This window comes from Falco rusticolus, chromosome 5, assembly GCF_015220075.1.
Source record: "Falco rusticolus isolate bFalRus1 chromosome 5, bFalRus1.pri, whole genome shotgun sequence".
Taxonomy (NCBI): Eukaryota; Metazoa; Chordata; class Aves; order Falconiformes; family Falconidae; genus Falco; species Falco rusticolus.
In genome coordinates this window covers 92,353,620-92,424,574 of record NC_051191.1, presented here as the reverse complement: position 1 = coordinate 92,424,574, position 70,955 = coordinate 92,353,620, and the positions used below count along the sequence as shown (strand labels likewise).

Sequence of the window (70,955 nt, the reverse complement as noted above, 5' to 3'; positions counted from 1 at the left end):
CTTTGTGTGTGTTAATGCATACCCGATTAATAGATTTCAGTTGATTTATCAGTTACAGGTTGGAGTAAGTGGTCCTTGGCTACATAAACCTCTCCTCTGCGTTTTTTTACATGTTATGACTGACTGGTATACTTCAATACAAACCAGGAACGATTCTGGTAGTGTTGCAATGTAATGGTAATACTGTCAATTTGCTGAGTTGTTGTAACTCAGATTTAACTTTTCTGTTCTTAAAAGCTGAAAGGCTAAACTAAGCCAAGAGTTGAACAGTGGGTAGGTACAAGAGCTTCTCCTGTTGTCACAAAAGTGTAGTGATAGCGTTCTTACTGTTGCATCACTTAGCAGCCTTTCTGTATTCAGAGGCTGTGGCGTGATGAATGTAATGTCTGTGGTCAAACCCTGCTTTTCTGTACCCAATTCTCTGTTACCACATGTAGGCCTCCTGCCTTACTTGTGTTGCCAGCCTCCACTGGGATTACTCGGTCTGAACCGGTTGCTCTTGCTCCATATCTCATCAACAGAGAGGAAGAGAAACTTGCAGGGAGCAAACAGTCTCATCCAGGAGGGGCATTTTGAAAGCGATCAAATTGCATTGCATGCAACACCAATTTCTTCTGCTGTCTGGAAAAAGTATATGGCTAGTTTGATTTCCACCACACGTGTAGCAAGTTAGATTGGAAGTGTCCACTCATCTTCATAAAACTCTACGATTATCAGTTTCTGTAGTAACACTTGATGTTCAGTCAGTTACTAAAATGGCAACTATAGCAGTATTGACTGGTAAAGGAAAAATCCTCACAGATGTGGTGGTTACTGCTGGGCTTGCTTTAGTCACGACTCTGAGCTGGGCCACCACCCCAGTGAGTGGCAGAGAACCAAGGGATACAGCACAGCTTATATATGCTTATCAAACCATTAGTCAATGTCTGACGTTTTTAGGAATTTCCTTTGGTCCTGTCAGTTCTGCGAATCCATCACCTGACTCTGTCCTAGATGATTGATCTGTTCAGTTCCAGTCTCTGCCTCAGTTCCAAGCTCCTCCTCGGATCTCGATCTTCTTTCTGCCTGCTTTAACTCACATGCTCCTTCAAGCATGCTTAATCTTTGAACGAGCAGTTCATATTCAAATATACTGATTTTTCAAAAAACACCTGCGTATCTGAGAGCACCTGTGTGCACAAATTGATCATCTGTTGCTTCTCTGTTCTCCCACCAATTAACTGGACTTGTTTTAAACCAGCCTTGTATTAGGGCTACGCTAGGGACATGGCCTGCTTCTGCCACTTAGCTGCTTCAGCACTTCACATTTCTGAATTCAAAACACATTTTCGTTAACAAGCAATAACAGAACAATGGAGAACAATTAACAATGGTTTGGTCACTGCTGATGAAAATTATGGTTTCTAGTGTATATTGCTATATGTAACATTTTTGAAACCTGGATCTGCAGGAAGAAAAATGTTCTGTTTCATGCCCACAGATGAGCTCCCTGAGATGAGCATTCACATTTTAACAAGCTTTTAAATCAAAGGCTGTAAATGAGCATCAGTCTGCACAACCAGCTGGGATCTTCTGTTGTTCTAGGCCTGTATATTTGTCCCATTCAATACCTTGTCTGTGTCCTTTGCCTTTTTGTCTGTCCTGTGCTCTCCTGCTAAAGACTTCGTAGGCTTCGGTCTTCTAATACTGCTCCGGCTCCCGCATCTAATGCTCCTTATCTCTTATCTGCTCCATTGAGGTATCGCCATAACAAAAAAGTCCAAGAGTTTCAGGCAGTTGCCTCCTCTTCAGGAGGAAGGGAAGAGAAACAACTTGTCAGATGAAGTGCTGATCCATTTCACCTATGCAAACATGAAAGGAGTGAAGAAACAATGAGAATGTAGGTGAGATGCAAAAAACCAGGATTTCTGGGTAATATTACTGTATTCTGGTGTTTCACACACACGCACTTTTTTATTTTTTTCAAATCACTATTCTGTTAACTCTTTTTTTTTTTTTTTTTTTTTTTTTTTTTTGGTTAGATCTAGAAGTAGCCTGCTACTAAACTACTCAACTGACCTGAATATCACCTACACGTGGACTTCAGAATTGCCTTTCTGTGGCCAGGATTAAATGCAGCCAAGCAGGAATGCCTGAACAGATCAAGCTTTAATGTTCAGATCTGTAATGGCGGGGTTCTGGTACACCCTTTTTTTCATGCCCCACAGACAAAAAAGTACTACCGTTCTACAACCACACACTTTGCCCATCTGAGAGATGAACAAAACATCGTGGCGATTGGAAAAGAGTGGCATAAAGATAAAAGAACCTAGGTGATACCAATTTAAGCTATCTATGTTTAGGTTAAAAGAAAAGTTCAGGCTAGAAAAAAAATTTTCACACGTGCATAATAGAACAAGCTTAACTGGAGAATTCTTTAGGGGAACCGATGAAATGCAAACCATTTAAGGAGCGGTCACGATGTTTCCTAAAGGGATGCTTTCACGAAAAAAGTTGTTTTTCCCCTGACAAGTTTAATATTCAATGGAAATAAGTATTCGGTCAGAGTGAACATTAGTCACTGGATATGCCTTTTATTTTCATGAAGTCATCACAACAAAACATGTAATGTTATAAATTTCATGCATTTGCAGAACTGTTTTGACCCTGCTGAGGACACAGTTAACGTTCGGGATTCGGATGCAAATTTAGTGATGCAGGGTATGCATTTCTTTTGGACACTGTCTTCTTCCATTCTATCTCCAGCAATGTGCTGCTGAAAGAGTACGGTAACAGAGTCAAAAACAGCACAAGTTTTTTGTCGGTTTGTGTTTTGGAAGGATGGTTTTGAATCGCTAAGAGTTTTACTGTACTACCTGTAAGTAGATGTCCTAGGTTTTCTAGCACAGATCTATACAGTTCTTTAAGTATTTTCCCATGCGAGGGAACAACAATAAGAATGATATTTAGGGTGTTTGCTCTATGACTATAGTAACGGTCTTTTTGGAGGGGAGACTCGCTATTTGGTCAGTCTGGACAGATCAATGGTCCTTGTGCTACAACAGGAAGTAGCGGGACTACAGGGCTGGAACAGGGGAAACGCGAGACAACTAGTTTGCTGCTTGCTGAAGCTCAGACACGCTTTTCCCCTGGATTATGGGATGCTAACCCACACATGGTAGTATACTATGACTCCGCTGCTGACTCCGCTGCTTGCTTCAGGAGAACAACTTTATAGTCGTTAGCTAACCAAAACGAAGCTTACTCAGCTTCAACAAGAATGTTGGGCTGTTGTATTAGACATGTGGGTTCCTAAGCAGCGGTGGCCTTCGGTGCCACATTCAAAAAGTACAGGAGAACCTGAAGGGAGGGAAGTGCTCGGCAGCCTTTCCCTGACCTGCTATAGGCTCGAGACTCACAGTTTTACTCAAAAAAGGACAGATTCCCTGGGGATTTAAAAAGTGACACACAGAATAGAGATTTGAACTCAATCTCCTTCTTCCTCGGTTAAAAAAAATAATAAAATACATATGTCTCATAGATGAAAAGAATGTGTTAAGGGCAAGGGGTAGAGGGGCAGAATGTCTTGCTCTCTTCCCTCCCTCTCCTAGCAGACGGCGACATCATTCTCGCTACAGATGCATTACCAAATCAAATGCGTTACCTTGACACACTTTTTCCATTATGGTTAACACGCTATGCCTATGCACCATTTAATAATATCTCTGTATAACTTACATGCTACAAGCTTAGTGACAAGTGACAAAAGGAGCCCTTGTTTTTTGCATCGTCCCACTTTTCCTCCGGCCATGATAAAAACTTTTAAGCATTTTGTCCTTGAAGTATCTCCAAAAGCTTAAATGTCCTGATAAATTAATGTGATAGCATCGAGGTGCACCATGACTTAACTACTGCTTTGCTGTAATCTCCCACCGGCGATGAGGCATGGATGGCCCGTTATCAATTACGAGGTGCTCTCTGGGAGGAGTTAGAGGAGACCCAGCACTGCCTGGGTCCTCATTCACTTACTGGACCCTGTGGAAGGCCACAGCGGTCCCAATTAGAAGGCAACACATGATGGCTGAAAGGAGGGGAAAACCCCTTTTCCTGATGTGATGTGTGTAAAAAATCGAATATGTGGCTCTCACTGTCCTGTCCATCTTACAGCTCTCAGCTTTCTTTCTAGGGCTAGCAATACTTTAAAACACTGTCTAAAAGTTTGTTCATGTTAGCCATCTCCTGCTTCGCTAACCTGTCTTTTCAGGTCTGCTTGTCTTAAGAGTAAGACACCAGATGTTTATATACATTCATGAGTTTGTAAAATAAGTATAACTGCAAAATCCTTCTAGGAGCTCTGACATCCTGCTGAGTTCTCCTTAGCCACAGTGAATAAATGTCTGCCCCATCCTTCCAGTGACTTTGGCCTTGGGAACTCGTAGGTCTCAGTTGTGTCGGAGTTAGGTACAACAGAGTTACACCTCGATGCATCACATAAACCTGTGATGTCTCGCTAGACCAGGGGTCCTCAAACTGCGGGCCGGATACGGCCCCCCAGGGTCCTCAATCCAGCCCCCGGTATTTACAGGACCCTGCTGCCCCGCCCCCGCTGGGGATTGGGGGGGGAAACCAAGCAGCCGCAGATGACTTCCTGCCACGTCATCTGTGCGCCGGCCCCCTGTTTAGAGTCCTCAACCTTTTCATATTGTATAAATACCCCACAAAGTATTAAATTTGCCTGTTCTCTGAAAAAGAGTTATTAAAACACTAGACAATGTAAAGTCCTTTGAGTACCAGTTACTCATATTTGCTTAGGTATTGTCTAGCTACTACTGAAAATACACAGATCTGTGAATCACCTGGACAAGTTGGAAACTGAGCAAAGTATACCAAAGAAGAAAAAAAAAAATCATGGTATTTCTCCTTTCTTGGGTAGTACATTATACTGTCATGCTTTTAAATTTGTTTTGGACAGCTCATTGAAACTAACAGAGTATGTCTAATTAAGGGGTTTTTGCATCCGTTTTATCAGTTGCCACAGTAATGTCTTGTGGTTTTATTCGTTTTGGTTTAGGAGTATTTTATTGCTCAGCTGAGATCAGGTGAAGTTGTTCATCTTCCTCGGCGTATTACCAATGAAATTACAAATAATACTCAATATGAATTTTACACACAAGGAGTCATCATCTTTGCAACAAGTCGAATCCTTGTGGTAGGTTTTCCTGACGGACAGAATTCCTGCAAACCTTATTACTGGTAAGAGTTTAATGACATAAAGGTAAGACTGTTCTGTTTGAAAATACATAAAGCTTAATTCTGTGTGAAGAGTTCTACTAACTGGTATTGACAATTATTCCTTTTTTTTTTCCCCACAAAGACTGAGGTAAAAGGAACAAATATGTAGTTTTTTTTCAAATGGTTTTCTTTGCTCCAAACTTGTTTGCCTTATTTAATCATACAATTTGAAAACATCCACATTATGTTTAGATACTGGATCATGCATTTGTGTGGCTTTCTGATATCGGTTAGTGGCTAGAAAACAAATCAGCAGTTAAATGATGACATTGACATCGGAAACATAAAATTCGGACTGGCTTTCTAAGAACAGTTGATTGCACTTGGTGAAATAGCGTCAGATGGTCTATAGGACATTGGCCTATGATTAAAACTGATTTTAGATGTTGTGTTTTGTTACGGTTAGCTTTTTCCTCTCATGTTCTATTCCCCTTCTGTCCCAGCCACCATTGTTTTTATGTTCTTTTCTAAGCTGGAAACCTTGTTGCAGCCTGGAGAGCTAGTAAAATAGATCTCTAAGAGCCAGGGATGTAAGAATATTTTACTGTTATCTAAATGTTAACATCTTAATGGCTAAACGTCACTGAATATTGAACACTTAGAAGAATGTAAGTTTCTGCTTCAAAAGATGTATCCCCTTCCTTTTTGTCCGTGTATGACAAGCTGTAATCTGTGAAACATTTTGAACTGTTTTATGCTAGACCCAAAGGACACTAGATTTGTCAATTCTTTTAATTTCTAGGTTTAAAAAAGGGAACACATTTTCTGGGCAACTATTTTAGTTTCTGTTCTTACCCTTGACGACGACTCCTTCTGCTTTCTGCCCTACCAAAGAAGGACGGGGCAGAGAAAGAAAACACACCTTTGGACTTTGTCAGGATGAAAAGAAGAAAGACGCTAAAGATTTTTAAAAAGTCCTGTCCTATAGTGATCCAGAGCTGTTCTAGGTTTTGCATTGCCACTAGAGGTCAGCGTGACAGCAACTTTGATAGACTTGTGGCTTCATTTTAAAAGTCGGGTAACACCTGGTCATGCTGGAAACATCTGTGTGTGAAATTGCAGGACAAAATCCACAAAAAATTGTAATAGTGTTTCTTGAGGAGTTAACATAGCAAAACTGTCTCTAGGCATTATAAATGCTGTGTATAGAATCAGTGTACAACCACTTGTGAGTTAGTATCTGATGAACTTATAAATTCAGTGAAATGAGGATAAGAAATTATCACTAGAGTAAAGAAGAATTATTCCTGGTGGTTCTGGCCAAATAGAAATTATGTACTTAATAGCATGCTAAAACTGATGCAAGTTGGTGTAGTAAAGAGTGGCAAATTGTTTCTACTGAGGCTTACACAGCAGTGTGGATGCACTTCATAAGCTGACATATGTTGGCTGACAGTAGGGAAGTATTATGAAAAACACCTAGCCTTGCTGATCTCTTTACAAACTCTGTATCTCCTGTAATGTCCTTTGAGTCACATCTTGACAAACTGGAAGATGCTCAGAAACGAGTATGATCATTATTATGTCTTTAAGAAAATGCTTCACAGGAGAGATGTAAAAAGTATCTAGGTAGAAAAGTAGCTTTTAGTGGATTATTCCATGACTCGATCGTGAATGGCTAGCAGTTATTTGGAAGTCTTTTTCTTATAGATGCCTTGGCATTTGCAAAGCAAAGGCATATTAAAAACAATGCTTGGGTGCCGAGTTGAAATAACTTGTAGAAATTAAATGCACTGTACGTTTGTCAGCTTGTGTAGGTGCAAGGTAAATCTTGTGATGTTTGATGTCCTTTGCTTCCATGTCAGAAAGGCATTTATTATTCCACTGGAAGTTGTGAATGGTTAAAAGTGCCCCATGGGGCTCACCTCACTAGGGGGAGAGTGAAGAAATATTATGCGCTATTTAACACAAGTATCAGGAAGCCGTTGTTTTAACAGGTCTTGGCTGCGTGGAGTGTAAATCCCAGAAGTATGCACCTCAAATGCTTGATGTAGTCAAACTATTGTTTCACTTCTGTGTACCAAAATGTGCATGATAAATCTTTTTTTCCCTAATATACCCATAGCCATGAAGAAAGTTGGAGGTGTATTCATACAGTTGGCGGTGGTTTCTATCCTCAAGTGTGAAAATATATTTCACAAGAGGGGGGAAGCAAAATGTTTTCAAAAGTTCTTTGATTATGTAAATATGTGAACTGTTACGAATGAAACTTACTTGACAGCTCTGTTATTCTAGATCTTCTCTTAACAAAATAATACAAATGTCACAATCTTGAACATATCGAACTTGCTTTGTTGTAATAGCATGTTATGTCTTACATTCACTTTTACTCCTTTTAAAAGGCTCAGGTTCAAATTTTGCCTTAGGACTAAAGAATTTTCTAAGATATATCCTGCCACTCAAGGCTTGTTTTGGGTTGGTGAGGTTTGGGGTTTTTTTGCTAAAGATGCATCGTGAACCCAGTTCTGTTGTTTGGGGATTCCATGGCACTGAAACTGAGGAATGGCTTGGTTTGAACCCTGGAAAGTTTGTTTACTGTTGCTTTAGAATATCTAAATTCCTATTGTACTCTATTTAAGAAAACAATGTTAAAAGACAGTTTTGAGGAAAAAGCTATATAAAATTGGACCTCTTTACTTTTTTGTAACTTGAAAACCTTTTATTCTGCCATTCATTTTGGTATACAAAGCGCACAGAATCATTGAATCCTGTCAGGAGGCATTTATCTTAACGACTTTATCACCAGAACAACAAGCGAGGTTTCATTAAAGCTTTTACAGATAATGCGGTTGCATTTAACGCTGGCTTTTGCCATGTGGAAAAAGTGATGAGAAATCTTTTTGTCAGGAAACTTTATCTGTCGCCAAGGTAAGGCACCTCTTTATTTCATTGGAGAGTTAAACTTACAAAAAAAAAATTAAGGGTGTTACAATGGGCTCCTAAAACAATGAGGTGTATGCAGTCACGCTACTAATCTGTGTTTCTTCTTGTATTTCCAAACAAATTCAATTCCTTTTTTGACAGAAGAAGAGGTCTTAAATACCCTAAACTTCTGTATTTTTTAAAACAGACCCAAACTAAATCTATAAGGGCTGAACCTTATGGTATAGCTGTCCTTTTAGCCAACAGAAATCACAGTGGAAAGTGACATTCTTAATAGCTTAAGAAAAACTTTACTTATTAAACAGATTATTTAAGCTGTGAAGTAACAGAAGTACATGCTCTCAATTCTGCCATTCATGGAGGTATTTGTTTCCAGCTGTAATGAAACTCCATGGGTTTCTTTCTACATGTCATATTTTTTTAATCAACTTTTCCATTTATGTTGTGTATGAAGAATATTTCTTGATGACTGATAGAAACCAGATTGCCAAGATTGTGACATGCATGAAGTCTTTTAGGAGCAGAGCCACAAACAGAATTGGGCACTTTAGCTGATCACCCATTCAATGCTCTTGCATTGGGCCAAGGAGGTCTGCTCATTTGTTCCTTTAGTCCAGAATGTGTTTCGCTTTATCTTAATGTACTGTTACTCTGCATTGTAAACTCTTAACAGTCTTTCTTTTGGTATCACAAAGTAGAAATGGACATAACTAGGATACAAGAGGTTGAATAGAAGCTCTCGTAAATTTTCTTCCTTGTCTTCTAAACCATGCGGAGACCTGGGGGTGCAGCATGCAGTAAGGGAAACACCTGTTGAGTTTGGGGTCAGCAGACATGGCATTTTCTGAGTCTGTTCAGTTAGTAAAAGTCAGGTAGCATCTCTATACCTGTACAGCTGGGTTGGCTGTAAGGGCAGTGTGTTAACCTGCTGCTTACGACCAGAAGCTAGGAACATCACAGAATCTGCTAGTGGAACCATGTGATTCCAAAGGTTTTATGAACCCATTCCATTTTCTCCCTGACAAGATTTTTTTTTTGTTTTACTTTAATATGTTATGTGTAATAATGATGTAGGATGTAGTGCGGTAACTTTCTAGATGGTTTTCTGAGGCTGTTCCTGAGACTGCAGTCTTCACATCGGTAGAAACTGATTTTGCAATTAACTTCTTTATGTTTAAAGTAATTGTAGTTTATACAAACTTCTGAATAGTTGTAGGTCAAGCAGACAATATATGTAAATCTTAATAAGCTGTTTTCCTCTTAGATTTCATATAGCGGTGAACTCATTTTTAGAGAAGCATAAACCTGAAGTGGTGGAAATACATGTGTCGATGATGCCTGCTATGCTTGCTATTTAGACTTCGATCCTGGACATTTTGAATGCGTGTCTGAGAGAACTCAAACGTTACGGTCCAGCTCTTGAAGTAGATCTATCTTTAGAAAATGCTATTGATAAACCTTTTGACAAGGTAACCATTTTGATTGTTCTGCTGTATCTAACTAAAGGGGTGTAGATCTTCAAACTGTCTACTATGCAAACAGAAATACTATTTGTAAAATAAATAACCAGCAGCAATTGATTATTATCCCATGACATGTTTATTACTGGTACAAGGAGAGAAACTGTGTTAATCCGTGATGGTGATGATACAGTTGCCAGTAGGGGGTTTGGTGTATTGGTATTACTGTTCTTTCTTTGTTTGCAAAGTCTCTATGGTAAGAACATCCTGATTCATGGTTGGTGTATTATGATGATCTGTGAAATTTCAGCTCAAAATACTTTAGAGATAAGTACGCGGTTATTCACACCCACCCCCTTTTTTTCCTCTTGAATTTCCTGTTTGTATTTTTTATTGTCTCTATTAGGAGGAGCACTGTATACAATACATAATATACAACAGATGTATGTATGTGCATCTTTTAATCGCTCTGTATGTCATTAATTGTGTGTTATTTTTGGCAGTTCTGCCATGTTTGGCACACATGCTCTCTGTAGAGTAAAATCCTAAACACTGTATTGAAATATGGTTGTTACCTGCGATTGGATCTTGATGTCGGGCCTTCTGTACTTTAAATATTTGGAGGGGTTTTTCCTTATGCTCTATAGGTTGCATATCTGTGGGTACTCATCTTATTTTGAGAATTAAATGACATCGTAATGTTTTTTACTTTACCTAAGTAAAGGATACTAGACTAAAGGTGCAGGCCAATACCAGTAAAATAAGGGGGGGGTTAGTTTACCGGTATTTTATAATTATATGGAAAGTATGAACTGAAGGCATTAAATTATATACATCTGCTAATTGCTGAAATATTTTACATAAAGGCATCTATATTATGTTAACTTTGCAAAAAAAATTATTAGTTATCAAAAGAAATACCTCGTTATCGCATCATTAATTGAGTGTTTAATCACTTTGGGAAACAAGTGACATCCCCTGTAAAGGAAATAAAAAATGTCCATTCTTATCTCTGTTAGTATACAATGTATTTGACATCCTGAACTCTCCAATTTCTATTTCTAGATGATACGTCACCTTCTAGATCCTCTGTGGCATCAGCTTGGAGCTAAGACAAAATCTTTGGTCCAGGATTTGAAGATACTATGTACTTTGCTACTGTATCTAACTCGGTATGATTGTGTTGCTTTCCTTAATCTTATAGAGTCACTGAAAGCAAGTGAAAAATCTTTTGGTGAGAATTCAGGTAAACACTGAATAACCATACAAGTTAATGCATGGAACGGTGAAATGCTGATGTCTTTAATTAACATTCCCAAACATATGAAGGTATCTAATTAGTTTTTATATAACCAGCCATAAGGACGTAGGTTTTTATTATTGATAGGTAATGCTTTCATCTTCCCACTTAACTGCTGTTGCTTAACAGTGTGAGATTTGCATCGCATTTCTGTCCTCTATTAAGCTAGTAATTGCATAGCAAACGGGTAGCACAGGTATTCCAGATAGATTCGGTTTTTTTACCACAAGGGGTTGAAACACATACGCTTCGCAAATGTCAAACTACTACTGCTTTCTTTTCCCCTTTAGTTTGGCTGTTTCTTGACTCCGGTACTTCCATGTTTGTAAATGCCTGAGCTAGAGTTTATCGCATTGCAGATGAGAAACTGAATCGGAAAGGCAAAGCCTCTGAAAAAAGTGATGGAAAGAAGGAAAATGGTACTGATCATTCCTAATTTTAAGTTGGAGACTGTCACACAATTTCAAACACTCTACATATTACTGCTTGTGCTGTGGTTCCCTACGTGATCTTACACAGCTCAAGATCTCAATCTGTTAGCTGGGTTGAGACATAATCTTAATTCAGAAAGCGTATCGTAACATAAAACAGTCATGAAGAAGTAAGGGGTTCTTCAAGTTTGCTCAGCTGATCGTTGGAAGATCTTTTTTGGAGTTGTTGAATTACATTGGTATTTAGCTTGATCTTTTTTACGTGAACAGGTAGGAGGCTGCTGTCGCTTTCATTAAAAAAATATATTCGGGACTTCCAGAACTGAAGAATGAGTGAATATTTTAACTTTTTTCTTCATTAAAGCACTTAATCCCATTTTAAAATATGAGTGATCTCCAACCCATTAGCATAACAAGTTGCATATGTAGGATGTTGAATATTGTATTTGCCAACAACCATCACACGACTGACATCTAACCATTAAAGTTCTGAAGGATATTTTGGCTTTAAGAGCTGCTATGTTCAATCTTACTTTGTTTCAGTACTGAAGAGGGAATTTGTCCTAGAAAGTAACCCCAAATAGGAAGCTTTGAGAGAAGTTCTAAAAGAGATTGAAAATGAGAATAAGAGCAGTGAAGACCTTGGTGGTCCAGGTGAGAGAATACCAAATGATGTAAGTTTTCACAGTACAGCTACTTTTTACCTCTACTTGACTTTTGAGAGAAGGAGCCTAACTCTTTACTGTAGTTTTATTAAAGAGCTAGTTTTACAGTTCATGATTTCTGGACTTAAGACAAGGAATTTTTGTACATATGTACATTAACTCTGTAAAACCATTTAGTTTTACTTAAACTCCTGTTCAGTTCTTGCTCTAAAAGAGAAATGCCGTTGGTTACTATGCAATACTGTTTAGGAAAAAAACTGTATAATTAAGAAAAAATATTTTAACTTATATTTCGATATTGTAACGATACCTTGGTATTAGCAACTGGAAACACTGAAAGATAGGAGAGCTACCTTTAAGATGAAGGTAAGGTGTGTTTTAGGATCACAGTCAGGCTACATGAAGAAAAGCAGGTTTGATTAGAGTTGGCAAACCAGTTCACTTAATGTACTAGTTTAGTAAATCTGTAACTGTTGTTTCTTACTGGGAATATATCTGCTACATTTTTAGCAGCATGTCTAAAAAAGAGATCAACAACTGAAATTAAGCACATTTGCACTTGACAGCTTGACGTGAATGTTTCACGTTTGCTTCTTTAAATGAAACTGTTTTGTACTGCATTGACCACAGTGAACCGGTACTGCTGGCGTTGATTCTTAAGCATTTTTATCCTGAACCTGAAGTTCAAGAGCCTAAATTGTATAATATTAATTATGGAATAAAACTTTTTCAAACTTTTTTTCTGTGGTAAAGATTGACAGCTGCTGTAAAACTACTCGTTGGGGTTGTTGAGGCTCTGTTAAAGTCACAGCCACAAAAATCTTCCATATCCTGAAACTCCAAAGCAAATGCACATTACAGAATTTGTTAGAGCGTTCAGATTACTGTTACTAAATGCAGAAGTTAATACAACAGCTTTGCACTTGTGCAATAAACTGAATCTCTGTGATGGTTGACTCAGTAGACAGTATTTTAAGATTTCATATTTGGGTCCTTGGCTAAAGCTTTTAATTAAATGCTTGAAAACTGGCTTAAACCTGGACACGATGCCAAAAGCAACACAGCAAGAGGGAAGTCATAGTTAAGCTCATTTTTGATCTTTACACTGACTAGTGAAATACAAATGAACAAAACACTAAAAATAAGACAAAAAGACAAAACCCACTGGTTTTCTACCCTTCTCAAACTGTGAAAATATGAGACAGCATCCTAAGTTATATCCCTGAAAAATTAGACAATGGTATTTTTGATTCTAATGTTAGAAGTATGTTGGTAGGCTAGGGAACAGTTGCTGAAAACTTGATTAAAAATTCTGTAGACATTAAAGTTAGTTTGCCAGTCATTCTTTACTCTAAATGTGAAGGTAGCTCATAAAAATTCAGCAGAAAACCTAATTAAAATAAGAGTTTAAGTTGTTAGTGTGTTGCAGTAAGTTCTAGTTAGTACCCATAAATGTTTCTTCCATCTCATGAAGTGGGAAGTTTCTCAGTATTTCCTACACAAAAAAAAACCCCCAAACAAACCAACCAAAACCAAAAAGCCACCCAGAATTCCAGCTATTGACATTCTGTTTGATTGTGTTGCTGGCACAACCCTTTAATTTTGTTCGCCTTTTTTAAAAATGAAAATGTATTGTTTGGTAAAGTTGTAACCCAGCAAAATTTTAGACTTGTTTATGAGACTAGAAGGTTTGCACAAAGTTGAACGCATGCTTAATGCTTTTTGGGATTTAGAACCACATGTTAGTAAAGCCTCAGGAAAGTAATAGTTGTGGTTTACACAGATTTCTTTGCTTATGTTACAAACATCGATGTGGCGGACATATTCCTTCGTGTACCGCAGTGTTACAGATGCTATTTTGTGTACAGGTAAGCTCTTTTACATTGGTAGGTATTCAGTGGAAATTGTGAATTATAGTCTTAGTGTTAAGATTAACTTAAATGTTAGTCTGAGAGAACATGTGATGATGCCATTAATGTAATTTTGTGTTTTAAAATGCTGTGTAAATTGTATCAATATTGTTGTATATTGTAGATTAGCCATCCTTGTCAGCACACCTCATTCTTGTATGTAAGTGACTTTGGAAGCAAAGGAGTGTGTTTGTACTTTTGTATAGTCTTTCTTTGGTGGTAGTCAGGCAGACGAGGAAGTTGGAATGTGTATTTTGAAAACAGAACTTGCTGAACATACTGAGATTACTATACAGAAATTAACAGGATCTTTATGTTCATTATGGTTGGTCTGAATTTTAACGCTTATGTGTTATTTTAGGAGTTTTTGAACAGTTTAATTTCTCAACTGTTTGGGAGCATCTGTTTGTTCATTATGATATCATGTTATTTGGTAGGTTATTTTTTAGGATTTTCTCTTTAAAAATATAATCTTAAAAATACCTTTCCATGGAAGATACAACTCAAGACAGGCAACCAGAAGAAATGCCTTGAAGTTTTGCTCATGATTTTCAGTATGTAAGTTACACTCCTTGTACAACTATACTTCCTTTAAATATTCTTAGTTTATTCAGAAGCATTTTTTAAAGACTTGTGTAAACTGTGCAAATTGGGAAATAATTTCTAAAATCTTTTTGAATCAGCTGTTGATGCCATTTAATAGTGATGCGTAAGGTTTTCTATTGATTCAAATCAATAAAATGGTTTTTTTTGGGTGGCAGTATGCTTGTTCACACGTTTTCATCTCATAGTTACACTTGTGCTTACTTTGCATACAACTGAAGGAAATAAATTCATATACACTCCTAGTAAGATAATTCTGAAAATTTATACATTCGGACTCTCATTGATGTAGTATCACTGTGCAGAAGCATTTGCTATTAAATTGAATACAAAATTATCAATAAAGCTGTGTATTTGCATGCCAGTTCCTCATTTTTAAGTTTTTCACTGTTACAAAGCATATTTTTTGAAGCATATTATACCGTGGCCCTTTGCAGGTCTCTTGCTGTAGCATGCAAAAATGTATTTTCTTGCACTCACCCTATAGCCGAATGTCATTTTGATTCAAGTATATGTATGCTAAGACAAGTATTTCAGTAAACTGGCTGGTATGAGCTGAGTTTCACCAGCATGAGTTTGACAACACTGTCCGATGCAGGGCATCAGTTAACGCATTGTTACTTGGATGATTGCATCCTTTCCTAATTTTTTTAATTACAGAGAATCGCCATAGTTTTATATATATATATTAAAAAAAATTAGAAATTCTATAGCAGTTGCAGGTAAACTGTCAGGGTTTTTTGAAATACATTTTTTTATGATAAAGTATTCTATAATTATGCATGTGATTTTAACATTTAATATACAAGAATAAATCTCTTTCTGGTTTCAGTGTGTTGTATTAGAAGTCTCTGTGGTTTCTTTTCCTTCCCTGTTACAGGAGAGTTCTCATGAAACTTCTGTTACCTGTAAGAAGATTGTAACATTGGCACTGGCAATTTTAGTGCCTTTATCTGAACATGATGTACTGTTATCTGGATTATTGTTTATATGCATTGCTTCAGACAGAACTAGGGGGTTGGAAGAGGAAATTGAAATAAAAGGTTGTAGAGAAGGGGCAGAGAAAGAATGTAGAGAACTTAATTTACAATAAAAACATGTTATGTCTGCTGGTTCAGGCTCCTTGCAGAAAATAAGTAGAGGAGGTTGGTAAGGAACTTTTATGTAAGCAGTAGTCTAGATTTGCAGAGGGATTTAGCAGTGTCTATCCCAGATACTATTTGTGTTAGCAGAAGGTTAAATAGATCAGTAAGGTAAAGGAGAACACTAACTAGTTTGTATAGTATGTCACCAACATCAACTTGTCTTGAATTGAAGAATGTGTTACAGCATTTCATCGTTCTAAGTTACTTAGTAGGTGAGATGTGAAAGTCAATCCTACATATGCAAAGATAAAATGGTATTAAATGTATGTGTTCTATAGATTTGTCCAAGATAGGACCCTACTTAAGTCAATTTGGGCTAGTCTTTTTAGAGGGACATGGGATTCTCCCCAGGCCTGCTTTGAGCAGTGTAACGTGAAGCAGATGATTACAAAAATGTTATGAGCAGCATGTGTATTGTACATACAAAGATCATAGCGTTTTCGTCAGTTTGCCATGTATCTGAAACCCCTGGCACATGTTTGTATTTCATTTTGTGAAAGGTGAGTTTTGCACATAATACACTGTAATACTGAATTGTAACTTGAAATGTTGGGTGCTGTGTTCTGGTTTGTTTGTTTGTTTTTAAGAAATGGTTCACACTTGAATGGTTTGTGTATCATTACACTCTGATGCTGCTACCTTTCATCGTGCTCGGCCCACTTTAAACATCTTTGCAAAGGAAGGATGCAGTAACATTATCAATCTAGTTAGTGTGCTTGACCTGAACAGCAGTAAAAGCAGCAGGCAGGTATCTTGAATGGCTGAACCATTTCTTTCGAAGTTAAGACTGACATTTGCTGCTAAAGAAAATTCCACTATTTGCATATGATGGTGGCTCTGCTAGAGGAGGGAAGGAGTAGGGCAGAGAGGCAAACTCGGAATTTCAGGCATGAAACTAAGGAAAGCAAAGAGTGCAAAAAGGGAAACGTGCACCCAAACCACCTCAAGATGATTCCACTGTCTATTCTTGTGCAATTGTTTCTTTTAAAAATTAGAACATTGTATTCACTGTGCCATGCAAAACACTTCTTGCTTCTCATAATGCCAGGAAACAGATGATACATAAACCTAGGAAGGAATTTGGACTTGCAAAAATAAGCTACCCCATCTTCTCCAGTGCGAGACGTTTCATGTTATGAAATGCTGAAAAGCAAGAAAAAGCTTATAGTTGAGGTAGTCTTTTTATTTATTAGTCCCTCTTTTTGAAATATAGAAGTAACTGGAAAGGCTAATGGAAACAGCTGGAGGTAATAAATTCCTAAATCTTACTAACAGAGAAGAAATAGAGAACTTTAATCGAAAAGTTACTGTTACATTAGGGGATTATTTGTGAATTCACAGAAAGTACCTACTGCAAAACTGCCACCTGCAGCAGCTTAAATCAAATCTTTTTGTTGTTATTTCCCCATGATGTGTCTCTTATTTTTCATCTTAAAGGCTGTCATGTCATCCTTGCAGCTTCAGCTTTCCAGGCAAGCCTTAAGTTAAGCGGATCATTCTTTCTCTGCTTGAGCTGCAGCACCACAAACTGGGTGAGGATTCCGTATCGCAGTGGGGAGAGGCCATTTCTCTTAATTCCACAAAACTAAGAGTGCACAAAGTCTGCTTGGTGAGGACTGGCAGATAGGTGAACCAGATTAAAAAAAAAAAAAAGTACTGTGCTGTTGTCGTGGCTCTTGCAACAATTAGAGAGGCAGTGAGGGGTGTGCATGCGCGTAAGGGAAAGTGAACCAAATCAAGCTGCCGAAGCGGAGAGGAGGCTGTATTTTTCGCAAAACGCTGTTTGTTACAAGAGTTGTCCTAAGACTGTCCCTTATAGAAGGTAAGATAAAACCAAGAGGAACCCAGGTCTCCGCCTCTGCTGCCGGCGGCTGGCGGTGTACGCGCCGCGGGGCCGCCCTTGGGCGCTGCACACGCGCAACGTGCGCCCCGGAGCCAGGTCCCCCGGCACTGCCGGCCCGTTCCCGCCGCAGGCGGGCACAACGTTCCCAGCCGCCCGCCTGCCGCTCTCGGGGCCCGCGGGTGCAGCTCTCCCAGCGAGACCGCGCCGCTGCCTTCCCGCCAGAGCGGGAGGGAAGCGGCTCTCGGGCTGCGGGAGCGCTTCCGGGGGACAGGAGCGCTTCCGGGGCGGCGGGCCAGGGCCAGCAGCTGCAGCATGACGACGCTCCGTGCCTTCACCTGCGATGACCTCTTCCGCTTCAACAACATGTGAGCGCCGTCCGCCTCCTCCCGTCCCCTCTCCCCTGCCTTGAGTCCCCCGCCCGCTCTCCGCCACGCTCGGGCCGTGGGCGCACGCGGGGCTCCCCCTCTCCCCGCGGGAGCTCGGGCCCGTGGTGAGCGACGCTCTCCCCCCGCAGCAACCTGGACCCGCTGACGGAGACCGTATCCTTCCCGCTGCCGCCGGCCGCCGGGGAGGAGGCGCGGGGCCCAGCGCGGCCGGCAGCAGCTTGCTCCTTAACTGCGTGCCCCAGTACGGGACACCCTTCTACCTGCAGTACCTGGCCCACTGGCCCGAGTACTTCATCGTGGCCGAGGCGCCCGGCGGCGAGCTGATGGGCTACAGTGAGTGGCGCGGCCGCCGTCTCGCCGCCTTGCCGGTGTGGGGGGGCTGTAAGGCTTTTCTTAGGCTTCGTGTTTTCCAGATACTCCGCAGCGAGGAGAAACGTTATGCAGTGTCTTCCCATTCCATAAGTGGCTAAGCGTGTTGTATAGGGCTCATGGCAGTAGTTTTCGGTGTGGCGTTCCAAGCGCAGCAAGGAGGCTCGGCTGCGGTAACGCCCGCCCAGGTGTTACATGGGTGAATGTGTAAGTACGAGTGCTTCTGTGCTCACGAAATGAGGTGCCCACACTCAGCTCTAACCTCACACGCTGCTAGTCATCAGTAAGTGAAAATGCTGGGCTTGGGTTTTGCCTTGTCCTGTAAGGGAATGCCCTGGGTCCAGATTTCAGTTGCTTATTTGCTGTGGGATATTCTTGTTTTTCAGAACTCATTCAGAGTAGAACTGTTGGTTTGTTTGTTCTTTCCAATTGGGTTTTTTCCCTTATTTTGGGGGGTTTGGGAAGGTGGGCACAGAATGAGAGTCTTTGCAGGGACCCAGGAAATGAAGTGTTTAACAGTAAAGCTTAAAGCGTTTGCTGTACGGAAGGTTTCTCTGTACCCACCGCATCAGTTGCTTATTTAGCAGTGCCTGATGTTTATAAGAGTACCCTGTGGAAGTCTGAGTATTCATTAATGAGCTAACAGTAGCTTGGCTCTGTGTAGAAAGGAAAGGAACTATGAAGAACACACACCCAACCCCCCCCCTTTTTTTTTTCCCCCTTAAACATACAGTGTTTCTAGGGCCTTTGCTTTCTCTTGCCACATTGGCAAAGTTTCCCAACCTCTATTCCTCCATAGTCATGAAAAGTCTTCGGCAATTGCTGGGATGGTGAGTTTTGGGCTTCTAGCCCTCCTTTACTTTGGTCATGAATTCCACTCAGTTAAAGACTCACAAGAATTGCTTAAAACTTGCATTTGGGAGTCATGCCTCAAACAGTGAATTTGTGGAAATTTATTTATTTACATTAATCAAGAAACAACTGCAATACTTCATCAAAATGAAACTTAGTGGCTGTGAATCACTGAGTAATAACATAGAATCGCTGCTTAAGCCTTTACCACGATCATTGCAATGTTTGTTTGGGGACTGCTTGGTTCTTTTGTAAAGTCGTGTGGCTGTGTGTGCTGCATTATTCCCAAGCTGCTCCTGCTCTGATGCTCTATATGTTCGCAGTAATGGGTAAAGCAGAAGGCTCTGTGGCTAGGGAAGAGTGGCATGGACATGTTACTGCTCTCTCTGTTGCACCAGAATTTCGACGGCTGGGTTTGGCTGCTAAACTGATGGAACTACTGGAAGAAATTTCGGAAAAGTGAGTACTGTGCTTATCTTTAATCTTCTAAAAGTAATCTTTCTACAGACACCTGTCCATGGCTTAGGCATTTGATTTGAATGAAAGAGACCCAGAATTTTGCTTTAAGTAGTGTTCTGATTCGCTGAGGATTCCCTGTAATTAGAGAACAAGACTGAAAATGTTGCGTGGCAGTGTAAGATCTCAGGGTTTCTGTGAAAGCTAACTTGCCAGAATGAGTAGGATGTAGCCTAAATTCCAATAGAGATTCTGTGTAAAAGGTCCTTGTCTTGACAGCAAGAGTTTCATGACATGTCAACGATTTCCCGTAGGGTCTCCAGCATGCTTGTTCAGTAATTGTGGGCTTTTTGCAATTCCTGCAGGCAGCCTTAGAACCAATTCTGTATGGTAGACAGTAGCTTAGCTTACTTTCTGTGTCGTGCTTGGCTGTTTGTACCTGCTGAAAATTTGAGTGTCAAATGAACCCACAGGGAAATGTCCTGAACTCATGATAGTAGGGCAACCCCACTGTAATTGGTAAAACTGGAAAATAGTACGTTTTGAAGAATCTGCCTTGTGAGGAGAAGGGCTGCCTTGTGTTAGGCAACTAAACTTTGTGACCCATTCTGCCACTGCCCCCTGCCACAAACGTTGAAGGAGGCAGTCCCTAAGCCAATGCAATCGAAAATGTGGATTTTAATTATTTTTTTTTAAATAAAATTTTTATTATGTATATGAGACCTGTGTGAGTGCTTAGCTTGCCCTGTTTGAATTTCTGTTCATAATTCTGAACCCATGGGCTGGTATAAAAGGATGGTTATGTGACAAAAATAGAATAAAATCTGAGTTTATAGAGGATTTGTCCCTTGGGAAAGGAGTGCATCTGTTACTGCAGTGTGAAAGGTGTTTAATTAGCATATAACATCATCAGACCTGCTTTTGGTCTGATTACAAGTTATTGATTATTTAGCAATACATTCACTTGCTATTCCTTACTATGGGTTTTGTTTGGTTTTATGTTTCCAAAGAAAGGGTGGATTTTTCGTTGATCTCTTTGTGAGAGTGTCTAATCAGGTTGCAGTAAATATGTATAAGCAGCTCGGCTACAGTGTGTACCGGACAGTATTGGAGTACTACTCTGCTAGCAGCGGAGAGCCAGATGAAGATGCTTACGGTAAGTGGTTGGTGTGCCTTAAGTTGAATGGAAGGGTTCTTCTGTTGAGGGTTCCTGAGCCTGTTTGTATTTTTTTTAATATGAAACAAGTTCAGATAGTCATTGATGAATGGGATTCTGTATACTGCTTTAGATAGCTTTTCCTACTGAAGAGTACATCAGTTACGAAACTTAATTGCAGGAAACGGAATGAATCTGTGTTAGGGGACGTTCAGGTTGGATGTTAGGAAAATCTTATCCACTGAAAGGGTGTTCAGTCAGGGCACCAAACCTGTCAAGAGCTCAGGGAGCATCTGGATGATGCTTTTAGTCATATGGTTTAGTTTTAGGTAGTCCCGCGAGGAGCATGGAGTTGGACTTAATGATCCTTACGGGTCACTTGCAACTCAAGATATTCTAGGATTCTAGGAAATCTCAAAAAATGATCTTAATGTAGTAGAGAAGTCACTTAATATGGCTTTGTGCAATGACTGTCTTTTATAATAGCATTATTTTCTTTTGCCATAGATATGAGGAAAGCTCTTTCCAGAGATATAGAGAAGAAATCAGTTATACCTCTGCCTCATCCTGTGAGACCAGAAGACATTGAGTAACTGTAAACGGTGATTCTCAGACAACCTAGTAAGAGTGTCAGTTTCCTTCTCCCCAAAGCCCCCAAGAACTTACAGATGAGAAATATTAGGCTCCATGTTTTTCCCTGTGAAATACCAAAAAGCAATATTGAGAAGCTTACCAGCGCTACTTCTGTTGGTATTGGCTGCATATTCGTGCTTTTACCCTACTGTTCTTCCTTTCGAACCGCGACACTTTGGAGACTATTAAAATGGAATTGCCTCCTGTATGGTGTTGTCATGGTTTTCCTTCTCGGCCACGAAACAGTCCCCTCACTTTGTCACTCTCACAGAGCCCTGCTCTGAAACTGAAAATGTCTGGTCACTGCTCCCACACAGAAGGTGCCAGGAAGGAGTTCTGTTGCTGGCTCTCACCTTCCCTTTGCGGCCATATAACTGCTGCGACAAAACCTGGGCTATGTTCTTCCTGAGCCACAAAACCAGAAATTGGGTACATCAAAATATACTCTCCAGAACTCAAGAGGTCTCCCTTTCTCTGTGCCTTTTACTTACCTCATTCTCTAATATAATTCTTGGATCCATCTATCCCCTTCACCGTCTGTCTGGACGTCACGGATGCTGTTACTTGGAGGCATTGACCAGGCACTTAGTTCTAACAAAGGTTTCTGTCACTGTCTTCCCTGGAATTTCTGGAGAAGCGTGTAGAGGAGTGAAGGCAGAGGGTTGATGAGCATTGATAATCTGCAGCTGTGGCCTTGCTGCCAAGGCAGTGGGTTGATTGACATGGACAATGTGCCGCTGTAGCTTGTTCTTGCTAAGTAGTTAAATAGCCCTGAGGAGTATGGGAGATGGGGGGGGGGGGGAGTGGTGTGGTCTGACCTCTGGAGGAAGAACAAAAAGCATGGAGAGTAGAATCTGACTGACCATAAAAGCCTTGTTGCAGCCTGATAGCTTGCTTGTGCTGCAACAGTGGGTGCCCCATGTGAGGCTGACTGATTTGGGCTCCGACTGCAACAACTGGTGCCCAGCGTAGCTGAGGCAAGTGGGAGAACCTGCGCCCCGTAACAGACACAGTGAGAGGTGAGCCATTGCAACTAATTGATATGGGTGTATTACGATATTTGTTTTACATCTTAACTCAGATCGCAACTGAAGAGGACGTGTATTACTTGGGCTCAAACAATCTCCAGCTAGGGTTTTTTTCTTTTATTACAGTCCTGGGCATGCAGGCTTTTACTACTATTCTGGTTTTGCCCTTCTCCTTAAGTGGCCAGTGAGGTTTGCTCTGGCATCAGTCATGGCAGTTAATGTTCTCTTGTTCATCTGTTGTGTTTTTAGCACCAGTTTCTGTAGGCATAAGGGGTCCATTGTAGATCTTTGAGTCACTGTGTCATGCCATTCTGGTTTTTCCATTGGCGAAGTGCTGCTCTAATTCCCTAAGGGGCTTCCTAGGTCAGGAGGTAGTGGAGCAGGTTGCCACCCTGGGTCAGTGGTGAGTGTTGGCATGTATCATCTGACCTAGAGTTGATGTCTGTCACCACTTTAGCTCTAGAATTACTTGGAGACCAGGGACCCGTGAATCACCTGGGACAGAGTCAGGTGATGGATTTGCAGAACTGACAGGACCAAAGGAAACTCCTAAAAACTTCAGACATTGACTAATGATCTGATAAGCATATATAAGCTGTGCTGTATTGCTTGGTTCTCTGCCACTCACTGGGGTGGTGGCCCGGCTCTGAGTTGTGACTAAAGCATCTTTAACAACAGCAATCACTGGGGCTTATCCGTAGGACCCCACCATCCACCTGCGCCTTGTGCCGTGGGTTCCCCATGCTGCTGGCTGTCCCTCGGTAATGGGGTGGGGGCAGGGACAGAAAGAATCACCGGACTGTTAAAAGTTGTCAGATGCAAAGGATTTAACCGCTCGAGCCACGTGGTTGCTTTTTGGTACGGAGGCAACGGCTGGTAGCGGCTGGGCTGCGAGTGGGCAAAGGGCAGAGCGCAGTGAACCCTGCAGCCGCAGCGAGCAGCTCCCGTGTTCGGGCGGTGTGAACAGGCCCGAGATCCCGGCCAGTGCTCAGCACAGGGTCGGTGGAGCGCTGCTGCCACCCGGCTCCCAGAGGTCGGTACTGCAGCAGTCTTGGCGGAGCGCTGATCACAGGGCAGTGATCACCAGGTTGCAGACTCTTGCTCCATTCTTCTGATGTTTTTTAGTCTTTCTGTTGCCTGCTTCCTTAATTTCTAGTGCTTTGGTGTAAGTTCAGGGAACTCTTTTTGCAACTGGTGGCAAGCTCAGGACAGAAGGAGTGCTCTCCCTTGCAGAGCGGGTAGCTGACTGAGGGAGGAGGAGAACAAACCACCACGAGTCTCTAGCGATGCTGCATGAAGTCTTTAATGAGAAGGAGGAAATGCAGTGGCACAGAACAGAGTCCAAGACACATGTCTGCAGGGTTTGGGAAGGTACAGAGAGAGAATGGCCCATTTCTCAAGGATGAACTCCACACAAAGCACTTGCCTTTTCCCATTCTGCTCTACCTGGTGGCAATCCCAGGCCCAAGAGCAGTCCCCAACTACAGCACCCTCCCCTGTCTCATCAGGAGGTTCAGCAAAGCAGAAGAGAACAAGCCCATTCTTGAGGGGGCTCAGAGGAAACCAGAGCCAGAGGAGACATGGCTGGGGGGGGGCGGGGTGTCTGCCATACAGCGAGGAGCAGCAGGCACAGGTCCCTCCTGCCAGGTGGGATAAGGACACCCAGCCTGCCTTTAAGGCAAGGGAATGCCTGAGCTGCTGCAGGGTTTCTGTCTTCCTTCTCACTCCAAAGGGGGTGATCCACCATCTTCAGCAGTTCAGACTGCAGCGGGGGATAGGCAGACACAGCCCTGCCCCCCCCAGACCAAAGGAGCCCCCAGAAGAGATGGGAACCCCCCCAGCGCTGAGGGAGCTCCCAACAGCAGCTGACAGAGAGGATCCCACGGCTGTGCTCTGAGGGAAGGAGGTGAGGATGGGGCCCGGCAGGGTCACCACCACTGGGGAGGCCTCAATGGCCACGGTCGAGTCTGCACAGCGGGCGACACAGGGCTCACTGCAGCTGCTTGCAAGAGCGGTTGGGCCATAAGCGCCACAGGGGTATGGAGGACAGGGTCTGAAGCAAGACATCTCTTGATGAGGGAGGCAAAGCTGAAATACAGAGCAGGCAGTGAGCACGAACCTCGGTATTGGTCTGCCCTTCCTTTCCTCAGCTCTCTCCATGGACACACTTTGTTTTAAAAATGGACAGCGTGCCTACATGTGCCATGACCCTCATTGTGCCCTGCAAGTGGCACGGCACAGGAAGGCTGACTCACTTTTGGAGTAAGAGCCAGCAGAGTGGGTTTCAAGCACCTGTGGGTTACTGATCGTACCCCATCTCCAGAAAAAACATTGCACTGAAGAAGGCACTGGATGCACTGGGGCATTTGGTTAGAGACCATCTGCTGGCGGCAGGTCTGTTGGGCACACCTCCCTGCCGCTGAGCCCCATTGATCCCCTTCTGCTGGAAAGAACCCCCTCCTCTTCCCCAGCCAGCCCCATCAAAAGGGAAAGAGGTGACAGCCCTTAAAGAGTTCTACTGCAGGGCCAAGCTGAGGCAGCCCAAGGATCAACTTGAGTAGCCATCATGACAGCCGTTCAGCCCACAGGGAGAGATGGAGCAGACTTAGGCTTACCTCGTTTGTCCAGGAAAGGGAGGCAAGAGAGGAGGATGCAGGCCCTGGAGCAGCGCAGGCTTTTATGCTGTGTCCTAGGGCCCTGGGGGGCCACTGACATTCCTTCCTCATGAAGCATCTAAATACCTAGCAGCTCCTGCCTGCCAACACCTCATGTTAATTAAGCCCTTGCCTCTTTCATCTGAAGTGTTTTGCTCCCGCTGCTTCGTACCACTTTAGAATCGTAGAAGGAATCATGGAATGGTTTGAGGTGGAAGGGACCTTTAAGAACATCCACCTCTGACCCTCTGCCTTAGGCAAGGCTACATTCCACCAGATCAGGCTGCTCAAAGGCCCATCCAGCCTGGCTTTGAACACTTCCAGGGAGGGGGCACCCACAACTTCTCTGGATGGTCTGTTCCAGTGTCTCACCATCCTCATAAAGAATTAATTTCTTCCTAATGTTTAATATGAATCTACTCTCTTTTGGTTTAAGACCTTTACCCCTCATCCTATCACTAGACTCCCTGATAAAGAGTCCCTCCCCATCTTTCCTGAAGGTCTCTTGGGCGCCTTCTCTTCCCTAGGCTAAACAACCCCAGCCCCCTCACTCTGTCTTCACAGGGGAGGTGCTCCAGACCCCTCATCATCTTTGTGGTCTTCTTCTGGACTCGCTCAAGCAGGTCCACATCTTTTCTGTGCTGGCGGCCTGAGAGCTGAACACAGTACTCCAGGTGGGGTCCCACAATAGCAGTGAAGAGGGGCAGAATCCCCTCCCTCGACCTGCTAGCCACACTACTTTTGATACAACCAACTTTGTGGGCTGTGAGCACGCATTACCAGCTCATAGTCAGTTTTTCATACACCAATACACCTAAGTCCTTCTCTGCAGGCCTGCTCTCAATCCACTCATTGCCCAGCCTGTATCCATTTGGGATTGCCCTAACCCAGGTGCTTGCACTTGACCTTGTTGAGCTTCATGAGGTTGACACGGGCCCAGCTCCCTAGCCTGTCAAAATCCCTCTGGATGGCATCCCATCCCTCTAGAGTATCAACCACACTGCTCAGCTTATTCTCATCTACGAACTTGCTGACAGTGCACTCAATCCCACTGTCTGTGTCCCTGACAAAGATGTCAAATAATACTGGTCCCAATATGCCCCTGAGGGACACCACTCATCACTGGCTTCCACCCGTGCATAGAACTGTTGACTGCAACTTTTTGAGTGCAACCATCCAGCAAATTCCTTATCCACCGAGTGGTCCACCCATCAAATCCATGTATCTCCATTTTGGAGACAAGGATGTTGTGCTGGACAGTATCAAATGCCTCACATGAATAGATGATGTCAGTCTCTTCCCTCATCCTCTAGTGCTGTAGATTCTCCACCGTAGAAGGCCAATGTTTGTCAGGCTTGATTTGCCTTTATGGAAGCCACATTGGCTGTTATCAATCACATCTTAGTTTTCCATGTGCCTTAGCATAGTTTCCAGCAGGATCTGCTCTGTGATCTTGCTGGGCACAGAGGGAAGACTGAGCAGCCTGCAGTTTCTGGGTTGTCCTTTTTTCCCTTTTAAAAATGGGAGCTATGTTTACCCTTTTCCAGTCACTAGGAATTTCAGCAGTTGCCATGACTTTTCAAGTTTAATGGATATGGGCTTAGAAAATTCATCTGCCAGTTCCTTCAGGACCCTCAGCTGCATCCCATCAGGTCCCATGAACATGTGCACATTCAGGTTCCTTAGATGGTGTCAAACCCGATCTTCTCCTACAGTGGGTGATATGTCATTCTCCCAGTCCGGGCCTTTGAATTCTGTGAATTGGGTTGTGTCACTAGAGCGCTTGCCAGTGAAGACTGAGGCAAAACAGTTGCTGAGTACCTCTGTCTTCTCCATGTTGGTTGTAGTCAGGTCTCCCATTTCACTAATTGCGGGGTACAGTTTCTTTTATCTTCCTTTCTTGTCCTGTGTACCTGAAGAAACCCTTCTTGTTATTTTCCACATCCCTAGCCAAGTTCAGCTCCAGCTATGCCTTGGCTTTCCTGATCCTCCCCTTGCACTCCCCGGCCATTTCCCTATAATCGCCCCAGGATGTGTATCCCTGGGTCCGCTGCCCATACGTTTTGGTTTTGTGGTTTAGTTTGGCTAAGAGGTCTTGATTTAGCCAAGCTGGCCTTCTGCCTCCCCTGCATGACTGCTTTCACATTGGGCTTGAGAGCTTCTTGTACCCTGAGAAAAATGCCTTTCAGCGTCTCCCACCTCGTGTTTGCTCCTTTATCTCTGAAGGCAGTTTCCTAAGGGATCCCTAAACAGCTGACAGCTTGCTTGTGTGAGGTTTAAGGTTGCGCCTCTACTTTGGCCCATCCTGTACCCCTCAAGACTGAGAATTCTACCAGGGCATAATCGCTGCGGTCCAGGCTACCTCCACTCCTGACTTCACCAGTAAGGTCTTCTGTACTAGTAAACAACAGGTCCAGCAGTGCCTCTCCTCTGGTCGAGCTCTTCCTCACCTGCGCTAGGAAGTTGTCCTCAATACACTCCAGAGGTTTCCTGGACTGCTTGCATTTTGCTGTGCCGCTTTTCCAGAACAAGTCTGGGTGGCTGAAGTCCCCTATCAGGATCAGGGCCTGGCAAGCATGATGCTTCCTAACATTGAAACAATTCCTCTATGTCCCAGATTCATAAGGCAAATTAACTCGGAGTTCACAGTCTAGAGGTGAGGAAGATTTTAAGTGGGTTTGCCTTTGTCACATTGCCCTCTTCATGGTGAGTGTGGCCACCAGTCATGGTCAAATTCAGCTATGAGGGACGCTTTGAGTTACCTCTCAAGCGTTTTCAGTGCAGGCACTCAAACTAACCCTGAGAGACCTTTCTCCAGTGGGTCATTGTAGACAGACAGGAGACAGTGGGTAAGTTCAGGCCAAGACTGCACAATCCCATACAGAAAAAGAGATGAACCTCTGCAGGGGTGTGGCAAAGCTCAATGGCAGAGAAAGATCCACTGGCTGGAGATCAGTTCTTTGTGGGCGGGAGTGAGGGCCATGAGGACCTTGCTTACTCTTACCAGGCTCTGCCACAGCCTGTTTTTACCTCCCATATGCCCAGTGAATGAAGGCAGATTCACAACAACAAAGAGCATACCAGAGGGTCAGACTGGTCTCTCTCAAGTGACTTCTCCACGGGATCTTGTGAGGGACTGAAAGAGTTATTGTGTGTTGATGTTCAAACATCCTGGTGAGACAGTCATGCTCAGCACAGTAAGGATAAGGAGCTGGCTCACACAGAATGAGAGGGTGTGCTGGAGGGTGGACAGTTCTGTGCTCTGTCAGGTCTGGCATGGCAACACACCCTACAGGGCCAGAGGCCATTCAGAGTTTGAGGAAGGGGCTTAAGACCACCCAAAAGACCCTTTGCAAGCACCCCCTACAATGCTGCCTGTGCAGAAAATCAGGAGGTAAATCCTCTAGGGGTGTAACTGGTGCAATTGAGAGGTGGGAACTACACTATAAAAGGCACAAACCAGGGAGTCACGTGTGTGCGTGCGTGCCCATAAGCAGAGGATCAACCATTATCAGTATGGGTTCTGTCCTTCTTTCTTTCCTTTTCTTTCCTTCTTCTTTCTATGGTTGTTTCTCAACAAGAACCCACCTTGCCAAGGCTTTTTACATTTTCCAAGTTCAAGTTAGCTTTGTTATACTTAAAATGTTTACTTGGTTGTTTAGCCGGGGGGGGGGTGGGGGGTGGGGGGGGTTTGAACCTTAGTTGCTCTCCTCCCATCTCAGAGGTAGACTGTGACAGATCTCCACAGCCATATTCCCTGACAACTTGACCCTCACACATGGGGGAGCTGAGCTTGGGAAGTGGAGAACCTCTTGGAAACAAGCAAATCAAGGCATAACAGGGTGATCAAAGAGATGCCCGTGTCCTTCCCTGAAGGAGACCCACACCCAAATTGACCTGTTTTGCTCAGCAAGGTCTTCCCAGAGGCAAAAGTCCTGGATGCCCTACTTTTGAGGAGGGGGGGGGGGGGGCAGGGACCCAAAAGCTCAGTCCTTTTTTCTGGGTCAGGAATGGGGTGGCCCATTCCATACATTTCAAACTACAAAGGGAGACCGGGTCAGTCTCCCAGAGCACCTGGGAGTCATCGTGATGTGGAGGAGTTGGGAAAAACCCTGAACTCCAGGCAAACATGAGTCATCCTGCTATGGACTTCAGTGGACATGGTGTCCCGACCTCAGTCATGCCAGGGATACCAGAGTTCATAGCCTCATCCCTCCCCAAGTTCTGCTTTCTGTGCATTCTGTGATTCTATGAACATTCATACACTATTGCCTTCTGGTGGCTGCTCAAGGGCCCATGACACTCAGTGCACCCCAGAATACTGAGGTTTAGAAGGGACCTCTGGAGGGCCTATGGGATGACTTATGGCTACAAGCAGACCATGTAGTTTTTAAGAAGAAAAAGAAAAGAGTTCACGGACAAGTTTTGTCTGGACTGTATGAAAAGTTTATTTGTGAAAAGGTTGTGATGATTATTAAATCATCATTAAACCATCATTAAGAAGGAAAAGAAAAAAAAAGAGGGGAAGGAATTGTAGAATAATTCTAGAGGAATGAAGGCAGGTTAATTAACATTGACAATATACAGTTGTGGGCTGGCTTCAGGGGGGTGGGCTGGCTGATGTGGATAATGTGCAGCTGTGGCTGGTTCCTGCTAAGCAGTTAAATAGCTCTAAGGGGTATGAAGGAGGAGAATCATATGAAGAGAGACCTGGAAGAAGCAGAGGGAGGGTGCCCTGAATGTAGGAGAGACCTTTCAAGTCCCTTTCTTTGAGGCCCCAGAGTCTTCAAGTGCCTTTTGGGGCACCTCAGAGGCCTCCGAGTAGCTTTCTTGGCTTCCCTGTGGCCTTTCAGTGCCTTTCTGTGTGTCCTGGGCCTTTATGTTCAGCTCTCACCCCTCAGTGTCCCTTTCTGTGTGGCTTCAGGCAGCCAGATGACATCCTGTGCACCTCAGGGTCCTCTGAGTGCCCTTCTTCACAGCTCAGGGATCTGCATATACACTTCTGTTTACTTTTCACCCCTCGGTATCGCTTTCTGTGCAGGCCCAGAGACTCCAAGTGCCTCTTGGTGAGACCCATGGACTTCCTCTCTCACCTCTCTTCTCTATTCCCACCTTCTCTGTTGCCTGCTTCTTCCCTCCTTCCACCTCCTCCCTCCCCTACCTCTTCTCTCTTTCCACCTCCTCTGTTGCCTCCCTCTGCTCTCTTTCTGCCTCCTCTCTGAACTTCTTCCACCCTTCCACCTCTGCCTTATTAGTTTTCTTTATCAGAGGAAACCCTGAGTTGGGTGGTTCTCCTTCCTGGCATTGTGAGGCAGATGAACCACCAGGGATCCTAGCCTATTTCCACTTGTTTCTCTTCTTTCCTTGTCACCAGGCAGAGCTCCAGACATGGGGTCCGACAGTTCCTATGAGGAGGAGAAGGTGCTGCCAGCAGGGCTCATTGTGATGAAGACCTTTGTCATTTGTTGCCTGGGTTCCTCTCATCCTGGCCGCTCTCCCAGCTGTTCATCACTGTGCTGGCAGGGCTCCCCAGCTAGCCTGTGCCCAGTTTTCCCTGTTGGGGGGGCATGTGTTCCCCTGAACAGAAACACTTGAGGGCACTGGGGGAGGATGCCAGTGCCTGAATCTCAGAGCAGCAAAGAGGTGTCACTGGTAGAGCATGAGTGAATGAACTCGCGCTGTACAGCTGCTTTCAGCACTCCAGTGGTCTCACCGGTTGCACCCCAGCAGCACCCTCCAAACGCCTCTGAAGGACAAGCTCAGTCCTGCCAGAAAAGGAAACCAGCTTAGACAGGCTGGTTCCAGGGCATTGATACAGTCTCAGTCCCTGAGCATTCTGGATTTGCCAAGGTGTGCTCCTGAAGCAGAGCTGCCAGAAGCCTTTACCCCAGAGGCAACGCCAGGCTGAGACACCCAGGTGCCCCAGCTAGGTCCCAGGGAGAAACCATCTCTGGAGGAATTTGGGCTACTGCCTGTCAGCAAGGAAGGCAGAGGCCACCCTGGCCCCGGTGCTCAGCATCTCTTCTCCCTCATGCCTCCCTACTTGTACCACACTCAATTCTTTCTTCCTTTGCATGTTGGCACGCTGACTGTCCCTGGTCTCTTCACAGGCATTAACCTTCCCCTCCTACTGCTCTCACCAGCTCTGCTGGGCCATAGCTGGTGGGAGCCACACACACACACAGACACACACACACCCCTGACGTGTGGATTTAGACTCTATAACTCAAAAGTTATAAAGTAGGTATGTTTATTGTGCGCAGATGCACGGGGGATCGCTCCTCCACAAGCGTGCATGCCCGAAGTGACGAACCATCTCACATTTATACAATAAAACAAATGAATATTCAATTAAAGCCTATACATATTCGTTACCTAAACCCCGCTTCGTATGTTAATTAGCTTATCAGTCCTTTGCCTGGAATGTGGTGGTCTTGCAGGTTTGTAGGTGATTCATGTTCTTGTGACCATCCGATCTTCTCCAGCAAGACTTAGCACTCCCTCCCTCTAGATAGCATTGGAATATCTCTCATCCTTTTCTCATTCTTTTTTAAATAGCCCCTTTGTTAGAGGAAGAAGGGCAGGCGTCTCCTCAAAACTGTAGTCGTCTCCTCAAAGCTGTGTGCCTATGTGACCAGACACCGCACCCATGACTAGTCACCATACCCACATTCCTGAGCAGACATATACAATCACAGTCGGTGTCCATTGTCCCCATTTCACACTATTTCTCCTTATCACCCCCCCACACCCACCCCCGCACCCCTGCACGCACACACCCCCACCCCCCCTACACACCTACACACACCCCCCCCTACACACACACCTCTCCCCTTACACACAAACACCTACACACACACCCCTACACACCCCCTTACACACACACACCCCTACACACACCCCTACACACACACACACACACACGTGTGCACACATGTGTGCAGACAAATCACACATCCACTGACCCCTCATATACCTCCCGTCCCCATTACAGTGATCACTGCACCAGGCTGGAGCACTTCCAGTACTCAGACATTTGCATGACCAGCCTGGCTGGAGAGGGTAGAGGCTCAGGATGCGGAGCATCACCTATCCCTGCAGTCCCTCTGTGGTGGAAAGAGGGCTGGGGAGAGCAGCCATGAAAGGGTGTCCTGGCCTTCATTGTTTCCTGCCCCTCCGTAGAGGAATGAAACTGAGCTAATTAACATTGATAATACACAACTGTGGGTGGCTTCAGGGGCAGCTTATTGGCTGATGTAGATAAGGTGCAGGTGTGGCTGCTTCTGTTAAGAGGCTGGGCAGCCAATGAAGAGGGAGCAGCCAAGAAAGAGACGAGGAAGAAGCAGGGAGAAGAGAGAACATGCGCCTGGGGTGAGGAGAGACAAGGAAAAGGCAGCAGAGGGACTGGTGTGAAGGGTATGTTGGTATGAGATGGTAAAAAAACCTTGTCGTAGCTGGCTAGTTTGGAGAGTGCTTTGACTCCCCTCCTGGTCCCAGGATGAGAGATGTCATGGGTAGAGATAGTGTGGGGGAGCCAAGACACCTCCACCCCCCCCCCCCCCCCATCCCTCTCCTTTGTGATGTAAAAGAAAGATAAACTAACTGCAGTGGGATTCACAGTTCCTTGCAGAAGAACAGCTGGAATGGAAAGAACTGACCATGGCTAGGGAAGACAGGGAAAATGCATAGCAAAATGCACAGGACATATGTGTCCTTCATCCCTCATTCCTCCAGCTCTCAAGTGCTTCAGGAGAAGAGGAGCTCTTTGCTTCCCTCTGCCTTGCACACACTCAGACTCCGATGCAATGTCAGCATAGTTCTGTCCATGCAATCCCCCTTCTCCTCTCCCCACCCACCCCTTACGTTTCTGCAGCGTTTACACTTTCCTGCGTCATTCTCCACTGTTCCCAGCCAGCCAATCTGTTCTCATAATTGATGTCCTGCCCAGCCCCAATGTTTCATGCTCACTCAGTGTTTAATCTTCACATATCTCTGGACAGCTACAAAAGGCAGGTCCCTAAAAGGACAGGGGCTCTTTCCCCATGGCTCCCTGCTTGTTCTTTGTGGCCACGCTGGCTCCTCTGGGTAAGTGAACTCAACTCACCCCTGAGCACCTACATCAATTCCACCACTGCTGCCCCAGCTGCATACTCAGTTGCTGGCAGTGCTCCATTCTACAAAGCTTCCTATGCTGAGGATGGGTATTGAACGAGGTAGACAAGAATCCCTGAATCTCCTGCGACGGCTGTTTATTTTTAATTCTGTGCACAGCCCCCATATTGTTCCTTTTTTGGACACAAACTGCCCAGGAATGTGTCTTGCCTATCGGAGGGGGACTGGAAACTCACCTGCTAATCTGAAGAGCTGGCCCGTCCCTTCCACTGATCCCTGTCCTGTCCTGTTCCTTTTCACCTTTTTTTCTACCAACCCACAGTGCCTAGTTCATGTTTTTCCATTTCTTTTCCTCCTCCTCAACACTCCTCCTTTTTCCTTCCAGCATTGGCTCTGGAACAGTCCCCAGACACAGTGATACAACAAGGCCAGTCTGTGAACCTGACCTGTTCCAAGAAGTCGTCCTCCAGTGTAGCTGTGTACTGGTACAAGATGCCTTTGGGGAAGGACACCCGGCTGATCCCAGTGGCTTATGCATTAGAACGTGGCAAAGCAAATGTTGAGGAGGATTTCCAAAGCCGTTTCAAAAGCAGTGGTATACAAGGAGATGGGATGACTCTCTTGATTGAACATGCCTTTCTTAATGACTCTGGCACATATTACTGCGCTGAGAATGAAACACAGTGGCTGGGCTGCTGAAGGAGCTGAGCGCAAACCCCTCTGCACAAAAGGGATGTGCTTTCCTCGTTGCCAGTGCTGAACAAGGCAGGATGATCCCTTCCCATTCATTGCCTCTGCTGCTTCCTAGCCTTCCCTTGCTCCTCAGACTCTGAGTTTATTTGTCCTGCTTTCTCTCCTTGCTATTCCACTCCTCCTTGTCTCCTTTTTCGTTTAACTCTCATTTACGGTCTATTCACTTCCATCAAAGCTTCTTCCTCTCTCTACCTCCCTTTCTCTGCCCATCTTCTTCTTTCTGTCTGCCTTCAATCTGCACTCCACAGACCTTCTCTCATTTAATTCCAGCCAGGCCTGTTCATGAATCTCACCATCAAGCAGAAAGTTGTTTGCATGAGAAGTTCTTGGTGCACCTTTAGCTAATGGCAGGGCCAGGCAGGCAGTATAATTGCGGGTGTGGAGGAGCTTCCCACGTGCTCCTCCATCGTGAGGACCTGCCAGAGGCTGCCCTGTGGCCAAGGATGCGTGCAGCACAGCATGGCTGCACCTGCTTGGGTCAGCTGTTGCGTGTGGATCACGAGCTCCTGCATGCACGGTGGCCTCCGAGTCAGGATCACCACCCCTTGACCCACAGACAGTTTACCTTTCCCAAAGATATTATAGAAATTACAGATCATGTTAGCAAGCTGTGCAGCTAGCAGAAGGTTTCCTGACAGGTTAGAGGGTTTCCTCTGTCGTCGTATACATCAAACAGCAGACCTCTCAGCTGTGACCCATGGACTAACAAAGGGGTTGCAATCCCTGGTTTTTGAAAACTGAGAATTTCTCTCACTTTCTTCTCTGCCCATCCACCCCCGTCATTTTGTCAGGAGCTGTTCTTTCTTATCCTAGAACAATGTTATTTCTGAGTCATAGATCCTCCCCTCCACCCTTCCCCAAGAGACATGTTGACTTTTACACAAACTAGTGTAATTCATTGCCCAGTTCTGTTCTTAATGCTTCTTCCAACTGTCATGCCTTTTTGGAGAAGAGCTTTAGCTGTGTCTCACCTTTGGAGCCTTTTTACTTAAGTGCTGCTGCCACATGGTTACTTCCCTTTCCATCCTGTCAGGTTGGTGCAAGGTTTTCATGCCTTCATGCGTGCACTCAAATACATTACAATTGATCCCACTGGGCTTTGTCCTGAGAAAGTACAGGGAATTTTGTCCTGTTGACCCCAAGACTCCAATCAGGGCTCACAGCTCTCTAATCCCCTCACTCCTGCTGTGCAGAGCCATGTGATAAAAACAGTGTGTGGAAATGTCAGCAGAGAGAAAGAAAAATAACATCCTCACATCTTAGTGCTCTGCAGATGTCTGTTGTTCTTAGACAGCGCAAAGGAGGGAACAACTTTGCCAGCAGCCTCTTCATGGCGCTGTCCACCACAGGCATTAGTGATGTTCTAGCTGTGTAAGAGTGGAGATCCTGCGAGGATATTCCAGCAATTGGAAAATCAAGAATGGCCTATAATTTGAAAAGTGGAATTTCTTCTTTACCCACTGGAGACCTTGACACATTGGTGGGGATAATGACAAAGGACTGGAACTGATTCCACACTAAACCTTCTGAACACCCTTGCCTGTCATACTTGAGAATGCATTTTGCCTGGTGACAGAAGTATTTCTTTCCCCTCATTTTCATCTCCTCATCTTTTCATCTCATCCTCTTTGTCCTCCGAATTTTTCTTCTCCTTTCCCTTAACGTACAAGGAAAGATATCACCCACCCTCCACTCACAGTGGTCAGGGAGGGAGATGGGAGTCAGTGATTTACAGGTACTGTGTCACAGACCTGTGACTTTCAACCGCTCATACATAAGATCTCTGTCTCCTGGTGGAAATAGGCTGAAGGGCAGGGTGCCCAGCTACAGCTCAGGGTTTTTTCGGGAAAAGGGCAGATTCTGAGAAGGAATTCAGCAAGTGCTTCCAGAGCAATGGGACACAATGCTATAGTCTGATCCTGTTTGTATATTGTGCCTATCTCAATGACTCGGGCACCTATTACTCTCCTAGGAGGTATCTCACGACAAAGCATCTGAAAGCACCATGCTCAAACCTCTCTGTAGGCAAAGACACTTGTTCCTTCATGCCCTGCTCTTCCCCTCGCCCTCCCTTTCCTCCAGTGGCAGATTTCTTTTCAATTTCTCCCCACTTCACCTATTCTCTGCTTTTTCTATCTTTCTATTTTACTCAAATTTTTTTTTGTTTGGTTGGTTTTGGGGTTTTTTTAGAAGACAGCTACACAGCCTGTTGTCAACTTTGGCAGCTTTTTCATGGACTTTCAATTCCAGTGCCAGCTGGGGCTAGGAGGAGTTAAAACCAGAAGCCAGGAATATCTCTGTCCTTTTGACTCTTCCAGGGAAAGTAAGCAAGTCTAATATGACCAGTTAGCTGAGAAAAAGGCATAGATAGCAGCCCCAGTGGCACAGGTCCATGAAGAGAACAAGCCCTAGCAAGAGGTTTCTTCATTCCCCAATTAGAGCTTTTAAGGTGGTTCCACTAGGGATGTTCAGTCATATTGTTGGGAGCAGGGGTGATGGGGAGTGTGTGTAACTGGCTGCTGTTTTCTACAGTAGGAATATGCTGCTTGTGTGATTCAGCACACTCTCTCAACTGATTTACGCAGTTTTGTAGCCCCTGAGTACATGCTGATAAACAGAAAAGATGTTCTGCTCCACAAATGGCTGCATGTAACTGAATGAAAGGCTCTGGATAAGTCTGCAAAATATTCCAAGACCCTGCTAGTTGGGAGGCACTGCAAATACTAATTTTCCCCAGAGTGATATTCCCTGCCTCTGTCCTCCATATCATAGCCTATGGAAGGCACACAGTTGTGCAAAGAAGTGGTAACTGAAAGTCTTTATTTTTTGATAATTTTCACATGTCCAGTCCCAAAACAGAAGAAAATGGTGAGGAAAAAAAGCAGGTCACATAGAACAAAAGTATTATCAGTTGGCAGATATAGTTGCTGTGATCCAGGAGACGTAATTGCAAACCTTAGTGTAAACCCCAGGATAGCCTTTCTGCGCACATCCAATGCCCCAGGAAACAATGCCCTGGAGCTGCCCATTGCAGACTACTGGGCCGCCGGAATCCCCCTGTGCACATGAAGGATACAAATATTCAGCAAATGGTACCAGCATAAGTGATGAGCCAGAGATCCCAGAAATCACTCATTCAGGGCAAATCCATTGGGCTTTTCTACACAGAAGGTCTACAAAGGTCATTGCTGATTACCACTCTACATCTGATGCTGCTGTGCCTTTAGTTCTGAGGGCACCTCAACTAAAGATGAGTAAGCTGCCTGTTCTTGACAGATGCAGTCCTTGGCAGATGCTTAGGATATGTGTGTCTTAGACATTATTCTGTCAAATATTTCATGGACCTAGGCACATGTAAAATGCAGAGCAATTGTCAGGTGTGTTCATTTTCCATGCTGCCTGGATCTTGGTGTACTGGCTATTTTCAGTGAGTCCAAAACTAACATTTGTGTCCTAAGCTCTAAAGAGACCGTGGTTATTGTTGACTCCCTGGTGCAGCCCTCCTCCATTGTCAATAGCTTAAGGTTCAGGAGGTGGCATAGTCTGCTTCTGGAGATTTAGGGCAGAGATATTTACTGTCTCAAAAAGGGACAATGACTGACTGACTGGTAAAAAATGCTAGCCTCACTCAGTAAGCAACTTTTGCCCTAAGTCTCTGCTGTTGTTCAAAAAACAACATTCAGACATGCCAGTGCAATGAGTATAGCAGATTCTCTGATATGAAGGCCTGCTCTACTGGCAAAAGACAGGAGAGAAGCATACGGGAAAGGAGAGGCAGGTGTACCTGGCAGGAGTCTTTTCCTCCCTCCATGAATCCTACACATATCATGTTCTTGGTAATTTGGCCAGGGTAAGCTTCACTGCACTCGCTTGAGGGGAGTACAGGAGCCTTCAGGCACTGCAAGGTGTCTGGATAGGGATCTACAAGAAAATAGAGGGAGAGATGGTTGATAAAGTCTCTGAGTTCATTTCAGAGCCCCGAGAAGATCTTTCTTAGCAGAAAAGTAATCGCTGAATGTCCTGTTTTAGCTGTTGTCATTTTTACTCTGAACAGTAGTTACAGCATAGATTCCTTTTGTTTTGGTGGAACAGATCCTGCCCATGGGTCCACCATTCTACACTGCAGCCATATTAGTTTTTCTGATACCTAGAACACCATCAATTGGCAGATGTGGAGCTGGGAGCTACTCTTGTAGCACGTATGCTGGAGGAAACCTGTGCCTCAGGAAAACCGTCCTCTCCTCTGATGCAGATTTAGTTGTCGTCAGTGAATTAGACACCAGTCACCATCCACACCTCTGACCATTGGTGTAAGGGAATGGAGCCCTCTTGTAGTAACTTTAGATCCACAATCACAGATTTGGATCTTGCTCTTGGAGAACTGAGAACTCTATTGACGTTAGTTAACTAGCTGGTGGTCGGCACTGCAGAGCTGATAGCGCAGGACACAACTTATGGCAGCACAAACATGCTGGTGAATGGCATATGGGTGACTTGAGTGATCATATCCATGTTTGTAATGCAGAACAAGAGGAGAAACCTTATAAAGATTTGCCTTTAAAGCAGTGAAATGGTTATTGTCTTACACTGACTGATCACTCCAAAGGGGCCCGTCCCACAGCACTTCTTTGTGCTTTACATTGTACTGTTCAGTGCCAGCTGTGAGGTCTTGGAGTGTCTCACATGCCCCCAGACACCACACGTTCCCATGGAGTACTCACCGGTACTGCTGAGAGTGTTGCCCCATCCGGAGATGAGGCATGTGGTGCCTGGTGCCACACAGCTGGTAGGCAGAGGAATGGTTTGGACAGCTCTGTTGAGCTGGGCTGGCCTGGCAAGCTTGATGAGCATAATGTCATTGTCCAGTGTTGCTGAGCTGTAGCCAGGGTGGCGGATGACTTTAGCTGAGTTAATCAACTGCTCGGTCGACTCTGAGAGTGCCAGGTTGTGTTTCCCAAGCTGCACTTGGATGCGACTGGAAAAGAGGGGGAATGGCATGTACCTTACTGCTGCCAGCAGGTCATAAGGAAACTTGTCACCATACACTCTCACTTTAATGTTGCTGTCATAATAGCTGTTTTCATGCAGATTATCTTTCTTGTCCTGCAGCAAATTCCGAGGATCCACACTGAGATCTTACCCACCCCCAGTACAGGTGGTGAATTTCTGCAGGTTTATTTTGTTGAGCTGGGACAGGCTGAATATGTATCAGCGCTTTGTACAAACACTCCAGAAAAAGGCAAACTGCTATGCCCCTGACCTCATTCCTCTTCCTGTTCTACACTGACTAAGTTTTAGCAAGATGAATCCAATTTCTAAGAAATCATAGCCTGTAAGTCATTGTTGGTTTATCACACTGTCATTTCAGAAAGTGTTCTGCATTCTCAGAAACTTTTGCAGAAGTGAAATACTGCTTACGATGCCTCAGTCCAGCTTCCTAAATGAGCCACCCATTCCTTGGTTGCCTCCAGAATGGAGTCACTTACATATTTAGATCTCACATCTCAGAATTCCTGCTAGAAGTGAACTGGAAGAAAGAAAGAGGGTACAGAAGAATGGTGTTTTTTTTTTTGACTCACGACTTGTAGCAGTGAGCAGCTGACAGGACCCACTGGCTGTTGATGAGGGAACCTCCACAGAAGTGATACCCAGAGTTCAGGGACACCTGATAGGGGACAGAGTTCGCCGCACAGGTGTAGCCTCCAACGATCTTGTCATCATCAGCAGCATTGATGGGGATGGCAGCTGGGAGATAAGTGTCATAAGGACATCTGGCATAAGGAATATTATGACCTTGTGACTGACAGAAGCATCTCACTTGTAGGCTCTACCTCTGTGGAAACTCACAGTAGCAATGGTGGGCAAGTCTAATGGACATTCATTTGCTGCTCCCTAAAATAAGGTGATGTGACTTAGATGGGCATCTCATGTATCTGTTGCTAGTCCCAGAGTGAGCATAAGAACATAAAAATGTTCTTTCTGGATTGGATCAAAGGTGTGTCTGTCCCAGGGTCCTGTCTGCAGTAGCAGTCAACAGTGGGCTGAGTGCAAGTACAAAAAAAGTCTGAGCAGTGTTTCCTTGGAGGACTCACCCGTAGTCCAAAACTTTACAGCAGCTTTAGGACTTCCTGAGCCAGAGGTGTTATCTTTGTACTTCATAGTCCTCAAGACAGAGACAGTCTTTTTTGAAGCTACAGACACATTTCAGAATTCCTGGGCCAGGAACTCCTACAAAGGTGTTCATTCCCCATCTTGTGGCACAAGCAATTGTGAACAAATAGCAATCACAAGAAACTGCAGAGCTTTGCCTTAAAATTTTTTCAAGTTGAAACTGGACTTCACTTTCCCACAATAAACCAGCTTGCAGATTTGCTCAGAAAATGAGCTTTCTTATACATTACAAAAACAGAAGCAAAAAATATGCAAAAACAGAAGTAAAAAATATACTTACTAGCCACACCAACAAAGGTGACAAACAGTATGTATTTCATCATCTTGACACAGCCTCAAGCCCAGACTGGTGGACTGGAAGTGTGAGCTGCTAGAAATACATCTTTTGAAATGGCCTTATCTCTAATCCAAGGTTTTCTCCAGACAAAAAGTACACAGTGAAAAATTTGAAGATCCAGATGTGGGCATTAACAGGTGCTGGTAGAAAGTACAAATAACATATCAGTTAATCATAAACCTTTCCTAAGATAGCTATTTTAAATTATTTTAGAGGGCAGCCTTCCATTTAAAAATATGTTTGGCCTTTGGAAGATGTATAGTTGTTTGTCTGCCTCATTCTTACACACAGCACCTGTTGAAAGCAACCCTCAAACCCCTTTGACATTCCTTTGTGATAATGGTATCATTCTTAAAAATGCGTATTTTTTACTGGAAGCTGAATATTGTAGGTAATGGACTAAGATACTATACATTTGTTTGGAAAAAAAATAAAAACAACAGCAACAAAAAACCTCCAAAAACCCTCTCAGTGTTATTAAGTTTATTTTAGCAAATTTCTTTTTTTAGCTAATGTATGTGTTTTTGTCATATAGAACACAGTGCATTCCCAAATAAAATTATTCATAAGTAATTTCAATAAGTGAGCACAAAAACCCTATTTTGTGCCCCCCCAATTGAAATTGTTCAAATATGGGAATACACACCATATCTCTTTGAAATAATTTCTCTTATCTAATCTATATAATATCAGCCTAAGTACTAAACCACTTTCTTTTTTCTTTTTTTTTTTTTTTTTCTTCAGTTTTGGAATGTTCTATAGAGACTCATTTTTGCCACAGAAGAATTTCAGAATAACATTCATGTTTATGGTTATACTGTATATGAACAAAAATCCTGTGAACAGAAATGAGATCTTCTGAAATCCTTCTCTGAAAGAGCGATAATTGCTGTCATGATGCTGAGTTTGCTAAAACTTAATGCATTTGATGAATAATCATTTTCCAAGCAGCTGCCAACTTCATCATGTTGGCTCCTGAAAGACATAGGATAACCTCAAGTGACTGTAAAGAGAAGTCATGTGGTTTGAGATGCTGAAATGGCATGAGAGACTAAACAGGAGTAATGTTTCTACTCCATTTCTTGATCAGCTTTTTTGAGAGCCCTGGAGGACTGGTACACACAGCGACACTGTCCAGATGGGAACTTTTCCTTCATGTTAAAGGACAAGTCCATGGCCAGGGACTCCTCCAAGGAGCTGAATGACTTGTCTCAGGCTTTAAACTGGTATCAGTGCACAGTTTTCTTACAAACATGTTTTATCCTGGGAAACAAATAACGATTGGAAACTTCCCAAGGAAAAGGGAAAGGTCTGTAATAGCACTAATCATGGCAAAAATTACCAAAGCTGTCTAATCCCATCATGACTAAGTAGAGCAAGGCAAGAACAATTCTTAATCTACAATAGAATGTAATTTGATCTCCCTGTGGATTTATAATTTCTTTGTCCAAAACATGCCATTGGCATAGAGACAGGCTGTCATCAGATATTTTAAAACAATATTTTTCCTGAGATATAGCTCTAATAACCTATTAGGTAACATTTAGGCTATGAAGGACAGCTTTCTTTTCTTTCTTTTCACAGGGTTTAGTATTTCATTTAGTATCCACCCAAATTTCAGCAAAATCCAGTAATTCAGCATCTGAATTGGGAAGATCAACCATACCTGCCTTTATCTTGGTATTGTTTTGTTTTCCCTTGTTACTTGTTTAATCTACTCTGGTCTTTATAGTTATTCGTAACAGCAGGAAAGGCATCATATAGGTCTGGCTGGTAATCTTCTTGAAGAAAAAGGTCTGTCTGAGACTCTTTATGCTACTTGCTTAAATCAGTGAGGGGGCACTACTGACCCCTTCCCAAGCTACTGCAAGAGCTCATGGCAAAAGTCCTGGGCCATAGTTTCTGTGGCTCTTGTGTTCCTAAGTCCTTGATGGCAGACGTCGAGTGAACACACTTCACCCAAGTCCCTCCCATGCTCCTGTCTGCCTCTTGGGGACCTGTTCCAGAGGCTCTCGTGAATTCCAGAACTCCAGGGTGCGTGCCAGCAAAGCAGCTCATGGAGCAAACTGATCTCAAAGGAAGGTAAACAGGGTGTTTGTGGTGCAGAACACAGAGGTCATCCAGCAGACAGACTGCTTCAGAACAGCCCTTCAGGGGTTGTGAGAGCTGTGAAGGATGAAGAGACTCCTTTGCATTCAGGTTGAAAATGGAACACCTTCTCCCACCCCTCTTTCCTTTCTTTAAGATGAGCAGTGCCTACCTGAAATGTAAATACCCTCTTTTGCTCAATGCTGCTGAACATTCCACAGACCCATGGCAAGGGATTTTTCAGGGACTTTCAAAAAATACACTCTGGGGGGTACACCTCCAGCTGCAAATGAGCCTGTCATTTAAGGCAGTGATGCTGCAGCAGAGTACTGGCAGCTCCAGGCACATGGGAAGGAGGAGGGTTGGTGAATGGAAGGCAGCTGTGTTAGGTATTATGAATGGGCAAGCAATGGCAGCTTGCATTTCTAGAAATCCATGTTCCTAGTTCAAGTATTTCAGTCAGCTGTGTCATCACTGGACTCAGATAAAGTAAATACATTTGTCCAAGCTGATGCAAGATCCTGGGAAAGGGAAACCTGGCAAGACTGTGAGCTCACAGAGATAAGCTTCCCAGGGGTGTAAAGCAGAGGAGTTTCTGAGTGCATCTGATGGAGCTTGGTGGTGGAGGCACTGTTGACTCTCTCTTCCCAAGTCTCTCCTGCCTGGGAGAAGCTGGTTGAAATACACCCCATCTGGCCTTGGAACATCAAGCCCCCAGCTACCTGAGGCTAGGCGAGTGTCTGGGCAAGGGGGTTGCATCTTCTGATCTTTTCAGATTACAGAATCAGAGACAAGCTCCTGGTTTATGATGTTCCAGTGCAGTGGTCTCCAAAGTGGGGTGCATGCACCCCTGGGGGTATGCAAGATGTGTGTGGGGTGAAAATACTAGAACTTCAGTACTGTATGTAAGTAATTATCAATTACTAAATATACATCTACTGGGGGCATGTGCTCAAAAATATTTTATTGATAGGGACATGCGATCAAAAATGTTTGGAGACCACTGTTCTAGTAGTTTCAACAAATACCTTACATGTTCTTTTTATGTTCTGCTATAGCATCAGCCTCCAACTCTGCACAGCCTCCATACTGTTTCTGGTTTCTTCACTACCAGGGCTTTCCTCCTCTCTTGCCCACCCCTGGCTTCCCCCCAGGAAATTAAATTTCTGCTGACACTCTCAACTGCATTTGCTATTTTCCATGTCTCAACTTACACAGATGTGCACCGTGTGCTTTCCATCATTATACAGCTGTTGCATCCTGTTCCAAAGGTGCCGTGGAAGTGAAGGTGCCAGTGTGAAGGCTGCATACATTTCATTTGTGAAGTTCTTTGGCAGCTTCTGCTCTTCTGCTTTCCGACTCAGGGTGGTAAAGACAAAGCCTCACGTTTCAGAGGAGCACAGAAAGAACTTGGGAGGATATTTCAGGAGTTGCTGTGAAGACTTACAAAGTTTTTTGTTTTACAAATGTTTTACAAACATTTTTGACTCTTGCTAATTCCTGCTACACCTTAAAAGAATGGATCCAGGCCTGGTGCTGTGAAATTCAGTGCTCCTCCTCTCACTTTCTTTTCCTGAGGTTGCTGATAAGACTGTGGGAGGCTACAACTGCCGAGAGCATTCAGGTCCCTACCAGTGTCCTTGAATGGTGGGTATCACTTATGTGGTGGTTCACTCATCAACAATCAGTGGGTCTGGTCAGCTGCTCAGTGCTAGAAATCCTAAGTATTAATTGGGTTGTGTATCTGGATTCTAGTTGAATCTTGCAAAGCCACCAGATTTAGAATATGGTGCCTAGCAAAAGAAGAGAATCCAAGGTGGCAATGCATGGTGTACCTGAAATGAAAGGAGAAACACGGTACCCTCTTTCCCACTGCATTACATGATTTTTCCAATATTCCTGGACTCTTGGCATCCTTTCCCGTGCATCCTAAAATGCCTTTCTGTACACATTTGCATGCCCATGTGGCTTACCATTATGATTTTGCTCTTTTTCATTCCTTCAGACTTTCTCCATGGATTTTTCTTGTCCTGAATTTAAGGCATACCTCTGCAGAGAGAGCACAGATCAAGGATCATGCTCCTCTGCAACAGCAAATGTAATCTTCCTTCCCTAAGCATTGCTCTAGCTGCCTGAAGTGACCCATCTATGCTCACACTGTTGCCACTGCTGCCCCATGGGGATCCACTGAACAGGATGCCCAACTAGCAAGACCTACCACCATAGCTGTAGTGACCAGACTCTGTTGTTTCATGAAATCATAAGGCTCCTAAAGCTCTGTGACATGTGCACCTTTGATTAGGGCAACACTCCCTTACTCTATTCCAAATGTCTGCCAGACCCCGTGTGGCACCAAGTTTTTCTACCCACAGTTAACTGCTGCTCTTCTATGCTGGTAATTTTGCAGCTGTATACAAGTGAGGCTGGGCGAATGCAACACTGTGTGAAGGAAGACAGTGAACTAGTCAGGAATGCCACATTAATCATTCACCATCCTAGATATGATTCAAGGAGCCTTGATAACAACATGATGTTGATCCAGTTGGCAACCACCACGGACTACAGGGCCAACATTCAACCCACAGCTCTGCCCAGTTCCTGTGCCAGGGAGGGTCCCGAGTGCCTTTTTCAAAGTGAGGAAACACACTGAGCAGTGGCTGTATGTGCGTTGCATGTACCTGGTCACACTTCTGCTCTGCTGCCAGATCCATGAGACCTATATGCATTTCACTCCTGCATTGCAGCCTTTCCATGCTCTGCCTATGAGTTCCCCAAACTGTCCTGCCGGTGTGCCTCAATGAGTCCCAAGACAAAACCTTGTTTTCACTGCTGTCCTGGGAGCCAGTTCCCCTAAGGTTCTACACCAGCACCGTGATCTGTGTAGGATTCCTGGATGATGGGAAAGACGCATGCCAAGTAAGCATTCGCGTCTGCACAGAGCCCTGAGTCACACACCCCAGGGTACCTCCAGGAGCACAGTATGTCAGAGTTCGGCAGAGTGCTTATGCCTCCTCATCTCCACGTTTTCTGTTCTGCTGCAGTATCCTTCCAACAGGGTTTTGATAAAGGGTGGGCTTCACCAAACTGGCAGGTCCAGCCACATGTGCTGGGCACTAAGTGCAGTAGAAGTGGATTATTGCAGGGTAGGATAGGTCAGCAAATATGGGGTGCTATCTTTGCGTACTCCCAAATCAGGACTTGCTGTACTTGACTTTGCATTCCCTGGTTTCTTTGTTCCAGGTTAAAACCTTTCCAGGTGAGATCATCTCATACTTCTAAATTTTTCTCTCCAGGGTGACTCAGGTGGCCCCACTCCCTGCGTTGGAAAACTCCAGGGAATTGTGTCATGGAGAACAGAGTGTGCTCTGAAAGTTTATCCCAGTGTCTACACCAAGGTCTACAATTATATTGATTCAAGAAACGATTGCAGCCTAGTGGTATGTTGATGACTGCCTGGCTCCTTGGCCACTACCCTCCTGCCCTATTGCTCCTTTTAGGATGATAGCACAAACAAAAGCCTTCTTTAAAGAGCCTTACAGATATTTGTTTTGGGGACTGGCGACCACTGTACACAAGCGGGGTTCCCTGCAGCCTTACACGAGATCTTCCTGAACCTTCCCGTCTGTTCTGGCTTAGGTGTGTGTGCTAGGAGCAGTGCCCTAGAGCTACTGGGCTAGCAGACGAGGGGCTAGGGAACGGTGCAACTGTCTAGGAAGCCAGGCACTTCCTTTTCCTTACTCCTGGCCCCTTACTGAGAAAGGGAGGAGAGGGAGCAGGTCCCTAGGGAGGAGGTTCCTAGAGCAGCAGAACAGAGTCCCACTTTGCTCCTGCCAATGGTGAAGTTAGCATCTCACCAACACTGTGACAGCTTTGGTGGTGGTCAGTACAGCTATGGTGGAAAGCCAAGCAGTGGTCAGAGATCACAGACACAGAGCAATCAGGTCATGAGGTCAACAGCTGTGACCGATGATTATCAGCATCCCCTTTGCTTCCTCAGGGACACCTGAAGCAGGTGGGCTGGGTTCACCAGGATCTGGCAGGTAACACATACCAGCTGCTAGGGAAAGGAAAGCAATAGCAAGCAGGTGGGGAAAATGCCCATGATCTCATAGCAGTGTAAAGCACGGAAGAAGATAAGAGTTAGAAAGGAAGGATGGGGAGTGGAAGGGAGGGGAGGAGCAGGGGCAGTACTAGCTGCATATTTATGTTTACCTTGCTGCTGCTCTTTTTTGTTATGTTCTCTTTTGAGGAATAAGAAAAGTTATGTCTTCTTTCATAGTGCCTGAGCTCTGCTGCTAGGGAGGGGTCCTGGAGCACTGTGGGCCAGAGGCACTGGGGGAATAACAAAGAAGAGACTGCAGTATCAGGATCACCGAAGAAGAACATTGAAATTAAATATATTTACTTCATTCAAAGTACTAGCAAGGAATAAACCAGCTACAATCATGTAAGTTTTTTGAATCTTACATATTCAGAAAAGAATAGAGAGTGGTATAGGTTATGACAAGGCTAACTAGGATGCATTTGGCGGACTAGAAGAAGCAGACTGTTCGTGACACTAAATGTCTAACCACAGTTTTTGCTTTCAGAAAAAAAGGCTGGCAGAGATGCCTTGCTTTTTGTAATAGGATGCAGGAGCAGGCTGGAAACTAAGACCATGCGTGGCAATCAGTTAGCTGAGGGGAATGTGCTCGAGCTTGTATAGACACAACTATTAACATGATCAGTCATGCTGAGAGAGCATAGGGAGTGGGGGACGGATGGCACCAAGGAAAGGTAACACCTTGCTGTTAATTGATGGTAGTTAACCACCAATCGGGGATTGCCTAGTATGCAATGCTTAGCTCTAAAGAACCAATCTGTTTAAAACGCACGACTTCTGAAAGTATATATACCCATGTTTCTATACAATAAATTGACATTTGCTTGCATCAAGCTGTGTCCCGTCTCTCCATCGCAGCAATAGGAATTGAAGTAGATCTCACAGGAAGATTAAACTGCAGGGAAGATACTGCCCTGACACCAAACCCAAAGAAATTTAGATGCGATTAAACATGATTTTTGTGCCTATGCTATCTTGGTCAATCATCTTTGCTTCTGCCTACATATGTTCTGAGTTGTGAGGTATCATCTTTCAGGTACTAAGAAGGTCTCTCCAGAATGAAATGGTATATGTCTACATTTACTGGAATAAACCAGTCTGGAAGGATGGCTCAAGTTATATCCACAGGTGTAAATGAGCCAAAAAATCATTTATGAAGCCAATATTCCCAGGTTCGTGGCTAACAGATCTCGTACTCAGGCATGCACAATGATGGAATGACAGATGGTACCACATTCAGCCAGCAATTTACTGGTCTGCAAGCAATCTCACATTTTTGTCAGGAGCTCAGAACACTGCCTGTCTTGTAGAAAAGCTACAGCAAAATTTACAGTCATGTGAATGCTCAGCTTTGCTTCTAATGGCTCACAAAAAAGGGTATCAAAGGTGGACTGTCCCTCCTCTCTTCCCCACCCAAGCCTGAGAGAAAAATCAGAGCAAGGGGAGGGGCATCAGTCTCACAACCTCTTCTCTCTCACCTTGTGATGAGCAGAAATGCATTGCTCTGTGACCGTGCTGACTGTTTTCCTTGCTTTTCTACCTGGTGAGAGACAACAAATCCATCTGCAGCATCCAGGCCGTGCAGGACTGGCATGATGTAAAGGACCCTTTCTGGCCATCATCTGTACTCCTCCCTTTTTTCTTTTTTCCTCTCACTCATGCAGGTCCTGGGGTGGGAAACCTTATCACACAGTGGCCCAAAGAGACCCTTAAGAAAGCTGGAGAGACTGTGGACATCACGTGCTACCAGAATAATAGCAGACTTGCCTATATGTTCTGGTACCAGCAGGCTCCAAGGGATGGTCTGAAGTTAGTAGCCAGCACTTCTACGTGGATGCAGAGCTCTTACGAGGAAGGTTACAGTAAAGACAAGTTTGAGATAAGCAGAGACAGTAATGATCGCTCTGTGATGACAATCAAGAACGTGACATACAAGGATGCAGCCATGTATTTCTGTGCTATGAGTGATGACACAGTACAGCAAGGGGGTGGAGCACTAAGATAAAATCCCCACCTTGCTGAAGTGAGAGATGTGAGACAGATTGGGGATGGGCAGAGGAAGAGCAGAAGAAAGACAAGGAAGAAGTCGGGGAATGGAGCCAGGACTTTGGAGGGCAGGGGGGCAGACAAAGCAGTGCAGCAGCATCTAGCTTCAGCCTTCAGAAATACAAACCCACATATCAGCATTAAGAATTGAGGCTGATGTGGTTAGTGAAAGGCAGCAGATATCTCTTAAAATTGGTGCTACAGAAGCACAGCCATGTTCTGGGCCACTAGTTCCCCACAGACCCCACTGTAGCACCAAGGAAAGGGTACAAAGCAGAAGGAGAATTCAAGGTTCTGCTACATACTGATGATCCACCCAAAGACAGAGGTGCCCAGTCAGAGGTCGACCAGTGTGAGAAGAGAGCCCAGCCTCTGATTATGGATGTAGGAGGATGGCACCATTACAGGTGGGAGGAAACATACACAGGGGACCTGGCATTCCTTCCAGTCCGGGAGGGACAGCCCCTTGGCAACTTGACAAGCAGCAGCATGCTCTGCGGCACTTTTATTTACCTACCCACACACTGCTTTGTTACAGGTTCCCTCTCTTCCTTGCCCTAGAAACACGTACAGTTCTGAGCTGGACCAAGGCATCTCTTCACAGCAAAACTTCATGGGCAGAGAAGGGAAACCACAAGAGGCTGCCATCATCTGGTGTTCCCATTGTGAGGGCCAGCTGAAGGCAGAAGTTGCCTCCTATTGTGCCTCTACCTTCATTGCTTGCAGAGATGAGCTTTGAGTGAGCTAATTGCTCGGCCTGGGAAAAGTGAGGGTGGGGTGTTACTGGGGCTCCCCTGCCTGCCATTGCCTGTCTGTGCTCCTGGTTTTATTGCATAACCTAGGACTTACCTCTCATTCAAGGAAAGGGAACTAGCACACAGAAGAGCCAAAGGTATCTTTAAGAAGGTATGGCTAAACACGTGTATTTTGGGCTTCTGTTTTTAGGTTGTCCTTGACAGTCTGCATGCTATTGAGCACAAACCAAATGTTTGTCTCGTGCTCTTATGGAAGTTGCAGCATATGAAGCACACAACTATCACAGGTAGCAAATGTACTGTGCTGCTCACTGATGTGGCAAAGCTGGATATGCTGAAGGGAAACATACTATTTGATTATGGAAAAAAAAGGAGTGTGAGGTGGTGAGAATAGCTGATGAGAGCAAAGAGCAGGAATCAGCCAAGAGCAGAGCATGTCCTGTAAAAGATGCAATCCTGTTTCACCAAAATTGCTAGAAGGCTTTTGTACTGCCAGGGTGGATCACTCAATTTCATGCCAGGGTCCTAGTCTCCTGATTGACTATGCTACCTAAATGTTACTTTGCTTCCAGGCTCTGCTCTGAAAGAGGCTAAACTGTTCTTGGCTAGGGAAATCCAGATGCATGACGGAAAGGCATGTTCGTTGCAGTCTCACCCTGGATGCAGTGAAGGCTCTGAAAAAGCTAAATCTAGTTTCATGCTGGATTTAATCTGGTCCTCCAAAGACATTTCTGAAAGACTCAGCCTCACACACCAGTCCTTGCACACCTTGGCAGCCAATATTCTTCTGACTCCAGCAACAAGTGTAACACCATTCCCTGCTCCCAGGGAGCACTCACAGGCTCCTCAGCACACCTCCAGGTCCGTGATCTACTCGCTGTTCGTATCAGACTACCAACACATAGCCAGGACGCGCTGGGGAAGCATAGTCTCTCACAAAATGCAGGCACACTGAGTTCCTTATCCTCTTCAGCCTTGCATCTTTACACAGGTGCCAAACACATTCACTTTCTTGCTGTCTGGAATTATTACTGCTGATCCATGTGGCCTCTGAAAGTTTTAGGGAAAGCTGTTTATGCTGGAATCATTAAGGAATATGAACACCATAGTAGTAACTTTGTGAGTGACTTTTGGGTGATTTAGATATTTTTAGGTTGTTTGGTTTTTTTTTTAATTCTCTACTAATAAATTTGCAGTTCCTGAAAATCATAATGTTACAGTCCTAGCTCAGACCTCTTGCATAAACACTGAAAGCCAGCTTTATCAGCTCTGGGAACATAACAGAGGAAAGATCCCTTTCTATTTCTCAGTGCTTGAGCATTTTTAGTTTTGAGTGGCAAATGCATTTTTAAAGCCTTGTGAAAACAAACTTATGGGTAACCGTCAAAGTTCAGCAGATTAATCAGGTGGCTATTGACCAGTCACAGCTGTGCAGTTTCCAGGTGGTAGCAGAAAACCACAGAGATCTCTAGTGGTCATTGCCATCTTGAAGGTCTGAAGTCACAGTTCCCTTCTCAAGCTCCGAGGTACAATTTTCTCCCATGCGGTGCTGCTTTTGCCAGCTTGAAGTGGCAATACACAAAACCCCCAGCTATTGTAAGAAGTTTCTCATGAAACAGCTACTCTCCTACTTGTCACACTCCTTGTCCCCATATTTATTGTCCTTTGTCTCCTGCTGTAGAAGGTGGCAGAGGAGCTGCTGCTACAAGAGCCATCGTCAAAGGTAGTTGTGTCAGATACTCATCAGTGACATCACAGGCACATCTGTGTAAACAGCTGTATATTTGTAATGAGTAACAGTTTGTCAGTAACAGCATTCTAGAGATTATACTAGCTGCTCAAAGGATGAGATGATGGAAGGAGAGGATCTGTAAAGCCACATCTCTATGCAGATAATGGTGCTATACAGTATGGTGTGGTCATCCTCCCATGACTGGGAGGGTTTTGCAGAGTCATAGAGTTACAGAATGGCTGAGGTTGGAAGGAGCCTCAGAAGGTCATCTTATCCAAATGCCCTTCTTGAGCAGGGCCACCCAGAGCCAGTGGACCAGGACTGCATGTAGACAGCTTTTGATTGTCTCTCAACATGGAGACTCCACAACCTCCCTAGGCAACCTATTCCCATGCTCAGTCACCCTCACAGTAAAAAAAACGTGTTTCTTTGTGCTCAGAAGGAACCTCCGGTGTTCCAGTTTGTACCCTTTTTCTCTGAGCCTGTCACTAGCACCACTGAGAAGAGCCTGGCTCTGTCCTCTTTACATCCTCTTTTCGGGTATTTATATACATTATTCATACTCACCCTGAGCCTTCTCTCTCTAAGCTAAACAGTCCCAGCTCTCTCAGCCTCTCCTCCTGTGCGAGGTGCCCCAGTCCCTTCATCATCCTTGTGGCCCTTTTGTGAATGCTCTCCAGTATGTTCATGTCTCTTTTGTAATGAAGAGCCCAGAACTGGATGAGGTGCTCCAGGTGTGGCCTTAACAGTGCTGAATGAAGGGGAAGGATCACCTTCCTCGACCTGCTGGCAATACTTTGTCTGATTTATCCCAGGATACCATTCGCTGCCTTTGCAGCAAGGGCACGCTGCTGGCTCATGTTCAACCTGCTGCCCACCAGCACCCCAGGTTCTTTTCTGACAGGCTGCTTCTCAGCTGGATCACCACCAACAGGCACTGGTGCGTGGGGTTGCTTCTCCCCAGGCATGGGACTTTGCACTTTCCCTTGTTGAACTTCATGAGGTTATTGTTGGCCCTTTTCTCCAGGCTGTCGAGATTCCTCTGGATGGCAGCATATGCCCCTGTGGTGTACCAGCTGCTTCTCCCAGTTTGGTGTTTTCTGCAAAATTCCTAAGTGTTCTCTGCCCCATCATCTGCATCATTAATGAAGATGTTAAATGGAAGATGTTTCCCACCACAGCTGCTGTTTCTCAGGCTTCCTGTGAGACAAGAATTAACTCCAAACATAATTAACAGGACAGACAACCTTGTGTTAGCCATCCAATACAGGTACTGCATTGGGAGCAGAAGATGAATGTTTGGGAAACATATTGTTCTTTAGTGGAACAGCTTGGGCCCAAATCAATATCATCTAACGAGAAGCTTGAGTAGACACAGGCTGGAAGAGGAAGGAAACAAAGGGAAGAAAAGAAAGGAAATATACATACATAGGATGGTGTAGCATCACTATCTGCATATGGATGTGTGTTGGGTCTGGCTGAGATGGAGTTATCTTTCCCTGCAGCAGCCCTCGTAGTGCTGTGCTTTGTATTTGTAGCTAGAAAGGCGTTGATAACACACCAGCATTTTGGCTACCACTGAGCAGTGCTCACACAGCACCAGGGCTGCCTCTCCAAAACTGCCCCCCCCCAGCTCCAAAGGCCAGCAGGTAGGAAAGAGGCTGGAAGGGGGGACAGACAGAACAGCTGACCCAGTCTGACCAAAGGGATGTTCCATGCCATGTGATGTTGTGCTCAGCCATAAAAAGCTAAGAGAAAGGAGGCAGAGAGGGGATGTTTGCTATTAAGGCACTTGTCTCTAGAGCAACCTTTACGTGCACTGAGGCCGTGCTTCCTGGGAAGAGGCTAAACATTACCTGCTGATGGGCAGTAGAGAATCGGTCTTCTTGTTTCCCTTTGCTTCTGCATGCAGCCTTTGATTTTTCTTTGTTAAACTGCCTTTCTCTTGACCCATGAGTACTTTCTCATCTCATTTCCCACTGCCCTGCAGTGTCCTTCTGAGGAGGGGGAGAGATAGGGGATTCGGTGGGCAGCTGGCAGCCGGTGAGGGTCAACCCACCACAGGCTGCAATCTTACACATTCTCTTCTTCCACCCCCTTGCCTTTTCAGTACACAGATATGACCTGAAAAGGGGCTGTTGCTTAATTTTAAGGGTTTGTGGCTGAAAGTACTGAATGTTTATGAGAAGAACTGAAGCTCAGGGTGTCTGTGGTTCTGCCTGCTTTCTTGTAGCAGGATTGGTGTAAGTGATATGATTGCTACTCTTCTGTGAAATTCCCCCACTGAAATGATACCATTGTTAGAAAACACGGCCCTAAATGTCTCTTGCGTGCATGTTCTCGCCTTTCCTTGTCTGAAGTTTTGCACAGCTTGAGAGACATGGAAATAAAAACGAGGGAACTGTCTTTCCTCTCTTCTCTCCCTCACACTTATCTGGATTCAGAGCCTACACCACTTTTCCTTTTGGCAGGTTACAGATGAACATTAAAGTGTGACAAGACTGGTCTCTGCTGGCATGTCCTGGAAATTGCCCTTTGAACATGGCCGGAGGAGGTGTTCGTGCCACATAGAAACACTCCTTCAGAATTAATACAGAGGTCATTTGCTTGTTTTTTAATGAAAGACAACATATGGGAGAGAGTCTGTTAGTGACAGTAAGGACACTAATGGAGCTGTAGACTGGAGAAGGAGACAGAATAATCTTAAACGAATTTTAGCAGAATGGCTTTAGACCCTGAATAAACAGTGCTGAGATCAGAGCCAGATTCAGACCAAGGCCGGCAAATAATATCCTGTCACTAGTGTTATTATTTAGGCAAAGCCAGACAAAATCCTAAATATAGTTTTAAAAATAATTCAATCTAAACAAAGAAAAATGTCTGCAGTCATTTCCATAATTAGTGACTTGAGTGCACAGTTTTGCTGTTGTAGAGGAGAGGATACCATAGGGGTACCTGAGACCATCTGCCCAGTACCTGGCTTTCTGTAGTCCTGTGTCTCCGTCCTGAATGTTTCAGCCTAGTCTCTGTGTCTCATTCCCTTCCCTGGGACACCAGCAGCTCGGCCCAGCTGAACAGGATGTATCAAAACTCATGTGTTCTTCTGGGATACCTGGAAATGAGAACATAATTTGTGTTTTTACTAGTAGAATTGCTGCCTTTCAAAGGTTTGTGTCTTGTACCTACAGCCTATTTTTTTAATATCAACAGACTTAAGTGAAGCCATTAAAAATCAATATGAACATGTTTACTGCAGGTACTTGGTCATGTTGCTGACTGTGTCGACCTTTTATGTGCCAAGATTAGGCCAGGATGGGCAGCGCATGCCCCAAATCCGAACTGCTTTGTTCATGTGCCTGTCTTCCCTGTATTGCCTCGGTGTGTGCTGATGCATACACCCTTACTAACACAGACTTTTTCCTTTCGTGAGTTACATCACATCTGGACAAACCTATGGGGGGAAAAAACAGTTTTGTGTCTCCATTTAGTTACATGTAAGGGAGGGGCATAAAAGTGTCCTTTTACTGCCAGTCCCCACCCCCTTTGGACAGTCTCCAAAATGAAGGCGTGCTCTTACTCCTAGATGAAGCCTTTCCACAGTCAAGGTCGTGGGCACCCAGGAGAAGCCTTTATGTCTGCTTCCTGCAACGAGGCAGTCAGAGGAACGCAAACACAAGGCCTCAGCATCCCACTGCCCTTCCTTTCAGAGCAGTTGTGGCAAGTGCAGCCCAGACCAACATGCATATTCATAGTCAGGCCAGGCTGCAAACAGAAGCACCAGTCAGAAGAAAGCAAATCACGCTTAATGCAAACCAGTTACTGTTGGCTTGAGGTTTGGTTACCATCCTGGGGAAGAAGGAGAAAGAGTGGGAAGGAAAGCAGCATCAGCAACATCAGGAAGTTACTAAGTGAAAAATAAATGCATTTAAAACCAGCTAGTAAAAGAAAAAAAACCCCAAACACCTACTTTTTTTGTCATCAGGAAAAAAATGTAAGGATTATAAATTCAGATACACAAAAAGGTAGTTGGACTGCCACACAGAAACAGCAGTGGCAGAGGAGGGATGTGGCCTGTGGTTCCCATAGCTGACTTTCATGGTGACTGGGTGACAAAAATGGGAGGGCAGAGCCACGAGTGGGATTGTTTTTGTACAAGGTTATATCGTTGTGGGGACAACTCACAATGATGCATTCCCCAGGAGGCCTTTACAAAAACCCTTATGTGCATAAGCCTCGTGGGAGTGTGCTAAGACAGCTACAGAGGACTCTGCAGCACATCGGGCACGCGCTGTCTTGGCTTTTCTTGACAGACCTGGTATGCTATGACTTAATGGCACCATCTGGGAACTGATCTTGCCTTCTCTGGAAAACAAGCCAGGAGATTCTGAAGCACTGAAATAATTTTCAGCAAACCATATTGACTGCAGGTGGATCTGAACCCTATCAGAGTATGCAAAACAGAGAATTAGCATTTTTTTCTGATGCGATAATGTTTGCAATAGACCACAAAATGGTTCTTTATTAATGTGGTACAAGTGCTAGAGAAAGAATTCTGACATGCCACAAGTATCTCTCATTTCACCAGAAATCTGGTGGGGGTTTTCTCTCTTAAATAAGCCTCTGGTGCCCGTGGACTGACTTGTACCTGTGGCTTTCTCTAATTCTGCTCCACACTGTCACTGTGGTTCTCCCTAATGGATATCAGGTGTTTGCCTGAGACCAGCCAACTGATTCTTCTGGGCTGCCCTTGTGTGGGTTAGTTTTAACCTCCCAGAACATTGAACGGGATACAAGGTGGCTGGCCTGCCACTGAAGGGAGAACAAATGGATTTGGTTTAGCTCAGTGCCACAGAAAGCAAAAACCCTCTATGAAAAGGCATGCGACTGTGGCAACCACAAAGGGTATTATTTGATTATTAACTCCACGAGTTACAGAAATGGAGGCTTCACAATGCTTAGAGTACAAGAGCTCTAAGGCTCTTACTCTAAGAGTAAGGCAGCTCTAGTTGCAGAGGAATTCTATTTCTAGACGATGACAGCCTCTACTGCTTTGAGTACTTTTACATGGTTTCTACAGCTGCAAAATGACCAGAGCAGCTAATACCAATGAGATAATATGAAGATTAGAGACAGGCTGTAAAACAATCTGAGGTGAAATGTAGACAATAAAAATAAGTATCAAAAAACTCTGGGAAATGCTTTTATAAATGCTGCAGATTATACAGTGGGATTTCATGCTGGTTTTCTACCAAAGCCCTTCAGACAGAGACTGAAAGTTCTTTGGGATTACAGATACAGTAAACATTGCTTAAGCTTCTCCTTACTAAAGTCAACTGCAGTGCATCCCTTTTCTTAGCTTATGGTACGACACTTCGTCACTGTGATCAGCAGATTTTTGGTGATGGCACAAAACTTACGGTAATGGGTAAGAAATCTTTGTTTTCTCCTTTAAGTCACTTCAAATCCCAGGTCTTCTCTTTAGAGAACTTCAACTTTATTCTCCCTTTCATTGTTAAACTGGTGTTCTCCTGATGAGCTAGTAACCCAGCCTACTTTGGAGAATAGACTTTTAGTAGCTTAGTAGTTGAGGTGAGGACGCACATTTTACTTTGGAGAACTGAATGAATACATTTTCAGTGAATAAAAAGTTGCCCTTAGAAGGAATTAGGATGAGGAATGGCTTTAAAATATACGCATAAGTATATTGTCTTAAGGAATGGACATAGCAAAAATCACTGTTCCCCCAAAGTATAGCTATTCTCCATAATGTTATTTTTCCTGGGGCTACAGGTGATTAAGGACAAGTCAATGAAAGGCTATCTGTCTGGAAAGAACTGATTTTCAGTTACACTTCGGACAGGTCTAGAAAACAAAATCAAGACTCTACAAATGTGAATTACTTTGGATCTTTTCTGGGTAGTGTGGTAAAGCATGAGTTATCATCTCAGATAACTGGGAAAGGCAAATAAGTGTACTAGCATTTTGAAAAAAAACAGAGCCCTCAAATAAATACTCAACCTTACCATAAGCCATAACTAACAGCACTCTTTAGCTGTTTAATTCCTTGTTGTTAGACAAAACAACTTCCCACAGCACAGCAAGTTTTTTCCACAAAACAGGCTGGTCAGGATGGTAATAAATAGATCATTTAGGACAATGGCCTTACTATCTCAGAATAGATGCTAAAAGGCTACTGAAAACCATGGAAACAGGATAAGTGGTTCATTTCAAATAAAAGTAGCTGTCAGGGTATGTTTCTCTCTCTGCCGTGCTTCTGGATGTGGACTCTTTCCAAATCCAGGGGAAAACAATGCTGCTTCTAATGCTCTGATAAATGATGGTGACCTCTTCTTGTGATCATCCTTGAGTCAGAAGAATTGATGCCTCAGGCTTTTGTACCACTTGTACCACACCGTTCCACTGCAGAATAAAATGATTATAAGGGATAAAATCTAATCTCCATAGGAAGAATTGGGTGGTCAGCATGTTTTTTGAAATCCAGTGTGAATCTGAGGTGCCTGAGTTGATGAAAATCGATAAACTGATCCCTCACTGACCATAGTCAATTATGCAGCTAACTTTAATATCCATAATAAGAGAAGGGGGAGAATAAAGAAGAGACTTCCTTCCAGGGAAGGAGAAAGGAAGAGATGTTTAGGAACTGCTGCAATGGAGAGAGTGGGCCAGGGTCCTGTATTATATATCACAAATTGTTTTGTAAGTGAAAAAAGATTTATTTGACAAGAGAAGACTGGAAAGCAAACGAGGATATTAAGGAAATAAGGATTTTAGCTGAAAATAAGCAAAGATAATTACTCTGTCTGCATATGGGAAATATTTTCTAATAGTACACCTAGATAAATAGATAAGTGTTCTCTAAAGAGATGGTGAAAGTTACAACAACCAATTCGCCCAAGCCTGAGGCAAAAGGGCTCTGGAAGAGGTATTACTGAGATGTATCTCATCTGGTTAGATGCACAGATGGAGTGGTGTTCCCTTAGAGACCTTTCTATTTTTTTTAGGGGACCATAAATTAATGTTCTTTGTGTTTCTTCTTTTGCCGATAGTGCATGAGGTTAGCCCACAGGCTTGGCTCAGAGGACTGAGAGTAGAGGAGAGGTTTTCCTGCAGCTGCAAAACAGTGTGAATATGACAGACAGCACTTTGGCAGTGGGACAAAACTCACAGTCATAGGTAAGACAGTAGTCAGATCTCTGTGATATATGTGATACTGGTTTAGGGGACAAGAGCATTCTTAATTAACAGCAGAATAATGATCATTTTTCATACAGCCATGAGGACAGGATTAATACTTCACTGGTTGCATATTAAAATTAGATGTGCTACCATCGAAGTGTAGAACCTTCAGGCATGTATTTTGAGATCCCTGTGTCTGTTGCCTTTGTCTTTCCCTGTTGAGAACTTCATGAGGGGAGAAAGTAAGAAATAATTCTGTTTTCTCCCATTCACCAAGAAAACGTTAGAGAGGCTGGAAGTGAAAGATCTGTCTTTGGTCTGTAAGCTTTTGCAGCTCATCTCTACAACAATCAAAAGCAACATTTCAGAGACAGAGCCCAGATTCTTGTGTCTGCTGGATCAGGCAGGGAAAGTGTAGCCTTGCTGGTGCTTTGCTCCCCTCTCCAGGGATGGAAGGCAGGCTACCTAAAGTTGCTTTGGAACACTGGCTTCCTCTAACAGCCCTTTTCATGATTTCTAATTCTCAGAAAGGACTGCATTCTTTTTCTCTCTGTGCTCTTTTTTCCTGTACTCCTTGTCTTTTTCCCCGTTTGCTTTCTCTGCCTGCTTCCCTCCCAGTAAAGGGTTTAACATCACCTATATTGGGGCATTTTGTAATCATGGAGCAAAGTAAGCTTTTCCATCTACTACTGCCACATCTGAGAGCAAACTGTAGCAACACAGGCTGGTGCATGCTCTGTTAACCAGTGCCCTTTCAAGGGATGGAGTGGCTGGCAAGCAGGGTGCAATGGCAGTGTGGGCTGTAGGCTGGCTGTGCACAGCTGTGCTTTTTAACTGCGCTACTGACTGTTGTAAGGACACTTAACCTTTGGAGCTGACACTGTGCTCGGAGTTACAGGTAAGTAACTGTGATTAACCAGACTGTTCAATGCAGAGGACACTTGGAAATTTCCCTTGTGATAGTGATACGTAGCATATACACAGATGATTTTTAAAATGACAGTAGAAGTGAAAGATAACAAGAAATCATGAAACTAACCTTGCCGTGATGGGAATAGAACTGTGGTACTTTTCTCTTAGGTGGGTGAAGAATATGTGACAGAAAGTGCGTGAGTTTACCCATTGAGGTGATGAAACGTTGTGCCTGTGTCTGCCGTGGACACTGGAAAAGCAGAACAGAGCTGACAGTTGATAACACTCTCTTCTGATTGTCTCTGCTCTTGCTTGTACCAGTTTCAAGAATGCTTACTCTCTGGCTTTCTTTGTCTTTCCAGTAGTTTTATCATTCTTTCTGTCTGCCTTTTCCACTTGCCTTCCTCTTTGAATTGTTTTGGTTTAGTTTGTTAAATCTCTCTCATTTTTCTTTCGTGTCCTCCCTGTTTCCATGTCTTCACTCATTAGCCACCTAGGCTATGAGCCAATGAACTTACGTCAAAGATACTTTTAGAGTAGGAAAAAAATTCATAAAGCCAGCTACTAGAAGGCAGCAGTAGAGATGATCAGCCTCTCCTTATATCCACTGGAACAAAAGCAGAGCAATGCCAGCCCTTCTAGGGAGTTATCTTCATCACCTCTTCTGAAGTCTCTGCATGCTCATGTGTTTTCACAGAAGGACCCTGGGGATCTTTGTAGAGGAAGCACTGACAGTCATGATTAAAAGCTGAGAGTCAACACTAGGGCTTAGGAGTCAAGATCTATGCAAGATAAATTTTCTTCTAACTGCTAATTCTCTCTGCCCTTGGAAGGAGGGCGTGATCAGGAAGAGCATGTACAATTTATAGTGCTATCGCACCAAAAACCAGTAAAAGTTTTCTTTTTGGCTCCAGAGTTCTCTCTGCATTTCTATTTCCATGTTCATCTACAGACCTGGTGGATATATCAGTCTAGATGAGTAAAAAAGGTGCTCTAACAAAGTATATTGAAAAAAAAATATGGTGGGTTTTAGGGTCACTGCCTAGCTTCCGAGTAACATCTCATTGTGGCCTTGTACATCCTTTTGACTGTAGAAGTCTGTGGTTTTTAGTCTTATATGTAGGTATTAAACACTTTTGGACTGGAGACAACTTTTGATTTGTGAGTGTATAGAATCTTGCATCGTTTTGGTAAGATGTATAGTCTAGAATGAGGGCTTCTGATACCTAGGATAACCTAAATTATAACTAACATAAGAGACATTTCATAGTCTTAAAAGAAGGTGGAGAGTTAAGACCTAAAACAAAACTTGTCCCAGGCAAATTCAGGTTACCTATCTAAAGTGTTCTTCACTTCATACAGTGAGTAAGATTAGCTCCTTCATTTCAAGTCACCCTGTAGAGGGGGCAGGGGTCTGGGTGGGGTATCACATGGCAGTGTGACACTACAGATGCTGCAGAACATTGCAATAACCATCATGTCTTACTAGCCTCCAGGAATGTAATGCAGGCAGTGGAAGATGCTTGTGCCTTGTAACACAGACACTTATCTATTAGTACCATATTACAAACACAGGGCTTATAACACTACGGGGTACTTTTCTGCTGACCTATTTGCTCAGCTTCTTGCCAGCTTTCCTATTGTTCTCACAGAGATAATACTAGAAATACAAACACTCATGTATTTCTCTAGTCAAATGTTTTATGTTTTTGTGTAATGACTGAGGACACATGCTTTCAGCTTCCTTGTGTCTATGTACCTAATAGATATTAATTGCCTAATAGACAGGTGTTAAAAGTCCAGCTATATCATATATATATTATTATTTTGTATACCAGCTATGTCAGGAGTCTGAGTGATAAATACATTTATCACCATGTGATAAATTCTCAGTTAATTGAAAGGCTTTTTATAGATTTTCCCAATACCTCTGTCAGCTTTTGTTCTTTTTTTCATCATTTTACATTAAAAAATGGGATTCACTGGAAAATATAAAACTGTCTTCCCTGCCTGGAGAGAGTTCCTTAAGATCTACATTTTCAGGGGTGTATGGAACATGGTTCATCCACCTCAGTCTAAGGAATGCTGGTCAGTGAGAAACCCACAGGAAGCTGAGCTCCCAAGTGTGTCCTAGCCCTAGGGGAGATAGGATCAGTTCACGATCAGTTTAGTTGTGTATGGGAAGGGTAACTTCTTTTGCATCATCCTGCTTATATTTATGCACTGAGATTTTATTAATGAAAGGGAACAAGTTGTTCTTACATTCTCATTTAGACACTGTGACCGCTCGCTCAGCTCGTGTTGGGTTTGGCTAACAGCGCATGCTGAGGGTTGCTGCACGCCTGAGCAGCGCCTCGGGCCAAAGGGAAGCACCAGGTAGGCAGGACCGGTGCCCAGAAAGAGCCAAAGGGCCATCATATGGCCGCTGTCACCGGCAGAGTGCTGGCTCCTGCCGCCCCTGTCTTCTGTCTGGCCTTTTCTTCAGAACCTGCTAACTTACGGAAATGGTATAGATCAAACCTCCAAGGTGGAAAGTATGAAAACATCAGCTTACGCAAAAAAGCCTTTGAAGCACATCCAACAGCAGCTGGATGCTTCCTGGTGTGGTACAGGGGATGCCTGCACCGTGATGGAGGAGGAAGGATGAGGGGTGAGCACCCTCCCCATCGGCTAAGTCACTAAATTCTTTTTCTGATTTTTTTTCCTCCTAAGTGCATAAATTAAAGAATTATGTGTTATAGGTTATGAAACCTTATACCTTGAATGGTGAATAAGTGAACTCATGAGACAGACTAGTCTAGGGAAAAGGGGATTGAGCTCCTGTTTGTCATGTTTGTTGCATTTCTTAATGAGCTTATGAAAAAAAATTTAAATCACAGAGTACGTTGTCCTGGAAAGTTGAGAGCTCCAAACAGATGACATTTGATTTGATACCTCTTCAAAATATGGAGTATGTCCTAATGCTGCTCTATATGCATTCTTTTCTAGACATGTTTGATATCTTCCCTCAAGTCAAAGCAAAAAAAAGGGTAAATGGTACATGAGAGGTTGTTTTAGATATTGAAGATTTTAAAACCAAGGCTGTAAAGAACATTTTCACTACTCTGCACTGTAACGGTTGTTTAATATAAAGTAACTTTGTTTTCTCCTTTCTTTTAGAGTATCTGAATGCAAGTTTACCTAGAAGTTGAATAAAAAAACATCCTTTAGCCCTACTAACGGTAGAAATTCAGCCTAGCTGTTCGTAAATCATCTTATATAACTGCAGAAAAAAATTCATTTATTTCGAGTCTCTTATACTTGCACTTGTTTACATATCCGAATTTATTTCATTATATTTACTTCCAGCTTCATTATTGTTCTAGGTTAAAAGTGTAGAAAAGTTTGGAGTTTGATTAAAAGAAAAATGATTGTGTTCATATCACATGTACATCATTATAAATACATTCCTATAATCACACTGTTCCCCAATTTTTTTGAGCTTCAAATAAACAGCTTCAAAAGCTTGTGAAGTGAAGATAATAAAGATTGTTCGGTGGTTTCAAGTATATCTGTAAAAGTTAATAGTGTTAAGGCTATGGAGAAGCCCATGTGTATCTTAGTTGTGGATGTTTATTACTGGTTGTTTAAATTTCTGTGTCTGTCTCTATGAAAAAGTCAAGACACTCAAGTTTAAAAATGGAGCAGTAAAGTTCTACATGTGCTTTAGCTTATGAGATACTGTTCTCTTGTAAGAAGTACACCGATTACCAACAGAACACGACCATAAATATGGGTGTTTGTGGACTTAATTCTTATTTATGGCTCCCTTCTTCTTTGCCAGAGAAGTGTCTTACAGTGAGTGTAACTAACTGCATGAGTTCTGCTCTCAGGGGCGATAAGAGTAAGGAAATATGATCAGGACTGTTGCACAGTGAAAGGTGACCTCAGGAACAGATTATGCTCATCAAAGTAGGAAAAAGTACTTATACATATATAAGTAATATCACTCAGATTCCGCCTACCTTTCCATCCGTGTCTGTTTGCAGAACCAGCTTCTAGTTCATTTTAGCCAGTATGCAATAAAACTTTTGGAATAAGCTGAACAGTGTAAAAATGGATAGTTGTGACAATATAGAAATAGCCACATTCTTTCTTTCTTTCAGGAACAAGCACATTTTGAGTGCACATATCCAATATATAGCTATATCTGTCAATTAGAATTACCTTAAATATTGTCAGTTTATGCCTCTATCTTTTGGCATCATCAGCCAGAAAGATGTCCCCCTCTGCCCATATAGTCCTGCTGACCTCATTAAATCCAAGCAATGTTTCTGCAAGCTGTGGCCCTCACTTTATTCACTGCCTGGCTACATCTTATTTGTGTATTAGAAGGAAGCAAAATTGCTAAGTCTAACTCTTTGTAGAGTCAAATGCTTTGGGCTTTTTTTTTTTTTTTTTAATCCATGGCTAAGATTGCTAGCAAAGAAATTAATTTTGTTTGGTGGTCATATGTGAGGTTTTGGACAGAGATGTCAGAAAGCAAATTCTGCTGTTAAATACATCTATCACTGTGTGATAAAATGACAGTTTCAGGCTGGTTTTAAGGTTTTGCTGGCTTGCCTTCTTTCCTTAGTTTTGCAGTAAAGTGTTGAATGGTTAACGAGCAGTATCTTCTTCTCAGCAATGTGTGGCAGCCAGCATCCCTCAGGTTTTACTTGCAGCTGTGCTGTTATGCGTGCTTCTTCACTTATATGGCAGTTTAGAGATGTGTAGCTTTTGCTTCCACTGCAAAGTCTTTATTAACTTCAGTGACAGCAAATGTACTCGAACCAGTATTTTAAATGTTAGGTATTGCTCAAGCGAAGGACATGCAGATACACTTGCTGGATCTCAGTCTGTAGTGTGGCAAGTCAACTAACCTTACCCTTTCCTTGAGTTTATGTTTGGGTATCTCTTTATTTAAGCCTCCATCTAGTGCTCTTCTGATTGAGACAACACATCTGCCTCCTGCCTGTGGTCTTTGCAGTTTTGTCTTCTCCCTCACAAAAGTAGTTGCCCTGTTGATAGACAAGACATCTTAGCTTTATGCAAACCTTCCTCTTCTGCTATTCCACTGATAATGCTGTCCATTCTCCCACTGGCTCTCCTTAAAGCATACACAAACCAGTCTATTAGGCAGAACCAAAGGAGCAGTAGGCCTGCAACATGATTGATGCTGGTAGTTAAAAGAGGAGGCAGACTGTAACAAGAGTTGGGATCAGCTGCTCAAGGAATCAGTGGTCCTGCAGGGCAACATGTTCACAGCTCCTCAGTACTGTGACATGAATAACTAAGGAGTAAGAAGATCTGTGCACCCAGTGGTCCCCTAATCATTAAGTATGAGGCTGAAGTATATTTCTAGTTGGAAGGGACCTACAACGACCACCTAGTCCAACTGCCTGATCACTTCAGGGCTGAAAAGGTTAAAGCGTGTTATTATGGGCGTTGTCCAAATGCCCCTTCAACACTGACAGGCTGGGGCATCCACCACCTCTCTAGGAAGCGTGTTCCCATGTTGGAGCACCCTCCTGGTGTAGAAGTGTTTTCGAATATCAATTCTGAGCCTCCCCTGGTGCAGTTTTGAACCATTCCCACGTGTGCTATCACTGGATACCAGGGAGGAGAGCTCAGTGCTCCCTCTCCCCTTGCCCTCTTTGGAAGTCACAGAGCGCAGGGCCACCCCTCAGCCCCCTCTGCCCAAGCCAGGAAGACCCAGTGCCCTTGGCTGCTCCCCATGGAACGTGCCTTCCAGCCCCTCCAGCAGCTCTGTTGCCCTCCTCGGGATGCGTTCGAGGGTCTTTGCAGCCTCCTCACAGTGTGGGGCCCAGAGCTGCCCCCAGGGTGGGAGGTGAGGCCACCCCAGCACTGAGTGTAGTGGGATACCCCCCCGGTCTGGCCGGTGACGCTGCGGGTGCTGCACCCTGGGGTGCGGCTGCCCTCGGCTGCCAGGGCTCACTGCTGGCTCCTGCAGGGCCCGCTGCCCGCCAGCACCCCAGGGCGCTCCCTGCGGGGCCATGGCCGGCCACTCTGCTCCCAGCTGGTGCTTGTGCCTGGTGTTCCTCTCTCCCGGGCGCAGAATCCTGCATTTGTTCCAGTTGGATTTCAGCCACTGGTGACTGCCCAGTGCTCCAAGCTACTGAACTCAGCAGCGTAGGTCCCAGCGCATGCGGGCTGCCAGGGCTGGGGAGTTCCATGCCAGTGGCTGGGCAGACCAAGCCTCTGAGACCAGTCTCTGGGACCCCGAGTGTCCTGGTGTCTACCTATCTAATAGAAATGAATTCTCTGATACGTAGTTTTTAAAAGGCCAGTTGTATTGGCAGTCACACAGCACAAACACAGCACAATTTTAAGGAGGTTCTGATTGAAGACAGTAATGAGGGCTCTGGGCCGTCTTGCTTTCTGTTTCAGGGAAGGACAAAGAAATCCTGCCTCCAGCTGTGGCCATCTTTTCCCCATCAAAGCAAGAGATCCAACAGAAGAACAAGGCCACGCTGGTGTGCCTGGCCTCTGGATTCTACCCTGACCACCTGAGCCTGGTCTGGAAGATGAATGGTGCTGAGAGGACAGAAGGGGTGGGGACAGATGAGTTTTCCACACGGAATGAGAGTACCTACTCACTGACCAGCCGGCTGAGGATCTCGGCCCAGGAATGGTTCAACCCTTTGAATCGGTTTGAGTGTGTGGCCAATTTTTTTAACAACGGAACACAGGAATCAATACACAAATTCATCTATGGTGATGCTGGTGAGTAAAAACTGTGTATCGCCATGCTGTACAAACTAGAAACCACAGAACAAGAGGGTGTGGGTTAGGATGTAAAGCACATCTATACACATCTTCCATACATGACGGTGTTATAGCACAAACATATGTAAATATGTAGGTATTTTCATATGTCTCTTCGTATTCCTGGGCCTCCATATCTACATTATCATGGTACATCTATAAATTTTCCAAGTTTTCTTCAGATTCATCGCTGAGAAATCTCTGTAGTATAGTAAAATTATAACATAGTAAAATATATAGTATAGTAAAATGAATCAGGCAGTATATTGTAAATTGTAAATTCTAAAATTTGTGTTCTCTTTGCATTGAAGAGAAATGTGACTTTCAGATCACTTTTGTCTTTCAGGTTGTGCGCTCACAGAAGGTATGTGTGGGTTCTCACAGGAAAATACCTGTATGTGTTTTAATTCCAGTTTTACTGATGCTAAGTACAAGGTGCGTGAGAATTCTGCTACAAGAATAATTGTACTTCCTCATATAAGTTATTTGTATGTTAGATAAAAAAAAAAAGAATAAAAAGACTTTGGGAGGGTTGTATTTGTACACTGTATGTAGCTATGCTTTGGGTCTTTTAGCTTTTTGTTATGATTCCCTCTAGAAATAACAGAAGAAATTGTGGAACCTTTCTATAGAGTGTAATTTGCTCTTTTCATCGTCTTCTCCAGTCCTTAAGAATTCCTTCTGCTGGGAAGCTGCTTGCTTACCCATGAAAGAAAAAAATCATACTTAGCCAAGGGATTATGACATCCAGATTCAGCACACGGAATTCTGAAGATTTCTAACTAATCAGATTCAGTCAATCTATCAATACTTCTGGTTACAAGCCACATTCCCCCCCAAATGGCAAGGATATTCATATTAAAAATCATGTCTCTTTATATATACATATGTACACACTCTTTTTTTGACCAGCTTCTTTAATGCTTCAGGAATCTTAAGGCTGAAGCAAGATCAGACTGGTGTTTCAATGCTACTGCCATTCCTTAAGAGCAAAAAATCAACAAGAACAAAATTTCTAGATACCATGCTATTCTGGGCTGTGTAAAACTCCCCTGATATATCAGCAACACTCACAAGGACAATAACAAGTGAAAAAAATTCCTGCCTTCTGATTCAGCTTAATTCAGGTTCGTGAGAAGCGATTCTCGTGAGCAGCCTTGTTTTTCAGTAGGTGTGGCAACATGACGGTTGAACGTTCTCACTCAGGACATACTGTCTTAGCATAAAGCCAACCTCTGTCTTTCCTATTCTTGCTTTCTCTCTTGGTTCTTTGAATCACAGTGTCTTTCCTCCTCCCCTGCTATCTCATGGCAGCAGAGCCATTAATTTGACTTCAGTTTGTTTGTGTCGTTCAGCTGAAGGTTTCAAGGGTTTTTATTTGATTAAAACTACATTAGGTTTAGTCTCTCATGATGATGATAACTCAATACACAAATGTGTTGCATTTGCAGAGTCCTACTTGCGGTATGGAAATTCCCTGAAGCTCACCTACCTCATTCTCTGTGGCAAAGCCTTGCTCTATGCGGTTTTGGTGAGCAGCCTGGTGTGGGCAGCCCAGGTAGGCTAGTGTGGTGCTTGAGGGCTGAGCTTCCTCACTAGTGTGGGGGTCAGTGGGTACAGATTGAATTTGTTCACCACTGTGGGGTTGTTCTCTGTGTGCTGTGCTGGGCTGTGTGGGGGTTAGTTCGAAAACCCACAAGTGATGAGTTTTCCATTATTGTTTCTCCAGAACTCCCATAAAAACGATGCTATCTAGCAAAGAAACTCCTTCTCAGAATACTCTTTAAACACATGGATAAAGACCAGAATTAAGGACAACGTCTCTAGAAAGTAAAGAAGGGAAATATCAGATATATTTTTCCATAAGCATTGAAAAAGGACTCATGCCTGCAGTGAAAGTAATAAGCAGAGTTTTTGAGGAGATACGTGCGATAAATCTGAACAAAGATTTACAAAGAACAATGGGATAAATATGAACAAATGGGAGAAGTTTAAATAACTACCAGGAAATGACTTTTATCAGTCAGTTTCTTATATATAGCCAAAAGATATTTCCAGTGTGGGTAGTAGAAGCCTCAGCACTTGTTCCTTTAAAAGCAGGACTCAGAGATGTATTCAAAAAGTGATTGGAGCAGATGAGGGTGAGTATGAACACAATCTCAATTATGGTATTGTGTTTTTGAAGGATACTGGAAGGAGTAGGTTTGTATTTTACTGGATCACAATCAGAATCACAGAATAGTTTTGGATGTAAGGGACCTTTAAAGATTATCTGGTCCAACACCCCTGCCGTAAGCAGGGACATCTTTCAGTAGACTGTGTTGCTCAAAGCCCCATCCTACCTAACTTTGGACACTTCCATGGATGGGGCATCCACAACTTCACTGGGCAACCTGTTCCAGTGTCTCCCCACCCTCATCATAACAAATTTCTTCCTTATAGCCAATCTAAAGCTACCCTCTTTCAGTTTAAAACCATTCCCCTAATCCTGTCACTATAGGCCTTGTAAAAAGTGGCTCTCTGTCTTTCTTGTAAGCCCCCTTTATAGATTGAAAGGCTGCAAGAAGGTCTCCCTGGAGGCTTCTGTTCTCCAAGCTGAACAACCCCAATGGCCTCAGCCTCTCTTCATAGGAGAGGTGCTTCAGCCCTCTGGCCATTTTTGTGTCCCTCTTCTGGACCCTCTGTAACAGGTCCATGTCTTTCCTGCAGTGGGGATCCCAGAGCTGGATGCAGTGCTCCAGGTGGGGCCACATGAGAGCAAGGCAGAGGGGCAAAATCACCTCCCTTGACCTGCTGGCCACTCTTCTCTTGATGCAGCCTGGGATATGGTTGGCTGGCTGGGCTGCAAGCACACATTGCTGGCTCATACCCAATTTTTCATTCACCAGTATCCCTAAGTCCTTTTCTGTAGGGCTGCTCACAATAAATGCGTCACCCACTCTGTACTGATGTTGGGAACCACCCTGATTCAAATGAGGGACCTTGCACTTAGCCTTGTGGAACTTCAGGATGTTCACATGGGCTCACTCATCAAGTCTGTCCAGGCTGCACCACTCAGCTTGGCGTCATCCAGAAACGTGATGAGGCTGCATTCACTCCCACTATCAATGACACATTGCTGAAGGGATTAAATGGTATCGGTCCCAATATTGACCCTGGAGGGAAACCACTGATTGCTGGTTTCCACTTGGACATTGAACCATTGACTGTAACTCTTTAGGCACAGTCATGTGCCAATTCCTTACCCATATAACCATCCACCAAACCCATATCTGTCCAGTTTAGCAGCAAGAATGTTGTGGAGGACCCTATCAAAGGCCTTACAGGAGTCCAGGTAGATAATGTCCATAGCTCTTCCCTTGTCCACAGATGCAGTCACTCTGTTATAGAAGTGCACCTGATTAGTCATCTAACACACAAAGTTATGTGTGAAGATATTAATTCAGTATGTAAGTAAATAATTTGTACAGGTTAAGATACTTCCTTGGTACCGAAATGGGCGAAAGTGTGGAGATACAACATGGTCATTTCTGTTAATGTTCTCAGGAGACACAAGAGCTGGTAAACCGATAAATATGGTCTATTATTTCCTAGATTATTTGTTAATTTTGTTTTGTTTTTTTGTTTGTTTTGTTTGTTTGTTATTACTATTATTATTATTATTATTATTAATAATAATAATAATAATAATAATAAATTATACCGGTTTGTTCTGTTTTGTTTCCTCTTAGGCTGGTGGCAAGCTGTGTAGGGAATAAATGAAGAGTCCTCTTCATCACATCAGCAGGAACACAGCAAGTTACTCTGCCGACCTTTCCATAGCAAAGGATCTATGCTTCTGTCTAAGAACTTCTGAATATTATTTCTTAGTGATTCTCTGTCCCCATCCTGCTCTTTCCACTTTATTGTAACCACTGCTGGGTTTTCCCTGTATTTCCAGATCATATTGTATCATATCACATAGAATCATATTTTTAAAACTAACACCTTCTTAATGCTCGGAGGCTGAGAACCCAGCTCCTTGAATTGGGAATAAAGTTTTAGCTTCTTTTACATTCAAGAAGTACGAACTGTTGCTTTTTAATTTGCTCTTTTGTAGCAACAATATCCTACAACAGAACTTCCAGCGATGTATAGTATCATATGGAACTCACAGTAAAGAACATTCACTGACAATCACTGTAGGAATAGCTCCTCTGTTATGAGAACAGTAGAAGGCTGACACAGTGCTTGTTCTGTGTGCCTGCAGCAGGAGGGGGGTTGCAGGCTTCAGAGCACGCTCCAGTGCCAGCAGCTGTGAGGGCGAGCACTGGGGCCAGCAAGCGAGCAGACTGCATGCCCAGGTTTGGTTTCTGGGTCACCCTCAGGGTCCAAGAGGGTCCCAGTCCATGCAGGCTGCCAGGACCGGGGAGTTCCATGCCGGTGGCTGGGCACACCAAGCGTCTGAGATGTCATGCTGGGACCCTGAGTGTGCATGTGCTGTGAGTATCTGTGAGTGAGGGGCTCTGTGCTGGGACGAGGAGTGGGGCTGCAGGTCTCAGAGGCTCACGTGTCTGCATGCCAGTGTGTGAGGGTACCAAGGATCAAGGACCAGCTGCTGGAGAGACTGAGCATCCAAGGCCAGCTACCGGGGGAGTCCACGCTGTGGTTGTGTGTATATGTCCCACTAACAGACCTTCATCCTGATCAGCCAGTGGGGGCACAGGATGACGGTCTGTTAGTGCCATCTGTGTTTGCATGAATGTTTCTGTCTGTACTGATTTGTGTGGCTGGCTGCTGGGGTGTGGGGGTGTGTGTGTGTGCGCACGCGTGTGCGTGTGTGTGTGTGTGTGTCTGTGCCCGTTGGGAATAGATGCTCAGCCTTGCCAGTGAGTGGACCTGGGGAAAGGCAACAGCCT

At 44.0% G+C, this 70,955-nt stretch overlaps 2 protein-coding genes, 1 long non-coding RNA gene, 1 other non-coding gene and 1 gene segment (V, D, J or C); 4 read left to right on the top strand and 1 right to left on the bottom strand.

Moving 5' to 3' along the window:
* LOC119148117 (N-alpha-acetyltransferase 20) overlaps window positions 1-21,571 on the top strand; it is a 32,952-nt gene extending 11,381 nt beyond the window's left edge. The window contains exons 10-16 of one of the 3 annotated variants that reach the window (XR_005104305.1): window positions 5,051-5,232; window positions 9,419-9,623; window positions 10,680-10,786; window positions 11,889-14,478; window positions 17,127-17,876; window positions 18,026-18,230; window positions 18,311-18,341. Coding sequence is in view for 2 of the 3 variants with exons in the window: in XM_037387800.1 (XP_037243697.1) it covers window positions 17,824-17,876; window positions 18,026-18,050; window positions 18,140-18,230; window positions 19,409-19,577; window positions 20,585-20,730; window positions 21,238-21,323 (570 nt within the window). In the remaining variant the exon portion in view is untranslated. Of the gene's footprint in view, window positions 1-5,050; window positions 5,233-9,418; window positions 9,624-10,679; window positions 10,787-11,888; window positions 14,479-17,126; window positions 17,877-18,025; window positions 18,231-18,310; window positions 18,342-19,408; window positions 19,578-20,584; window positions 20,731-21,237 lie in introns of those variants that run through there. The other 2 variants (XM_037387800.1, XM_037387801.1) reach the window with 2 other exon arrangements.
* Window positions 21,572-22,786: 1,215 nt separating this feature from the next.
* LOC119149489 lies at window positions 22,787-22,871 on the top strand. Its single transcript, XR_005104722.1, has one exon. It is a non-coding gene; the product is annotated as a small nucleolar RNA SNORD45 (small nucleolar RNA).
* Window positions 22,872-32,922: 10,051 nt separating this feature from the next.
* LOC119148122 lies at window positions 32,923-48,359 on the top strand. Its single transcript, XR_005104306.1, has 4 exons — window positions 32,923-33,130; window positions 45,800-45,943; window positions 46,786-46,953; window positions 48,273-48,359. It is a non-coding gene; the product is annotated as an uncharacterized LOC119148122 (long non-coding RNA).
* Window positions 33,857-39,465, bottom strand: LOC119148118 (trypsin I-P1-like). Its single transcript, XM_037387803.1, has 3 exons — window positions 38,632-39,465; window positions 37,695-37,831; window positions 33,857-36,967 (listed from the first exon to the last, which is right to left on the bottom strand). The coding sequence occupies exons 1-3, from the start codon at window positions 38,906-38,908 to the stop codon at window positions 36,818-36,820; spliced, it is 564 nt and encodes a 187-aa protein (XP_037243700.1). The 5' UTR covers window positions 38,909-39,465; the 3' UTR covers window positions 33,857-36,817.
* An 83-nt stretch (window positions 48,360-48,442) lies between the features above and the next one.
* On the top strand, window positions 48,443-70,117 carry LOC119148993. The segment is given in 7 exon segments: window positions 48,443-48,583; window positions 49,600-49,696; window positions 56,498-56,566; window positions 65,680-66,015; window positions 66,404-66,421; window positions 67,509-67,615; window positions 69,789-70,117. Coding segments are annotated over 7 exon segments (795 nt in total).
* Window positions 70,118-70,955: the final 838 nt, after the last annotated feature.

What these genes read in the sequence shown, in the direction of transcription:
- LOC119148118 (XM_037387803.1), bottom strand. Translation starts at nt 38,908, where the DNA reads ATGCCATTCCCCCTCTTTTCCAGTCGCATCCAAGTGCAGCTTGGGAAA. An exon ending in CAACACTCTCAGCAGTACCG is followed by an intron (nt 37,832 to 38,631) that starts GTGAGTACTCCA and finishes ATTTTCTTGTAG; the next exon opens with ATCCCTATCCAGACACCTTG. An exon ending in GAGGAAAAGACTCCTGCCAG is followed by an intron (nt 36,968 to 37,694) that starts GTACACCTGCCT and finishes TCATGTGCACAG; the next exon opens with GGGGATTCCGGCGGCCCAGT.